The sequence below is a fragment of the Gymnoscopelus braueri genome (assembly GCF_963280865.1).
Source record: "Gymnoscopelus braueri genome assembly, chromosome: 12".
NCBI lineage: Eukaryota > Metazoa > Chordata > Actinopteri > Myctophiformes > Myctophidae > Gymnoscopelus > Gymnoscopelus braueri.
The window spans coordinates 5,447,860-5,508,807 of NC_137614.1; the positions used below are offsets into that span (position 1 = coordinate 5,447,860).

The window sequence follows — 60,948 nt, forward strand, 5'->3', positions numbered from 1 at the left end:
AACCGCGGCCATCTTGAAACAGTCATTCGTAACATTATGTCTATGGTGCATATACTTTGAAATAACCATAGCGTGCTCAATTTTCATCCGATTTTCAAACGGTTTGGTGTTTTGTAAACACCAAAGATGTAGTTATGATACTGCATACTTATAATTATAATCATATTTTTTTATTTTTTATTTTATTTTATAATTTTATAATTTTATTACATCTTTGGTGTTTACAAAACACCAAACCGTTTGAAAATCGGATGAAAATTGAGCACGCTATGGTTATTTTAAAGTATATGCACCATAGACATAATATTATGAATGACTGTTTCAAGATGGCCGCCATGTGGCAACGTCGTACTCCATTGGCCAGCAGCGCGGGTGAGTCATCTAGCCTTTATATATATCTATGGTTGGACCGATTAGCCGTGTGTGTGTGGGTGGGTGTGGGTGTGTGGGTGCGTGCGTGCGTGCGTGCGTGTGTGTGTGTCATTGCACAATCATGTTTGTTTTTCTCCTCTCATGTCTTCATTGGCTCCGCCTACCTGTCAATATCCTATCACCATACCAGGTCCGAAGAATTTAACGGAGTTGGCGTATCTCAATAGATGGCACTGCTGCCATACCACACCCACCAACCATTCAGAGTGGACTATCACACCTGCACTCCATTCTGCTAATCACACTGCTACAGTATTTAAACCCTGCTTTTCAGATTGGTATTTTCAACTAAGCTTATCCTTTGTCCCTCAGCCAAAACTTGAATTCTTGCATGGACTTCATGGACTTGGTAAAGAACTGTAGATTTTATCGTGTTTAAAATAACTGTTACTTTGACTGAGAAATTTGTTCTTTGTTTGAAATTGTTAGATTTGTTTTTGTGAAACTGTAATTCATGAATCACTTAAAGCCTACATGCTTCATTGACCAGGTCTATACTAAGCCCTCTCCATTCTTCCATGTACACCTCTTTCATCTCTTTGATGAAAATGGCCGATCTACAAGCTCACAACTTGTGCTCTGCTGCAGCCTGCTATTTTCTCCAAATGTTATCCCCAGGATGGAGACACTGTGGCTAATTAAAAGCTAGGCTGGGTCAAACAATAAGCTAACCAGACAACCTGATGTTCAGGTCAAACAATAAGCTAACCAGACAACCTGATGGTGTTCAGGTCAAACAATAAGCTAACCAGACGACCTGATGTTCAGGTCAAACAATAACCTAACCAGACAACCTGATGATGTTCAGGTCAAACAATAAGCTAACCAGACAACCTGATGTTCAGGTCAATGTCCAGATGCAGCTGCTCATGGAGCAAGCAGAGCTCACAGATGCTGAGAAGAAGGTGAGAGATGTGGTGAGGGAGCTTCTGCAGGACTTCTTCACGGTGTACCTGCCAGGTACACATGCGCGCGCACACACACACATACACATACACATACACATACACACACACACACACACACACACACACACACACACACACACACACACACACACACACACACACACACACACACACACACACACACACACACACACACACACACACACACAGTGGTGTTAAGTTAGTACAATTTTTACTTTACTAGAGTGTTTTCAATACTTTTACTTCTACTCCATTACGTCTTAGAGGCAAATATTGTATATATATTTTAATGCCAATACTTTTGTACCACCTTAAGTACATTTTTTTTAATACCTGACTTTTATTTGTAACAGTATTTCTACATTGTGGTATCGGTACTTTTACTTACGTGTGTGAGTACTTGTGAGTACTTCTTCCACCACTGACAAACACACAGAAGCTCAAATCTAAATGAAATCACACACAGATTCTGCATTCCTCAAGTGTTGCATCATGTTTTATTTAACCAATCTACTATTATACTTAGTTGACCGGAGTCCCCCAGGGCTCTATACTAGGCACCTTCCTGCTTTCACTCTACACTTTAATATCTTAGTCAAAAATTGTTGATCTACGACTACAAGCTCACAATGCGTCTGTGTGGTTAAATGGTAGAAATTATGTTTGTTTTTGTTTGGGTTGCAGGCAGCCAGGTGGTGGCGTTGGGGTCGTCTGTCAACACCTTCGGGGTCCATGGCTGTGACCTGGACATGTCTCTGGACCTGGACAACAGCCAGATGTACAAGGCCCCCTTGGTTAGGGTTATGCAGGTATCTGACTCCACTTTTATTTATCGGGTGTTTTGTGCTCTAGTTTCTTTCTTTGTTGAGACCCAATAGTAGAAAATGGACAGCATACTGTAGGTCTGGTAATGTCATCATCTGCACCTGTTCTTTTGTGTAAGAACATTCCTGTTTTTGAGAAGTTGTTGGTTTCTTTGTTGGTTCTCTGTAACTGTTTTATCAAATCGGGAGAGAAAACCCTAGAGAGATCAGTTTGAATTCATACTGTTTACCAATCTGCTTCATCACCTCAGTTTCACTGATCCTGTACGTATGAGTTCTCTCTCCTGCCTGGATGAAATTGTTACCTCAACCTGAAAATATGTGTTATGTTTACTAAAGGGCTGGACAGACAGGGAGACCCTTTTACCACTTAATTCCTCTAGTTTAGAGAACCAGACTTGAGTTACAACTGTACTATCACTGTTTTTAGTTTTTTGTCTGCACCAAATCCGCCAAAAATGGCTAATCTACAAACTCACAACGCGTCTCGTTTAGATTATCCATTAACTCGCTGTATCGCTGAACATCCTGTCCCTCCCTCTCTGCTGCCCTCTCCAGGCCCAGGAGGGCACGTCAGACGACCTCATCCTGCTGTCAGACGTAGACCTGTCCACGGCCTCGCCGGCTGCGCGGCTGGACCTGGTGGCGGCCATCTTGAGGAGGCGTGTCCCCGGCGTGCACAAAATCCAGGTGGTCAACAGTACCCGCCCCCCCGTCATCAAGTTCCATCACCAACAGCGCAACATCCAGGGAGTCATCACCGTCAACAACAGGTGACTAGACATCACTTTACATCAGGGGTGATGCAACTTTGATGATGGAGAGGGCCACTATATTTCCACACTCACTCCAGAGGGCCACATTGCATACTGTTGGTCAGACACCTCTTATCTCCGTTTTTTTTTTCTTCCGTAAATTAATTCTGTACTTTCTATGTCACACAAAAGTAGCACAAATAGCTTGAGCTTGTAGATCTGCTATTTTTGAATTGGTATCCTGTTTTTTTTGTGCTATTTTTTTAAGTGGAATCCTGAAAAGTAACATTCCTATTTAACTTCAAATGCATTTAGTTATACTTATGAATTTAAATACAAATACATTGGACATAAAAGACAATAGAATTTTTATACTAGTCATTAAGCTACTAATATAGACTGAAGTAATTAAAGCGGGTCATGTTTGCATGTTTGGAATTGTAACAGCTGAAATTAATGTATCAGTATTTTGATATTAACCTGCGGGCTGCATTAAGTGAAGGTGGGGGGCGCATGTGGCCGCCAGTTGCCCATGTATGCTTTACATCATGTCCAGGAAATTATCACCATTAACAGGTGACTAGACATCACTTTGTCTTGATCACCTCTGTACTCCACAAGTCTCATGACAAAGTGGGTGAAATTAGTTTTTGCGTATAACCTCACTATGGAACTCACTACCAACTCTCATCAAAGCTGCCCCCACCTCATTTAAAACCCACCTCTTCAGACTTGCATTACCCACTTAATTAAAATTCCCCTTTTACATTTTAACAGTCTAGTTTTGCTTGGCTTTTACCCTTTTTAAGTAGTTATGTTGCCTTAATAAAGTTGTTTTGCACTCTGTAAATTGCATGTATGTATTTTTTTGCTCCCATGGGCCGTGCTGTCTAGAAGAGTCTGTCTTTCTCGTAAACAACTGGACAGATCAGACCACATTTCTGCCAGCAGGCCAAAATATTTTTCAGATTGTGAATGTTTATTTATGTTTTTTACTAGTAATAGTCAAATTAACATTTTGTGAATTCATAATCTAAGAGGAGGGATAGCAGAGGGGTAATCTCCCAAGACAGATTTACGATAGATTTAGTTTTGAACAGAATGGGTTCCCAGATTAGCAGAGACATGTAGTGAGATTGTACCAACCTGACCGTTTAACCACTGCCTTCTTGTGTGCCTGCACCAATGCCAAAGCACACGTCTGTGTTTAGTCCAGAATGTGCTTCTGACGCATCGTTTTTTTTTTTTTAGGTCTGAATAAAATGTACAATTGTATAGATTGTTGTAGTGTAGCCAGGTAATAGAAACCTGCAGAGACCTGATGAGATATGTAGCTCAGGTGAAATGAGCACCTGCACTAGTTCTCAACGTGGGGGTCCGAGGACCCCAGGGGGGTCACCAGCTAAATGACTGATGGTTATAGGAACCAATTTGGACACTTAACAGGTCTGTAACTCGGATAGTGTACAAAATAAACCAAATGGACCCTTATGGCTGGGTCCAAAAGGTTCCATTTCAGAGTTAAAATAACAGAGGATTTCACTATTTAGAGTGGGGTCCCAGAGAAACATCAATTGGGGCGGTCCTTGGCCTAATGCATATCAAACTGAGGGTCCTTAAATTTCAAAAGGTTGACGAGTGTATTGCAGTCTGCGTGTCTTATCTTCTGTCCTCTATCCATTCCCAGACTGGCAGTAAGGAACACCTGCTTCCTCCAGCTGTGTTCACAGCTGGATGCCAGGCTCAGACCTCTGGTCTACACCATCCACCGCTGGGCCCAGAAGAAACGCCTCGCTGGTAAGACCTTCATTCACCACCTCACAGCTTGCTGAAGACCATCAACGCTTAAAGGGATAGTTCACTTTTTTTTCTATGGATTAGTCACCCCATGGAGACTTGAATTCATGGATAGTCTTTTGTTTTTGTTGCATTCCTAAGCCAATAATTTGATGATCAGAGGACCGGTAGACAGCGGTTCCGGTAGGAGACACAAAGGAGACTCTCAAAGCCCCCTTTCCACTGTAGCTTAAGCACCACACCACACCACACCGCATCAAAATATCTTCCGTTTCCATTCCACAAAAGTACCCCCTCTCAAATCCACAGGTATGAGTAGCAGACTCCGGCCATTGACGCTCATTTGTAATGTAAACATAGATGGAGGTCATTGCTTTTTGTCTAACAATGTAATGTAAATGAGTGGCCAACTGTCCTGTATACAAATGCAAATCACCTGTGCACGTGAGGGTGAACCATTTGGTTCGGTATGAACCAAATGGATCCTTATAACTGTGATTATAATACAATATAAATTATAATGTATTACAACTATGCTAATTATAATACACTATAATGGATTATAACTGATTATAATACAATATAAATTATTATAATTTATTACAACTATGATAATTATAACACACTATAATAGATTACAACTGTGATCATAATACACTATAAAGTAGTATAATGTTTTACAACTATGATAATTATAACACACTATAATAGATTACAACTGTGATCATAATACACTATAAAGTAGTATAATGTTTTACAACTATGATAATCATAATACACTATAATAGATTATAACTGTGATTATAATACACTATAAATTATTATAATGTTTTGCAACTATATCCTGTTCTAAATAAAAAGTTGGTGAGTGATCAGTCATTATGAAGTGTTTGGCCTAGCTCAGACCTACCCAGGACTGGGTACTTTTTAGGCACCAGTTTAGTACCACTTACACACCACTCTACCCACTTCATTGCAGTGGAAACCGAGGCACAAGTGGACGGTGTGGTGTGGGGGTAGGGTGAGGCCATGCATATGGAAAGCCGCCTGTGTCTCCTACCGGAACCGCTGCTGGTCATCAAATTATTGGCTTAGGAATGTGACAAAAACTAACAAATATCCATGAATTCAAGTCTACATGGGGTGACTAATCCATAGGAAAAAAATGTCATTTTGGGTGTGAACTATCCCTTAACACATGTACTGCAGTGCTGATGACTGGCATCAGTGGATTTGATACTAGAAATTTGGATATATGATAAATGGAATATGAGGCTACCCAACAATATCAGCTGAAGATTTATGTTTAAGGACTATTTAATTCTTTGTTCCAGCCAGCAGAGGGCAGCGGAAAGTCTCAGGCCATTTTGGTTCAGTCTTTGGAATGTGTGGAAAGATCAGCCTTTGTTGCCTTTGTTTTCACCTAAATGCTATGATAAAATCAGTTCTTACACCGAGTTTGGTTCCGTACTGCTATGGGGTACATTTCCTGATGGATTAAGGTGATTAAAAAAGGATGGATCAGTGTCATTACACAAGCATTTGGTCACTTGTGTCTTTTTTTTTACAAAATCACAACACCCTGACGTCCCTGTTTTGGGCCTGTCATTATAGGCCAACATTTTCCAAAATATGCCCCAAAAAAACGTGCAGATCTGCAAGCTGTAGGGTTTAGTAGTGCGTAATAGGACTTAAAGTTAACCCAGTAAAACCGGGAACGCATCTGCGTAACCACTCTAAGCGTGCCGAGTGAGTGCCGCACGCTATGAGCTTGTAGATCTACTATTTTTGAAGAATCGTGAAAATATGTGCAAATCTTTGAATACATATTTTTAAAGCAAATATTTTTCACTCAAGTCTCTGTCCCTGGAACAACATATTTTGAATTTGGGGGTTCCTTGACATGAAAAAGTTTGAGAACCACTGATATAGCAACATTTTGTAGAATCGGCCTATCAGGTCTTCATGGGTTAATGCAGTGGTTCTCAACCTGTGGGTCGGGACCCCCACATGATTTTGGGGGGCTCCCCAGATGACAGAAGTGACAATTTAAGGACCTTTTAATAGCTAAAAAAATTTAAGAAAGAAAAAAGACCATTACTGCATCAAAAGTTATCAATAAGCTATACTACAGTATAAAAACTGGTCAAACATTGGCCAAATAATAGAAGAGAGGCAAACGTTGTGAAAATAGCTGATCTACAAGCTCACAACTCCTCGCAATGTGAGGCGTTGTGAGCTTGTAGATCTGCTATTTTCACAATATTTATCTGTGGAACCGAGTCAAACAAAATGGAATGTCTTAACACCTACATTCCAAGAGCTTAAATATGATTATTTCGGGGGGGGGGGTCACGGCCTGAAAAGGTTGAGAACCACGGGGTTAATGAGCTGATGTTGTCAACCGTTCAGGTAACCCTGCCAGTGGCGCTGGTCCACTGCTGAGCAACTACACCCTGAACCTACTGGTCATCTTCCACCTCCAGAACACTGAGCCTCCTGTCCTCCCCACTCTGGACCAGCTGAAGGAGATGGCCTGTAAGTCGTCACTTAACGCTCTACACTCCTCATCCTGTGTGTTACTGTAGCTACATTTACACTCTACGACATGCTGTCTGTAAGGTTTTTCAGGCCAAGGACTGAGAGACTGATGAAGCAGGGATCCCCCCCCCCCCCCACTACATACTGTATAAAATTGTATTGCAGATTAAACTTTTTCATAGACTTGAACCCAACATTGATGGATGAATCATGTGTATTTTCAGATATAACTTGACCTTTGGCTCTGTACTTGGTGTGCTCTCCCCCCACCCCCCTTCACCAAACCTCTTCACCGAAAATAGCCGATCTACAAAATAATAATTTCACAATGAAATTATTATTTTAGTTTCTTTACTATCTACTACTATCGCACCCCCCCCCCGTAGTCACTCTGAGAACCCCCTAGGGACCCGCTGTTGAAGATATGGGTTTGAATCCACCGCGGTGCATCCGGCTTTGTCGGGCGTCTGTGCGAACACAATTGACCCGTGTTTCGGGGGAGGGAAAGCCGGGCGGGGAGGGTGATACGTGTCACTGCACGTACTCCTACGGGCTGGGTCGGCACCTGTCAGCAGGGAGTGTTGGGCGGGAGGAGTAGGACGAAGGCTCTACGTCCTCCTGGTGGGGGCTCCTCACTGGCAGATGAGTCAGTAGTCTGATATGACAGCAGTGACAACACAGAAATGTGTGTGGGGAGGAATTAATTGGCATAACTACTAAATTGGGGAGAAAGAGGGGGTTAAAAATGATTGGCTACTCCAAATTAAAAAAAAAGGGGAAAAAGTAATGAACACTTGGATTTGCACTTGGTGGTGGAGGAAGTGCCGCTGACTGAACTTTCACTTTTGTCTTTGAAAATAAGAGCTGAACATCTAAAATAAAACTCTTTTTCATGCCTGTCTTCAGCTGAGAAAGATGAGTGTGTGATGGAGGGCTGGAACTGCACCTTACCCGGTCAGCCTCTTGCTGTGCCTCCCAGCCAGAACAGCCAAGACCTCTGTAAGTAGCAATAACTACAGCACTGACCACAGATTGAATGATATCACTTATCCATATCATCATGAGAGGACGATTGGGCTCTGCTCTGTCTGCCTACACAGTCATCGTGTTGTGATCCAGACTGTAATCTTCATCAGATTTCTATTACCTGGTTCAATATTTAAGAATACAAGTCAGTGGAGCTTTGTGTAAAGTAACTGAAGTACATTTACTCAAGTAATTCTGAGGTACTTTTACTTACTGGAGTATTTCCAATACTTTTACTTCTACTCCACTACAATTATTTGAAAACCTTAGTTACTAGTTAGTTTTTAGATTTTGATTATTACAAAACATACATTAGCCAATTCAGCCCTGTATACATTTCGGCCATTTGAACATTTTTCAAAAGATATTTATACGTTTGAAAACTTGTGAAATGGGACTTTCTGCATAATGAGTACTTTCTTCTTTTGGTTCTTGGAAGTACATTTGTATACAAATACTTTTGTACTTTCACAAGTCAATATTTTAAATTCTTGACTTTTTTTTTTAAACAGTATTTTAATTTTAGTATTGCAGTATTGATATTTTTACAAAGATTTTGAGTACTTTTCCCACCACTACACAAAGCAGAGTGGATGTCCACTTTGTTTGCAGTTCATGATGTTTCATGTTCAACCGTTGGAGACAGCCAACGTCACCATCTCAGTCCTGGTTATTTTAGTTCTATCAAGGGTAATATAACATGAATAAACCCATTTCACTTTCCCACTATTCATATTGAGAGAATCCAGTTGGTTGGCGAGATGGTGAATGGAATCGCTACTTTTGGTTCCTTGATCACAGAGCACAGAATAAATTGATAAAAGTAACACTATTTGGAAGGCTCTATCAAAGTTCAACATCAAATGTTTTCTTTGATTTGCCGTCTCTATATCCAGGCACCCTGCTGGCTGCCTTCTTCTCCTTCTATGCCCGGTTTAAGTTCCCCAGCAGAGTAATTTCCCTCAGGGAGGGCCGTGCGCTCCCGATCACCTCTTTCCTCAGACAGGCCAAGGAGAAGGAGAGAGGAGAGGCCATGCAGGAGAAGCAACCCTCAAACCCCCATCACAATTACCCCAAATTGGGGCCCCTCAACTTGCTAGACCCTTTTGAACTCTCCCACAATGTGGCTGGAAACCTGACCGAAGGTGCTCGGCACAACTTCCAGAGGGAGTGCCAGAAGGCGGACAAGTACTGCCAAAGCCTTCAATATCTGCAGTCTACCGGGGGGAAGTCATGGGGGCTGGCGAACCTCCTCACCTCGGATGAAGAGGCGCCACGGGATGAAACCCAGAAGAGACCCAGTAACAAGGAGCTGATCGTCACGGAACCCTTCATGATTCACACATCTGCCCTTTCCTGTGTTTACTGGTTGCCCGCCAAATATGTTGAGACCACAGCGGGCGCAAGTTATACTGTTGCTCCCCAGGAGAAAGCCGTCCCTAAGCCCAAGAGGGGAAGAAACAAGCTCGCCAAACAAGCTTCTGTTGAGCAAGCTGAGGTGGTGCAAGAGAACCCACCTCTGCCAGTGGCTGATGTGGAACAGCAAGTGAGTGACACTCTCATCGCCACAAAGAAACGCAAGCGAAGCACGGCAAAGGCTCGAGTGGTCATCAAAGACGAGGAGATCACTTCAGAAGTGGCAGAGCAAAGGGCGCATGTCCGAGAGGAGAAATCGGCTGATGCTCCGGGTGCCAGTACTTCCACTGCCATGGAGATGCCAGTCCTCCCGAAAAGGAGAGGGAGGAAGGCTAAACGGCATTTGGCTGAGGCTGTTGCGACTCAAGAGGCTGTTGAGACTCAAGAGGCCGTTGAGACTCAAGAGGCCGTTGAGGTTCAAGAAGCACACGAGAAGGCTGTCATCACCCCAGCTGTAAAGCGTGGAAAGAGGAAGATTGGACGGGAAATCAAGAGTCTAGTGCCTCCTGAATCGGAGGTCCAGGACAAGCCTCTCCTCACCACAGAGAAGCCCAAACGAGGGAGAAGAGCCAAAGTGGGAACGGTTGTCAAAGAAGCGGAGACCATCGATGTCAACCCAGCGGTGAAGCCCAGAAGAGGAGGGAGGAAGTCCAAGCAGGACATCCAGACTTCAGTGCCTCCCGAAGCGTCTGAGGTTCTGAAAAAAACACTCCCCAAGCGAGCGAAAAGAGCCATTCCAGTCGATGCTCAACCTGCTTCTTCGTCCACTGCCACCGAGAAGATGGAGTTGCCGGGTCTGAGAACGAGGGGAAGGGGGAGGAAGGCTGAGATTCAAGAGGCACAGCAGGAGGCCGTCGTCATCCCAGCCCAGAAGCTCAGAAGAGGAGAGAGGAAGAAGTAAGCCTGTCACATTATTACAAAATCGCCTAATGGCAATTATTTGTAGATCACATTTTTGCATAATCGTCAGAATCGTTTCTGTTCAGCTGCTGAGATTTTTTCATACATTTTCAGAAATGGTGGAAATGGCCGATCTACAAGCTCACGTGTTGACGCGTTGTGAGCTATGTGTAGATCGGCTATTGCCACCATTTTTTTTTTAACTTACTTTTAATTTTATGCTTTTGAAAGTATAATATTAAATGTGGCCAATTTCTGCGTATATTTAACATATGGCCATAGTAAATTAATTATTTTGATTTATTATACAACATCTATGATTTCATCTAGGAGTCTGGTGCCTCCTGAATCAACTGAGGCTCCGGTCAAACGGCTCACCGTCGCCACAGAGATGCCCCAAAAACGAGGCAGCAGAGCAAAAACGAGAGCGGTCACCAAACAAGTGGAGGAACCTGAACCAGTCCAAGAGCACGTCCAAGATGCTCCCTCTGCCTCCACTTCCACGGCCGTTAAGAAGATGGAGTTGCCAGTTGTCGAAGGTAGAACGAGGAAGGGAAAACAGCATGTGCCTGAGGCTGTGGAGGAGACTGGAGAGGTGAACAAGGAGTCCGTCATCGCCCCGGCCAAGAAGCCCAGAAGAGTGAGGAAGGGGAAGCAGGAAATGGAAAGTCCAGTGCCTCCTGAACCTTCTTGTACTTCAACGCCCCCTCTGAAAACGAGGGGACGAGGGAGCAAGGCTAAACGGCCTTTGGCTGAGGAGATTCAGCCAGATGAGGAGGTTGTCATTGGACCACCAGCGGTGAAGCCCAGAAGAGGAAGGAGGAAGATGAATGCCTCCTGAATCTTCTGTGGGGGAGGGGACCTTTCACTTTTAATATATTCTATTTCTATTTAATATATATATTAAATAGAAATGTATTTGTATTAAATAATAAAGTAATTCAACTGTTTACAATTGTAAAATGACTGATTTTCTTTCCCATGTTAACTGGGTAACATTGTACAGCAGGGGTTCTCAAACAACCACATTTTATGGTGGACATTTTTTGGCAACCCCACACTTTATTCATATTGCAATTTCAAAGTGGAAATAAATAATATCTTTATTAAATAAAGAATTATCTTTGGCAAAAAGAGTTATAAATGGTTACATTATAAAGTGTTTATAAACACCTGTGTCTTTTGTAGAGATTCTCAGTTCTTAAAGGGATAGTTCACCCCCAAAATAACTTTTTTTCTATCGATTAGTCACCCCATGGAGACTTGAATTCATGGATATTTTGTTGTTTTTGTCTCATTCCTAAGGCAATGATTATTGGCTTAGGAATGCGACAAAAACAAAAAAATAGCCATGAATCCAAGTCTCCATGGGGTGACTAATCGATATAATTTGTTTTTCTAACTCCCCCTGACTCCCCGTCTTCAAATGAGTGCAGTGACTCTGATTGGTGCTGGGCTGTGTGTTTGAACTTTTGACTCAGGAGGTTCTGTACAAATATTGTTAATTCGTACATACCAATACATTATTTAGTGAAATAAAGAGCTTTTTTTAATTGTATTTCACTGATGGTTATACTATTTTAAAAAAAAATACATTAAATTAAAATGATTATTTCCATGGACTTATTTGATAGCCTTCCTGCCCTGACATTTGGCCACTTTTGCCCTAAAAAGCGATGGAATTGCAGGCCTGCTTTGGTGTGTTTGGTATGGGATGGAGTGAAGAGAACGAAGGTGGCGAGTCATTCTGCATCAAGATGTCGAGGCAAAATAAAGTCAGACACACGTATTTCTGAGATAGAAGTTTTATTACATGAGCAGTATAGTTCTCCAGACCATCGTTATGTTGCACAGTACAGTAAAGTTTTCAAATAATTGTAGTGGAGTAAAAGTATAACATTTGCCTCTGAGATGTAGGGGAGTAGGAGTAAAAGCACTGAAAATTGGAAATACTCCAGTAAAGTAAAAAAAATACCTCAACATTATACTTAAGTACAGTACTTGAGTAAATGTCCTTAGTTACTTTCCACCACTGCAACAAAGCAACATCTGGATGTGTATTTATGCATTGGGCATATTTTAGATGATCATGCAACTGAGTTAACGTTTACTTTGTCAGTATTCAAAATACCTTTATGAAGTATAAGGCATAAGTGAAGACACAGTTTGTCTCAGTGGTTTAGTAAACTTTGTGTAGGCTATTACACTCGTATGACGGGATACGAGCACAATACAGTAACAGGCTCTGTTAATAATAACCATGATACTTCATGTTATTTCTATATACTGTACTGTACTGTATGTTATTCTTTAGGGTTGTAGATCTCGGTCTCGGGGGGCCTGGTTGTGAACAGTGGGCTTCTGGATCTCTTCTGGATCATTTGGGAATGGACTGCAAGCACTTTGGGCAATTAGGGCAATTATTGCATTTTCTTGGCTCCGGGATCTCGGGGGTTGGGTTGAGAACACGGTCTGCAGGAAAGAACGCAGTTTAACTCATGGGTGTTCAAAATGTTACTTGAGTAAAAGTAAAAAATCAAAATATACTTAAAGAAGCAAAAGTAAAAGTAACAAACAATAGCAGATCTACAAGCTCACACCGCGTCGCATGGCAAGTAGATCGTCTATTTTCAAATAGCCTAGGTATAAAATAGGGCTGAAGTGGTTAATGTATGTTCTATAATGTAATCATTTATATCTGCAAAGTAACTAGTAACTCAAGTTTTCAAATAATTGTAGTGGAGTAAAAGTATAGACATTTGAATACCTCAGAATTGTACAGTACTTGAGTAAATGTACTTTAAGATTTTAACCACTTTAACCATTATCTTATACTTTGGCTATTCAAAAATAGCAGATAATATGAGCTTGTAGATCTGCAAGTCTTTGAATATATATTTTTTAAAGCAAACATTTTTAACTCAAATCTTTGCACAATGTCTTCTAGGGGGGGGAAACTCATGTTGCCATAATATCAGTGGTTCTCAAACATTTTCATGTCAAGGACCACCGAAAATGATATGTATTTGGCCACGGACCCCCATCTTAAAATGTTTTGTTCCAGAGACTCCCCAAAGAAGCTTGTAGATCGGCTATTTTCAAATGGCCGAAATGTGTATAGGGCTGAAGTGGTTTTGTATGATTACTTGTGTTTACTATGTTTGTTTGTGTAGTATGTTTTGTAATAATAATCCAAATCTACAAAGTAACTAGGAACTAACGTTTTCAAATAAGTGTAGTGGAGTAAAAGCATAATATTTGCCTCTGAGATGTAGTGGAGTAAAAGTAAACTTGAGTAAATTTACTTAGTTACTTTCCACCACTGTACTCAACTGATACAAAAACCTAAACAGCCAAACAGTGACACAACAAACACAGTCGAAGCCCCTAAAATACGTACCGCATGTTGGATACCAAAGCCATTTCTGTTCCTCACAGCAGGACACAGAGCCTAGAGAGGAAAGAGTCCAAACTGTTACTTTTAAGGACATGGATCCAATGTGATCATGATCTAGTCACAAGCTCTTCTTAAAGGGATAGTTCACACAAAAAAAATAAAAATCTATCGATTAGTCACCCCATGGAGACTTCATGGATATTTTAGTTATTTTAGTTTTTGTCGCATTCCTAAACCAATAATGTGATGACCAGCGGACCGGTAGGCAGGGGTTCCGGTAGGAGACACAAAGGAGACTCTTTGTGTCTCCTACCGGAACCGTTGCCGGTCATCAAATGATTGGCTTAGGAATGAGACAAAAACAAAAAGATATCCATGCATTCAAGTCTCCATGGGGTGACTAATCGATAGAAAAAAAGTCATTTTGGGGGTGAAACACTTTAACACTTTTCATTGGTTCAACATTTATAAAACCCACACACACCACTTTCACATTCACTTCAAAAATTGCAGATCTACAAGCGTCACGTGGATTGTAGATCGGCTATTTTTTGCTACTTTTGTGTGACACTGTAGTTAGGTATGACAAAGTAAGGCATTAATTCAGGGGTCTTCAACATTTTCAGGCCAAGGACCCCCTAGCTGACAGAGATGAAGCAGGGACCCCCTCTATATAGCATAAAATTGTGTTTCAGATTAAACTAGACCAAGTAAACTTTTGTTTACTTGGTCTACTCTTTTTTCCCTCTACACCTATACCTCTTTGCCAAAAATAGCAGATCTACAAGCTCACAACGCCTCGCAGCTCGAGGCGTTGTGAGCTTGTAGATCTGCTATTCTTGGCTAAAGTTCTCCTCAGAAAAGGGATACTGGGGTTGAAGTGGTTAAGGTAAAAAAAAAATCATATCACACAAACATTTGGCGGACCCCCTGTAGTAACTCTGAGGACCCCTTAGGAGTCCCTGACCCCCTGTTGAAGACCCCTGCATTAATTTATAAGAAAAGTTGTTAAATACGTACTTTTTGATTCTGGATGCGTGCATGGAGGTTCATAATACAGGCCTGGAGGAAAGAGAGCAGTTAAAAACACACCAACGTCACATACATCTGAATACATCTATAATACAACAGTGTTCTTTTCTTGTTTTCTCTACAAGAGGACATTGCAGCAGTTTAGACCTTGGATTGAACCACTCTTCAAACTGGTGCCCCTAGTGGCCATGTCATTATAGACATTTTATTACATTTCTCAAAAGTAAAAAAATGTTTTTCACAAATTTTCTAAAATGGCGACACATTGTGAGCTGGTATCAGCATTTGTTTTTCTTTTGCTATTTTTTGACATACTTTAAAGTATAAAATAGGCCAGGGCTTACAGTAAGTGGTTAATCTACAAACATTGGATCCCACATTGAGAACTGTTTACTAAAGCCTAATTTATAATAATAGATGCGTGCTGGTGTCACCACGCACTGAAAATAACAGATCTGCAAGCACACAACACATCACTCTGCTTATGAGTGTCTTATAAGCTTGGAACACTATTGAGTGTGTACATTTGAAGGTGTAAAATGCTTACCCTTGTTGCTGCTAATGCTGATGATAGACTGATGTCCAATCCTGTGAGTGACAGAGGTGACACAATGTAAGATTTCACAACCAGCAGCATTTAAAAAAAAAAGCTAACTGTTGCATTTATATTGAGCCTTTATACGAAAGAACTTTACAATGTGCATTACATTCACCCATTCACACACCGACAGACCAAGGAAACCATGCAAGGCACCAGCCTGCTCATAGGGATCAGTTTAGGGGTTCCGTGTCTTGCTCAAGGACACCTTAGCTCTACCTCCTGAGCTACTGCCGCTCAAATGGTTCAAATGTGACCAACATGTCATCTACTGTTGTTTAAAATAGAGTCTTGTTGTCAATAGTCTTATAGCCAGGCAATCGGATCTCTCCGCCCCAGAAACCCCAGGCCGATATCTCTGGAAGTCAGGCCGTGTGAGACTATGTTGTCACACACGTACAGTACATGTTTCAGCAGGGGCTGGTGTAATGAGTAGCACTGCCTAAAGCTCATAAGCATAACATCAATCGGTATTTGGTCTTCCTACGCAGGACACCTGTGTTTTGAGTACATGTTTTCGAATTCTTCGTTTACTGCATTGGCTGTCACAACATGGCGGCCCCCAGCCATTGAGTTCAGTGGACAGGTGGCGCCATCTTGTGAGGTTTGCCCTTATTACTTGTGACGTCACGTCCCCCACCACCCCCCATGTGATACAATTTTAATCTCAGGGACCCCCAATGTACACTGTACAATCCTCTATTTAACTCTGAAAGTGTACAAAATGGAGCCAAACGGACTCGTAAGTGCACTCTCAAAGTTAGAGTACAGATTCTTAAGGGTCCATTTGGTTCCTAACTATCAATCATTTAGCTGGGGGACCCCACAAATGGGACCCCCCATCAAGGTCCCCTGAGGGTCCCCGGACCCCAGGTTGAGAACCAGTGGTCCATTGAACATTGTTAACCGTTTAAATCCCAGGCAGGCGTTCACCTCTGCTCCTCTCCCTCCAGGAGTGTGCTGTAGGTGGAGATCTCTATGTCCAGGGCCAGCTTGATGTTCATCAGCTCCTGGTAGCTTTTGACCTGTTCGGCCATTTTCAGCTTGTATTCTCGCAGAACCTGCTTCAGCTTCTCGATGCGATCGTGGGCGTTCTCCACCGCGTCCTTGCCGCTCGCATCTGCAACCGAGATCCGGCCGTCCAGCTTGATACTCTGAGGACATTGGAGATTAGCGGTTAATCGACAGAATCAATTTAATCGATTATAAAAAACATATTAATAATCGATCATTTATTTAGAATGATCTATTAATAATCAATCCCTAGTTGGATTAAAGGATTGTTGAGAATAGACCTCAGAATGCACTGTTTCCACATATTCCATGCATTAGCATCAGACTCAGCAGCCAAATAACAATGACACACGTCACCTTTCACAGCGTTTGACGCATGCTGACAATGGTTTACAGTTAGGTGCTGTTTATTTTCTGTCTCTATTTGCTGCTGATATAGTCTCTACACTGACCGCCATTGTGCATACCGTATAGATGTCTGCATCATCTTTTTTTCTATCATTATTTTTGTTATGTATGCTGGTGCAATGTCTGAACGCCATCTTTACCTGTCCTGTACACAAGACACAACAATAAAGAACCTTGAACCTGTGACACCGTGACGACATGTGACATAAAACAAACGCAGACTAAAGGGCCATTCACACCATGACACCAAGCACTATAACTATAACTATAAAGATATATTTTTTTAAATAGTTCTAACTCAGGTGGATGGCAAAGTCCACAACCCAAATATAACAGAGACAATGGTGAACAATGTAGATTATAGTTATACTGTAGTTGTCAGATACTAATGCCAGTATCGGAAAAGCTGCCGATACTCCCTAAAATGCTTATATCGCTATCGGGCTATCGTGGAAAAAGTACTCAAATGTTTTACTTATATAAAAGTATCAATACTGCAATGTAGAAGTACTCTGTCACAAGAAAAGTCTGGAATTAAAAATGTACTTGAGTAAAATTACAAAAGTATTGGTGCTGTATCAACATCTACTTAAAGTACCAAAAGTAAAAGTACTAAAATGTTTGAAAGTGTCAGATCTACAAGCTCACAGCGCGTCGCATCGCGACGCGTTGTAGCTTGTAGATCGGCTATTTTCAAACTTAAGTACAGTACTTGAATAAATGTACTTAGTTACTTTACACCACTGGTATCGGGAAGGAACAACTGGTATGGGTACATCTGTAGTTCTAGTTCCAGTGGTTGGTGTGAAAGGCCCTTAACTCTATGCATACTGTATGATTTGATCACATCACCGTCACTAGTCTGTTGTTTGTTAATGTAATCATCAACACAAGCATCGTTCAGTGGTGTGTACAGCACTCACCTGTTCCTTCATATAGAGGATTTCCTTCTCCTTACGGCTGATCTGGTATTGGATCTCTACCATCTCCCCGTTGGTTTCACTCAGTTCATTGTTGGTCTGGTGCGTCGTGGAGGTCATCTGCTCAATCTGGTGCAGGCAGGGGATCGAGTAGAAGAAGTTTAGTTGGTTACTAGTCTACACACACCTGGTTTTGTGTGCCCCCCCTCCCAAGCTAAAGTCTGACTTATATTTTGTCGTAAGACGGTATTCTACGTAGAAAAATTGCGAGCTTGTAGATCGGATATTGTAAGTGCGGGACAGAGTATAAATAAGACATATTAGTGGACTGACAGCTTTTCTAGTGTGACTGTTTGCCTCACTGTTCTGCCTCCATTGTTCTGCTTCCATTGTTAAGAAACCTTTGTCATTGCATGTTTAAATACATAAACAGCATGCCTGAATGTAATTATTCTCCCTACAGGATTAGTGAGAGGTGTTGTTTTATTTATTCATAAGTGGATTGGCTCAGGAACTCTGAAAGCCTGAATTATTATCTCCCTCGGCCAAGGGAAGGAGGATTCCCTCTTATGCTAGTGGTTGACATGTTTGGCTTTAGTGTCCCTAAAGGTGATTTGGGTTCGAATCCCGCGGGCGTAACATTTTTGTTGTATCTTCTACAAAGTATTGACAAAGTATTATACTCAAGTCAATATTCAAAAGTACACGTTACAAAGTACCTGTATTGCTGTATTAACATTAATCACATCCCAAAATAAAGTTTTTAAAAAATAACAAAACTAAAACCTCACATTGGCTATTTTCACTGTATTTGAAACAGGGCTTAAGTGGTTAATTCATAATATATTTTTGTAAGTTCCTAGAAATGCAGTGGAGTCAAAAGTACAATATTTCTATTTGAAATGTAGTGGAGTGAATGTTATGCCAAAATGTACTTTAGTAAAGTACTCCAGTAAAAGTATTTAGTTACTGTCCACCACTGATCTTCTCCTCACCTTGACTTTGTACCAGCTCTCGGCATCCGTGCGGCTACGTGCAGCGATCTCCTCATACTGGGCTTTGACCTCAGACACGATCTGGTCCATGTTCAGACCACGGGAGTTGTCCATCTGGACGACCACGGACAGGCTCTTCAGCCTCTCCTTCAGCTCACACAGTTCCTGTGGCAAAACCAACGACGTTATGAGTACAAAACTACCAAGATGGTAAACGCTTTAGCGTAGCAACAGCCAGGCTTTTATGGCTCAAATACATTATTTTGAACCCTTTAAAACCTTATATCATACATGGGCGACTGGCGGCCCAGGGGCAACATGCGGGCCCCACCTTCACTTAATGCAGCCCGCAGGTTAATATTGGAATACTGATGTATTATTGATTTCAGCTGTTACAATTCCAAACATGGCCCGCTTTAATTATCGTCTTTTTTATGTCCAATACATTTGTTTAAGTTCAAAAAGTTAACATAAGTATAACTAAATGCATTTGAAACTAAAGGAAAATGATACTTTTCAGGATTACAATTCAAAAATAGCAAAAACAAAAAAATCTGGATTACAATTCAAACATACTACTTTTGTGTGACATAGAATGGCGAAGTACGGCATTCATTTACAAAAAAAGTTATACACGGAGATAAGAGGTGTCTGCCCGACAGTATATACAATGTGGCCCTCTGGAGTGAGTGTGGAAATATAGTGGCCCTCTACATCAACGTTGCCCACCCTTGCCTTATATACTTCATTGACCTGAGGTCTCCCAGGGGGGTATATGCTTGGCCCCCTCCCTTTTCCCTCTACGCCAAAGCTCAAGGCTGAAAATAGCCGATCTACTAGCTAGTAGATCGGCTATTTTCAGCCGATTTTCGCTGCATGTTTGCTTATCATGATGACATGCCCAGAATAGGGACGCGATAGGGTTGGTGTTGGTGTGGATAAGTATACTTGACTAGAATCAATGACAGGGTGAATTGTGTGAAGATGCTTTACCATGTCATAGAGTGTCTTGAGGATTGTGATCTCCTCCACCAGACTAGTGACCTTCACCTCCAGTGTCATCTGGGCCAGATAGCCAGCATCAACAACCTAGATAGAGAAGACACCGTTTCATCAGATAAATATGTGTTGTACATCATGTCCCACTTTTTCTCTGTGATGGAGGCGGTTGGTTAACACAGTGGTTCTCAATCTTTTTCATGTCAAGGACCCCCAAAATGTTTGAAAATTCAAAATTATTCAAAATGTCAAGATTTGTCTTTTTATTTTTTTTCAAAAAGAGCAGATGTACAGTACAAGAGTAGAATTCAGAGTACAGTAGAATAAAAAATGTACTTGAGTAAAAGTACAAAAGTATTGGTATCAAAATGTACTTAAAGTACCAAAAGTAAAAGTACAAAAATGTTTGAAAATAGCAGATCTACAAGCTGTGAGCTTGTAGATCGGCTATTTTCAAAAAGCCTATGTATAAAATAGGGCTAAAGTGGTGATTGTCTGTTTTATGATGTAGCCTAATAATTTATACCTGCAAAGTATAGTAACTAAAGTTTTCAAATAATTGTAGTGGAGTAAAAGTATTTGCCTCTGAGATGTAGTGGAGTAGAAGTAAAAGTATAGACACACCAGTAAAGTAAAAAATACCTAAGGTAGTGTGAGCTGAGTAAAATCCTCAGTTTTAATTTGAACTCGGAGAATGTAAAAATGTATGCAAATCAATAGATATTTGTTTTACACTATGCAGATATTTGAATCTTTCCTCTCAATGAAAATGGTTTGCTTGTTGAGGTTTAGAAAGTGTTTTGTTATAACTAATGCACTTTACAGTTTTACTGTATAACAATGATTTGTACCTTTTTAAGATCCAGAAACACTTTCTCTGCTGCTTTCCTCTTGATAATCTCAGCCTCATACCTGAAACCAGACACAGGGAAACAAAAACACACCTGTTAGTGTCATATTTACTTACATTTATGTGACTAAGAATAACGTTACTAACATGCAATTCTTAACCCATTACGACCAGGAACGCATCCGTCATTTTAGATTTGAACCAATATCTTATGATCTGCTATTAAAAAATAGCAGATCTACAGCTCATAGCGCTTGAGCTTATAGATCTGCTTTCTTTTTTTTTAATCATGAAAATTGTACTTTTTTCAATTACTTTTTTCATTTATTTTTAATTATTTTTTTGTAAAATGAAAAAAAGAAAATACAATAAAAAATGGGGAAAAAAATGAAAAAAGTAATCGGAAGAACATGGCCCCCTCACACATTAGGAGGGCAGGGTGAGTCACCAGAACCAAGGACGGGTGTTTTTGATGAATCTAACATGGTTAAATGGAGTTTGAAGTTATAATGGGTTTGTATAAGAAGGGGGCGTGTCTGATAAAATGAATATCAAATATCTAAATAATGAATCAAGCAACTTAAAAACTGTCTGGGGGGCTCAAAAAAGCCTGAGTAGATGATAAAATAACCAAAAGTTTTTTTGAAAGTGAAATATCCCTTTAAGTACAGTACTTGAGTAAATATACTCAGTTACTTTACACCACTGACAATAAGGTTGAACATGGGTGAAGTGCTCTCTTTAATGTCTCACTTTTTCCTGTAGTCGGTCACACTCTTGACGATGCAGAGGTTCTCCTGGTCCAGCCTGCTCCTGTGTTCGCTGACCATGTCCATCTTCCTCTGCAGGGCGAAGAGGTAGTCCTTCTTGGTGGGCTCCATGTGGGACGAGGCAGTGGTCATCTCCTGCAGCAGCTTCCATTTGGTCTCCAGCTCCTTGTTGGTCCGCTCCTCACGTGTCACCTGGAAAAACACAAACAAACAAACAGTGGTGGAAAAAGTACTCAAATATTTTTACTTGAGTCAAAGTATCAATACTGCAATGTAGAAGTAGCCTACTCTGTTACAAGTTCAAGTCCGGAATTCAAAATTTACTTGGGTAAAAGTACAAAAGTATTGGTATCAAAATGTACTTAAAGTACCAAAAGTAAAAGTACTAAAATGTTTGAAAATAGCAGATCTACAAGCTCAACACGTTGTGAGCTTGTAGATCGGCTATTTTCAAAAAGACCTAAGTAAGTAAGTACATTTTATTTGTAGAGCGCCTTTCACAGTCACAAAGTTTAAAGACAGAAGAACAACAAAAAATAAGCAATCGCCATTTAACCGATCAACCAAAGAGAAATATTGGACATCACAGTGCAGGACGCGTCACAACACCGGACATGACATGACATGAAGCGATGTCACGTTGCACCGTAAGTCAGACATTCAACTCTCTCAACAACAGGTGATGACATCGGTGGAACAGGCCTCTTACCGTTTCAATTAAGGAAGCAAAGCGGGTGTTGAGGCCCAGGATCTGGTCCTTCTCGTGGACAGCTTGGTCGGTGGAGACGACGTCCAAGTGGAGCGGCGTCAGTAGGGTCTTGTCGACCGATACAGGAGTGATGTGACAGGGTCCACAGCTGGCCCTGGTCCTGTTATAGGACCCCAGAGACATGCTACTGAAGCTACTGAAACCCGCTTGCCTGTACATGCCGCTGCGCTGGTTCTCCTTGGAGCACATGGTTGGTTGGTTGGTTGGTTGGTTGGTTGGTGGTCGTGGTGTGTGGTGCTGGAGAAGGAGTCCCTGTTGGTGTGCAGAGAGGATAGAGTGTAGGTGAGAGCTGTCCTCTTTTATACACAAACACAGGGTGTGGCATGATGGGGAAGTTATGTGGCCCACCAATGTGGAGGAACCAGTCGGTATGTCACATACCACCCTGTCTGGGTCCCTGTCTGGCCCCCAGCTACCCATCGCTATACAAACAGGTTATTAACATTGGTAATGTTAATTGTTAATAGATTAACATTGTTCCTGCCATGGGCCAGGAATCCTGCCTCCTTGAATAGAACCAAGGTATTTGACCACAGGTGTTTCCTAAAAGCACTTAAGCCCTATTTCAAAAACAGTGAAAATAGCCAATCTACATAACAGCTATTTTCAATATGTCTTAATAGAAATAATAATTAACTATAATAAAACTATTTTTTTTAATCGTAGGAAACATTTAGAAAAAAAAGAACATGAATTAAGTTAATGTGACGCAACACAAAATGTATGGTCACATTTATGTTCTAGATGGAAAGTGTGGTCCACGGCACGCATAGGGTGGACCTTTTTTTTTCGCCACGTGGTTTGTATTATTCCATGAAGTCTGTATTTTAAGATTCTGCCAGGTAACAGGCTGAAATAATGTCCCATGGGGTTCATTTTAACCCTTTATTACACATATCCTGAACCGAAACCAGAAAATAAAATAAAAATAGAAAAGAGCACAACTTTTGAAGGAAACAACCTTCAAATTATTTTTTTCCCCATACAATTTGGACCCAAGGAATTCAAGAAAGTGGTAATTATTCAGATTAAAGCACATCTTGACTATTACAGGACAAAAAACGTCCTGTAATAGAGGCCAAAAAAATTCAGATCACATATACAATTCTATTTTTACTAAATACTTAAGGTGGACTCAATCCTTTAAGTGTGTGTTTTAAAATTCTAACAGGTACCAGACTGAAATAATGTCTTCAGACTTCAGTAAAATTGGTATTATTAAGATTATAAAGAATATCTTGGCTCTATTTCAAAAAGCCAAAATGGTTCTTCATCTATATTTGTCTTTTTACTAATACTTGATATTGTGTTAAAGATTCTGCCTGAACTAAGTCTGTGTGTGTGTGTGTGTGTGTGTGTGTGTGTGTGTGTGTGTGTGTGTGTGTGTGTGTGTGTGTGTGTGTGTGTGTGTGTGTGTGTGTGTGTGTGTGTGTGTGTGCGAGCGCGTGTGCGAGCGCGTGTGCGAGCGCGTGTGCGAGCGCGTGTGTTAGAGCACTGCATTCCCAGTAGGCTATAAAGGTTTACTTTGTGGCTCCCAGAATCTCCAAGAGAGAACATTCAACTATCAGGCTCTTCTCCTGTGGACCCATCATCGAGGTTTAGTCCAGGAGGCAGACACCTTAAGAGCAGGCTTAAAACTTTCCTTCCATTTGGGGAACAACAGCACCATCATCATCATCATCATCCATAGTCTCTTATATCGTTAAAGCCAGTGCAGTGCAGTTTGCAGTGCAGTTCGTCTGTTTGTCTGTTTCAATGCCTGTGGACAAGCTGGACCAGTCCATTTCATATTATCCATTCACCAGGAAGAACAGCAAGTGGACAAACGCGTTTCTAATCTATTTGTTTGAAATATGTATGGCCAATGCCTTTGTTTTGTACAAACTAAAAAACCCAGAGGGCAGCTGTCAAAGCATGATGTAATTCACAGAAAGTGTCACCAAGGCGTGGACAGGTGTTGATTTTTACTGCAAATTTTGATTCACTTTTAGTCATAGTCTTTTGAATCAAATTTTAGTTTCAGTCATAAATTAGTCATCTGAAATGTTTTACTGTTAGTCTAGTTTTAGTTGACTAAATATACAGTTGATTTAATACACTAAACTGTATTTTGGCGGTGCCTTGATGGCGTCGTTTTAGACTTGGTTGCATGCTGAAAATAGCCGATCTACAAGCCCACAACGCGTTGTGTCATGATCCAGGCTACCCTATAAGAAAACCTTCCGCCTGTAATCTTCATCAGATTTCTATTACCTGGCTCAATATTTAAGAATACACAAAGCCAGTGAAGCTGTGTGTAAAGTAACTGAAGTACATTTACTCAAGTACTGTACTTAAGTACAATTTTGAGGTACTTTTACTTACTGGAGTATTTTCAATACTTTTACTTCTGCTCGACTACATCTCAGAGGCAAATATTGTACTTTTTACTCCACTACAATTATTTGAAAACCGTAGTTACTAGTTACTTTTTAGATTTTGATTATTACAAAACATACATTAGCCACTTCAGCCCTGTATACATTTCGGCCATTTCAAAATTTTTCAAAAGATATTGGTAGCACTTTACAATAATGACCTGCTATAAAGCATTTATAAACGTTCATAAGCAGTTTGTAGACTACTAACAAATCATTAACAACCTGTTTGTTGACATCCGTAAATGATTAGTAAAACCTTTATAACTATGGTTACACATCATTTATAAGATATTAGTAAGTAGTAAACTATTCATGAATAAGCCATTTATAAACATCTGTAAATGATTATTAAATCATTTGTATCTGATGTTATATAATATATACAAGCTATTTGTAGATAAAGTGCTACCGAATGTTCTTTTTTTTAATGTTTCCTACGATTAAAAAAAAAGTTTTATTATAGTTAATTATTATTTGTTTTAAGACATATTGAAAATAGCTGATATGTAGATTGGCTATTTTCACTGTTTTTGAAATAGGGCTTACGTGGTTTTGGAAAACACCTGTGGTCAAATACCTTGGTTCTATTCAAGGAGGCAGGATTCCTGGCCCGCGGCAGGAACAATGTTAATCTATTAACAATTAACACTAACAATGTTAATAACCTGTTTGTATAGCGATGGGTAGCTGGGGGCCCAGACAGGGACTCAGAGAGGTGGTACTTGTTGTTAACTAGTTGTACGAACTCTTGTTTTATTGTTTTATTGGATCTTGTTTATTCGTTACAATTATTTGTTTTAGCTCTTGCTCATTTGATTTTCCTACTTTGTTTATGAAAGTAGGTAGCTGATATATTGCACTTTTACTTTAGCGCTAGGTATACTCTTGGTTGCTTGTTTTAGAAGAGAATGCACTTAAGACTTCTGGTGATTAGTAGTTTCGTTCCCTATGTTGAATGCACTTATTGTAAGTCGCTTTGGATAAAAGCGTCTGCTAAATGACTATAATGTAATGTAATGTATGTGACATATACCGACTGGTTCCTCCACATTGGTGGGCCACATAACTTCCCCATCATGCCACATAGTCAGGGCTGTTAAGTCCATTTTTATGTTACAATCGTTCATTTTGTGATACAAGCGCCAAATTTGGCATGAACAATGCCTAGGACCTACTTTTGCAGAAAAGCCTGTTAGCCACGCAAAAGACATTTTATGTGTATTTTGACCTGGATTGTGATTGGATTTTGATTATTTTGGTATCAACATATAGTTTTGACTCCCCCGCCCCCTGCCCCCGTTAGCCACGTGAAAAAAAAAAACAATATGGCTGCCATTTTCCAAAACCCCACACTTTATTCATATTGCAATTTCAAAGTGGAAATAAAGAATATCTTTATTAAATAAATAATTATCTTTGGCAAAAAGAGTTATAAATGGTTACATTATAAAAATGGTTGATTGGAAAGTCCTCGTTCATTCCTTTAGGAGACATGGTGTTTAGGGTCTAAATCCAAAAAGATTCCCGCTGTAGCAGCAATCTATTGAGATCTCCTCCTCCATAGCACATTTAACATGTTCAATCCCCTGATATCAGAGAGGGGCCACACTGTGCTTGGTGGACATGAAGTGCATTGCAACTGGGCTCTTTAGATCTTGGTTGCGAATGCTGCTTCTATGTTCAGAAATGCGTGTCTTTAGCGCCCTGTTGGTCTTACCAACATATCCTAGACCACAAGGGCACTTAAGCATTTATATAACATGTTTGGCTGTGCATGTTATAGTGCCATTGATAAGGGACAGGTCGATTTTTAAAGAAGGGTACCCCTGGAGAAAATGTATGTGCCCTGATCTAAAATGCCATGACCCTCCCTTGACAAAAAAATTATAATCAATGACCCTCCCCAAGTGATTAAAAAAAAAAAGATTAACCCTCCCCGCCTAGGAGTGTCACGATATATTGTCCCACGATATAGCCTATCGTGACATTAAATGTGACGATAGGTATTGTCATGATGTCATACTGTATCGTAATATATTTTTTATTATTTTTTTGATTACAATTTTTGTTTTCAAAGCAATTATGTCTCTGCACTCTCAAATAGGCCTACATCTAATCTAAGATACTGTATCTGGACTGGTATTATAGATTTTTTTGGAGCTGTTGGAAATAACTAGGCTGCACTTGGTTGGTAAAGTCCAGATGACAAAAATATGAGGTTTGTGGAATTTATAGTTATGCAGTGTTATATTATATTATATTTGTTATATTAGTGTATATCTGTCCTCTGAAACAATGGGTTTATAGTTAGTGAGAACTTCACTTCTCCCTTAAGCTTGCACAAATGTATTTATTTGTGTGTACAAAGGGGTGGCAGTGGCTCAGGGGTAGAGCGGCCGGGTAGAGTGAACTGGAAAACCGCAAGGTTCCCGGTTCGATCCCGGGGTGGGCCGCTCCCCTAGAGTTAGTGTCGAAGTGTCCTTGAGCAAGACGCTGAACCCCTAATTGCTCCCGATGAGCAGGTTGGTGCCCTGCATGGTTTCCTCCGCCATCGGTGTATGAATGTGTGTGTGAATGGGTTAATGGCACAATCAATGTAAAGCGCTTTGGATAAAAACGCTATATAAATGGTAAATGCATTTACAAAGCACTTTGTAATTGTTTTTTAAAGTGCTTTATAAAGTTATTTTTAGATGATGGCCGATGTTGATAATACATGAGAAAAGAACATTAATAATGTATCATATCGATATCATATGCCCAACATCATGTATCGTATCGTGAAATTACATCTCGACACGCCTAACCCTCCCCATCAAATACAACAACATGACATTTAAAACTGATTATGTCCGATGTTTTGGCGGAACCCCTGTAGTAACTGTGAGAACTGAGCTGAAATGATCACATATATTTCAGTTTTACTAAATACTTTCTCTTATCTAACTGCATTTTCTTAATCCTTGAAGTGTGTTTTTTAAGATTCTGCCATGATGTACCAGACTGAAATAATGTCCAACTGGTTAATTTTTTAACCCCATGTTAACACTTATCCTACCTAAACCCAAAAAGGGAAACATAGCAAATATTTGGAAGTATACAACATACAAATTAACGCAGGCTCCAGCTAATCTTTTCCATATTATTTTAATAGTTTATAAAGCTCTAAATGGTCTGGCACCTTCCTACCTCTCTGACTGCCTAGAGAGATATGTTCCAAACCGGGCCCTCAGGTCTTCAAGTGCTGACCTGCTCGAGGTGCCTACAATGACATATAAAAAATACGGTGAAGCAGCATTCTGCTTTTACGGACCGACAGTGTGGAATAAACTCCCATTACACTTAAGACAGGCAGCCTCTGTCGATAGCTTTAAAGCACAGCTCAAGACCTATTACTTCACTCTTGCTTTTAGCTGATTCTTTGGTTGATTTTTAATTCCTCACTGTATTGCCTATTTTAATGTTGTTTTATGCCTTTGCTTTTATTTTATTTTATTTTATTTTTGTTTGCTTTACTGTTAAATTGGTTCTAACTGTAATTGTATTCTTGCTCTGTAAAGCACTTTGAGCTGCATTTCATGTCATGAAAGGTGCTATACAAATAAAGTTTATTATTATTATTATTATTATATGTTTTGGACCTGTCCTTCCTTACACTCTTATTGGTCATCTATATTTGATACTATTTCGGATGTTTTACAGATGCCCATAGATCCATCCCCTATTATCTCCCTTTTTGGCGTTCTCCCTGAGACCATTTCTCTGCCCAAATATCAATCAGACTTTGTTGCTTTTGTGACTCTGTTGGCGAGACGTCTTATTTTGACCCATTGGAAGAAAACATATTCACCCTCCCATTCCCGCTGGATTTGTTTTGTGATATACTATACTTTTTAAAATTAGAAAAAAATAAATACACATTGCGTCGATAAGGCATGGCAGCCTTTTCTATCGCACGTTGACAATCTTGCACTTGATCCCCCAACGGAACCTGAATGAGTCTGTAACCTGCATATATGGAAGTAACCAATCTGATGTATGATGAACCCTTGGTGTATACCTGCTTATCACCTCACTGACATGTACAATTGCTTTCAATGACCTGTGCTTAACTCGATGTAGCGTTTATAGACCATGGACTGTTTTCCATATATATACATGTTTTTGGAGATTTTACGTTGTGTATTTGTTTTGTTGTCTGTTGTTGTTTTCTTTTGTGAGTGTTGTCTGTTTGTTTTTGTTTTGATGTTGTTTATATCTTACTCAATGTATCACTTTTCTTACTGATATTAGTCTATCCTGCTAATTATTTTCTTCACTGTTTGGAGATACTCTGTTTATTTGCCCATTTGTTTCAGTAAATGTCTGTACTACATATGAGTATGTAAAAGAAAAAAAACGAATAAACAAAACGTTTAAAAAATTTGGACTCAAGGAATTAATTAAAATTGGTATTATTAAGATTCAAGCATATCTTGACACTATTTTAGGGCAAAAAGTGAAAGAAACTGAGCCAAGAATGTTCAGATTACATCTATATTTGTCATTTTACTAAATACTTGTGTGCGTCAGTCATTGATCATTCTAAATATGCTCCTCGTTGACTTACATTATACGGTGAAACAGCTCTCAAAGTCACTCTTTAAGCATGTAAACGAATGTAAACAAAGTTGATTCAGACAATATAGAGCATCACCAAACACAGTACTGTTTGTTTTTTTAATAAAACATGTTAACTTCCTGTTGATTTCGCTATTTTTATTAGGAAAAAAACCCAGACTGGATCCGCGGATCTGGATTCGGATCTTCAAATAGTAAAATGAACAGGAAGTTGTCATTTTTATAAAAAAAACAAACAGTAATGGTTTTGGTGATGTTCTATATTGTCTGAATCAGCTTTGTTTGTGTTAGTTTATGTGCTAAAAGAGTGACTTTGAGAGCTGTTTCATTGTACAATGTAAGTCAATGAGGAGGAGCAATTATGTTTGATTTCTTGTCCACCTTTGGAGTTACATCATGGCAAGGTAACTACACAACCCAAACCTCTACCAAAGTGGTCTTGCCCTTTCAAACTTTCCTTCCATTTGGGGAACAACAGCACCATCATCATCCATAGTCTCTAATGTCGTCATAGCCAGTGCAGTGCACGTTTGATTACCTCATTAACAAATGACATGACCTGCCTGGTGAAACATGTTCAACAACTCTTATTAACATGTAGTGTGGTGAAGTAAGTATGTACATTGTATTTGTATAAAACTTCTCACAGAGATAACTCACAGTGCTATATCAAGTGCTATACAACAGAAATAAAAACACAGCATGAAACATTGAAATGATTAAAAACAACAAAAACACACAAAAAATTTAAGACATTCCACAAGTGGTCCTTAAAAATGTCCACAGAGGCCGCAGCTCTCAAGACCTGTGGAGGGGCATTCCATACATTTTTGTTTTTTACCATTTTCCGTCCCGTGGGGGAACTTCCGTCCAGAGTCTATTGGTCATTCCTCGTACCAGGTTGGGCGGCCATAGTTGAATGTTAGAGAGCCCGCCTGGGAAGCCTAAGGTTCGAAGTGTCCCTGAACAAGACACTTAACCCCTAAATGCTCCCCCTCCGCATTCCCCCACGAGATGAAGAAAGATAATAAAAAAGAAAATAAAATGTATGGAATGTCCTTCCACAGGTCTTGAGAGCTGGAACGAAAAAAGGTCAGCCTCTGTGGAATTTTGTAGAGCCACTTACAAACATTACTGTTTAAACAAGCATTTGTGGAATGTCTTTGATTTTTTGTTTTTTTGTTGTTTTTAAGCTGGAGGTGGAGGAGGCGGAGTAAGAGTTCCCCCGCGGGACAAAAAAAGGTCAAAAACTAAAATGTATGGAATGCCCTTCCACAGGTCTTGAGAGCTGCAGCCTCTGGACATTTTTAAGAACCACTTGTGGAATGTCTTAGATTTGTTTGTGTGTGTTTTTGTTGTTTTTAATCATTTGAATGTTTCATGCTGTGTTTTTATTTCTGTTGTATGTCAAGCACTTTGTGAGTTCTCTCTGTGAGAAGTGTTATATACTGTACAAGTAAAATGTACATACTTACTTACTTCACCACACCACACGTTCATAAGAGTTGTTGAACATGTTTCACCAGGCAGGTCATGTAATTTGTTAATGAGGTAATCAAACGTGCACTGCACTGGCTATGACCACATTAGAGACTATGGATGATGATGGTGCTGTTGTTCCCCAAATGGAAGGAACGTTTTAAGCCTACTGCTCTTAAACTAACAGGGTCTGCCTCCTGGACCAAACCTCGAAGATGGTTTCAACAGGAGAGCAGCCTTGCACATTTTGTACTCCAACTGTCATTGGTACCCTTTTTCACATGGTTTGGGAATGTCCAAATGTTTCCTCTTTTTGGATTATGGTTGCAGCTAAACAGTCATTACTTTTGGGAACTGATATCACACCTTCTCCATCTGTATTTATCTTAAATGATGTGTCTTGTCTACACCTGAACTGCACACACAAGCGCATCTTCTTTGCTGGCTTAACAGCGGCAAAAAAAATGGTAGCCACGAGGTGGAAACCTCCTCATACCCTAACATTTCGCCAATGGGCTTTAACGTTTTTAGATATTGTTTATTTAGAACTGTCAAGTTCTAAATAAACAATATCTAAATTAGAATCTAAATTAGAACTGTCACCGGCGGGGGCACGGTGGCACAGTCGGTAGTGCTGTCGCCTCACAGCTAGAATTTCCTGGGTTCGATTCCCGCAGGGGACGATGTGGGCGCTGGGGGCGTGTTCTCTCCTCCGCGTCATCAGTGCCCATACCCCCAATAGGTGGGGTTGGCGAAAGGGCCTTTCTGTGTGGAGTTTGCATGTTCTCCCCGTGTCTCCTAGGGTAGGTACCCTCACAAAAACATGCAGTAATCCCGGTCACTATACTGCCTCCCCCTGGTCAGCCGGGGCGCCTGATGGAGGGGAAAGGAACTGGTTGGAATAACGTGTTCCTTCCACGCGCTACGTCCAACCAGGGAAACTCTCCCCTGTCAGGTGACAAGAAGGGCTCTCATGCATTGAAGGAGGCATGAGCTCGGCCCTGGCCTCCCTAGGTTGGCAGAGGGAAGGTAGTGTCCAGGATTACATAGACAATTGGCACTGGGTGTAAAAAATAGGGTTACAAAATCGTGGGATAAAAATGTAAGAGAAAAAAAAAAAAGAACTGTCAACGGCAAAGTTAAATGGAGCAAGTGAGAGGAACATTGATATGTGGTCTAACTTCGCAGATACGCTTAAAGGCTTGGTTTAAGTGTTGTACACAGTGTTGTGACCTTGCACAGGTATAGGCACGGTGTTTGGCCCTTGCATTTAGAGACATTGTTGGTCCGGGGAGGGGTGGGTGGGTTTATTATTATTATTATTATTTTTATTTTTATTTTATTAACCTTCTGTGTTGTTTTTAAGTTGTGTATGTGTTTGTATCTTGTTTTTGTTGAAAAATGTATCCATTCAAACATAATTGTATTGCTGATATGATAATAAAAACAATTGATAACAAAAAAAACAGGAGAGCAGCCTGATAGCTGAAAGTTCTCTCGAGGTTGAGATTCTAGGAGCCACAAAGTAAGCCTTCTTAGCCTACTAGGAATGCAGGGACGCACACGTGTGCACTCACACTCACACACACGCACACGCAATCTTTAAATACACACTCCAAGGATTATGAGAAAATAGTTGAAACTATCAACACGTATTTAGTAAAAAGACAAATAATAATAACATTGTTGGCTCAGTTTTTATTTTTTTTGCCCTAAAATAGAGTCAAGATTATTTGGTAAAAACAGAAATATATGATATGAAAATTATCAGCTCAGTTTTTTTTGTGCTGTTTTTGTCCTGTAGCCTAATATGAATCTTAATAATAACCACTTTATTCCTTGGGTCCAAATTGTATGGGATTTATTTTATCTTGTCTCTGGATGTTTCCTTCAAAAGTTATGGGCGTGTGGCTCCTGGATTCTGACAGTCCAATGTTGGCAGCCCTGCAATTATGGCCTGATGATTCTGGTTTTACTTATGGATCTAGGCTGGCATCTATCCACAAGTTTCCTAGGGCGTTGTGGGCATCACTTCCTGTCGATTTCATTGGATATCATTGGATTTCATTGGATCAAATCGACAGGAAGTGATGCCCACAATGCCCTAGGAAACTTGTGGATACAATATATATATCATACATTGATTCTAAATAGACCAAGTTGTTACTTCATTTGAATTCTTTGTATCCTTTGAAATAGAGAGGGGTCATTGACCACTGTTCTGCTGTACTAAAAAAGGTATATAAAAAACAGACTATTTTTTCAATTCAAAATTGCATGACCCTCCCTTGGATTCAAAGTCAAATTAGATGACCCTCCCTTGGACGTAAATTAGAAAGGCATGACCCTCCCCTATTTTCCTCCAGGGACCCCCTTCTGTAAATTTCGACTGGTCCCTAACTAAATATTTCCCCTTGAGTGGGTGCGTTAAAAGTGTGGCTCTTTAGTCAAATTATTATTCCTGTGTGTGTCTGCTTTGGAGTTGGGTTCTGCTTGCTATGACATCACAGCAGACATGGTTGGCAGGCTTTGGTGCAGGGCAAGAATGTCGTCATGCCATGATGACACATTATTGTGTTATTCTTTTAGCCTTGATGTCTTACTGTACCACATGTTTACATTTCTGACTAACAAAGTATTCAATCAATCAATCAATGAAGGCCATGGCTGCTGTGGCCCCTCCCTCACTTTGTCCTTCTGTCCCTCAACAAAATGGCACCACAGTGGCCTTGATGCCACGCCCACACTGCTCCAGCTGATTTCACAGTTTTCTCCTCTGTCCTGTTAAAACCGTTTTTAAACACCTGTGTCTTTTGTAGAGATTCTCAGTTCTTAAAGGGATAGTTCACCCCCAAAACAACTTTTTTTCTATCGATTAGTCACCCCATGGAGACTTGAATTCATGGATATTTTGTTGTTTTTGTCTCATTCCTAAGGCAATGATTATTGGCTTAGGAATGCGACAAAAACAAAAAAATAGCCATGAATCCAAGTCTCCATGGGGTGACTAATCGATATAATTTGTTTTTCTAACTCCCCCTGACTCCCCGTCTTCAAATGAGTGCAGTGACTCTGATTGGTGCAGGGCTGTGTGTTTGAACTTTTGACTCAGGAGGTTCTGTACAAATATTGTTAATTCGTACATACCAATACATTATTTAGTGAAATAAAGAGCTTTTTTTTATTGTATTTCACTGACATTTGGCCACTTTTGCCCTAAAAAGCGATGGAATTGCAGGCCTGCTTTGGTGTGTTTGGTATGGGATGGAGTGAAGAGAACGAAGGTGGCGAGTCATTCTGCATCAAGATGTCGAGGCAAAATAAAGTCACAGACACACGTATTTCTGAGATAGAAGTTTTATTACATGAGCAGTATAGTTCTCCAGACCATCGTTATGTTGCACAGTACAGTAAAGTTTTCAAATAATTGTAGTGGAGTAAAAGTATAACATTTGCCTCTGAGATGTAGGGGAGTAGGAGTAAAAGCACTGAAAATTGGAAATACTCCAGTAAAGTAAAAAAAATACCTCAACATTATACTTAAGTACAGTACTTGAGTAAATGTCCTTAGTTACTTTCCACCACTGCAACAAAGCAACATCTGGATGTGTATTTATGCATTGGGCATATTTTAGATGATCATGCAACTGAGTTAACGTTTACTTTGTCAGTATTCAAAATACCTTTATGAAGTATAAGGCATAAGTGAAGACACAGTTTGTCTCAGTGGTTTAGTAAACTTTGTGTAGGCTATTACACTCGTATGACGGGATACGAGCACAATACAGTAACAGGCTCTGTTAATAATAACCATGATACTTCATGTTATTTCTATATACTGTACTGTACTGTATGTTATTCTTTAGGGTTGTAGATCTCGGTCTCGGGGGGCCTGGTTGTGAACAGTGGGCTTCTGGATCTCTTCTGGATCATTTGGGAATGGACTGCAAGCACTTTGGGCAATTAGGGCAATTATTGCATTTTCTTGGCTCCGGGATCTCGGGGGTTGGGTTGAGAACACGGTCTGCAGGAAAGAACGCAGTTTAACTCATGGGTGTTCAAAATGTTACTTGAGTAAAAGTAAAAAATCTAAATATACTTAAAGAAGCAAAAGTAAAAGTAACAAACAATAGCAGATCTACAAGCTCACACCGCGTCGCATGGCAAGTAGATCGTCTATTTTCAAATAGCCTAGGTATAAAATAGGGCTGAAGTGGTTAATGTATGTTCTATAATGTAATCATTTATATCTGCAAAGTAACTAGTAACTCAAGTTTTCAAATAATTGTAGTGGAGTAAAAGTATAGACATTTGAATACCTCAGAATTGTACAGTACTTGAGTAAATGTACTTTAAGATTTTAACCACTTTAACCATTATCTTATACTTTGGCTATTCAAAAATAGCAGATAATATGAGCTTGTAGATCTGCAAGTCTTTGAATATATATTTTTTAAAGCAAACATTTTTAACTCAAATCTTTGCACAATGTCTTCTAGGGGGGGGAAACTCATGTTGCCATAATATCAGTGGTTCTCAAACATTTTCATGTCAAGGACCACCGAAAATGATATGTATTTGGCCACGGACCCCCATCTTAAAATGTTTTGTTCCAGAGACTCCCCAAAGAAGCTTGTAGATCGGCTATTTTCAAATGGCCGAAATGTGTATAGGGCTGAAGTGGTTTTGTATGATTACTTGTGTTTACTATGTTTGTTTGTGTAGTATGTTTTGTAATAATAATCCAAATCTACAAAGTAACTAGGAACTAACGTTTTCAAATAAGTGTAGTGGAGTAAAAGCATAATATTTGCCTCTGAGATGTAGTGGAGTAAAAGTAAACTTGAGTAAATTTACTTAGTTACTTTCCACCACTGTACTCAACTGATACAAAAACCTAAACAGCCAAACAGTGACACAACAAACACAGTCGAAGCCCCTAAAATACGTACCGCATGTTGGATACCAAAGCCATTTCTGTTCCTCACAGCAGGACACAGAGCCTAGAGAGGAAAGAGTCCAAACTGTTACTTTTAAGGACATGGATCCAATGTGATCATGATCTAGTCACAAGCTCTTCTTAAAGGGATAGTTCACACAAAAAAAATAAAAATCTATCGATTAGTCACCCCATGGAGACTTCATGGATATTTTAGTTATTTTAGTTTTTGTCGCATTCCTAAACCAATAATGTGATGACCAGCGGACCGGTAGGCAGGGGTTCCGGTAGGAGACACAAAGGAGACTCTTTGTGTCTCCTACCGGAACCGTTGCCGGTCATCAAATGATTGGCTTAGGAATGAGACAAAAACAAAAAGATATCCATGCATTCAAGTCTCCATGGGGTGACTAATCGATAGAAAAAAAGTCATTTTGGGGGTGAAACACTTTAACACTTTTCATTGGTTCAACATTTATAAAACCCACACACACCACTTTCACATTCACTTCAAAAATTGCAGATCTACAAGCGTCACGTGGATTGTAGATCGGCTATTTTTTGCTACTTTTGTGTGACACTGTAGTTAGGTATGACAAAGTAAGGCATTAATTCAGGGGTCTTCAACATTTTCAGGCCAAGGACCCCCTAGCTGACAGAGATGAAGCAGGGACCCCCTCTATATAGCATAAAATTGTGTTTCAGATTAAACTAGACCAAGTAAACTTTTGTTTACTTGGTCTACTCTTTTTTCCCTCTACACCTATACCTCTTTGCCAAAAATAGCAGATCTACAAGCTCACAACGCCTCGCAGCTCGAGGCGTTGTGAGCTTGTAGATCTGCTATTCTTGGCTAAAGTTCTCCTCAGAAAAGGGATACTGGGGTTGAAGTGGTTAAGGTAAAAAAAAAATCATATCACACAAACATTTGGCGGACCCCCTGTAGTAACTCTGAGGACCCCTTAGGAGTCCCTGACCCCCTGTTGAAGACCCCTGCATTAATTTATAAGAAAAGTTGTTAAATACGTACTTTTTGATTCTGGATGCGTGCATGGAGGTTCATAATACAGGCCTGGAGGAAAGAGAGCAGTTAAAAACACACCAACGTCACATACATCTGAATACATCTATAATACAACAGTGTTCTTTTCTTGTTTTCTCTACAAGAGGACATTGCAGCAGTTTAGACCTTGGATTGAACCACTCTTCAAACTGGTGCCCCTAGTGGCCATGTCATTATAGACATTTTATTACATTTCTCAAAAGTAAAAAAATGTTTTTCACAAATTTTCTAAAATGGCGACACATTGTGAGCTGGTATCAGCATTTGTTTTTCTTTTGCTATTTTTTGACATACTTTAAAGTATAAAATAGGCCAGGGCTTACAGTAAGTGGTTAATCTACAAACATTGGATCCCACATTGAGAACTGTTTACTAAAGCCTAATTTATAATAATAGATGCGTGCTGGTGTCACCACGCACTGAAAATAACAGATCTGCAAGCACACAACACATCACTCTGCTTATGAGTGTCTTATAAGCTTGGAACACTATTGAGTGTGTACATTTGAAGGTGTAAAATGCTTACCCTTGTTGCTGCTAATGCTGATGATAGACTGATGTCCAATCCTGTGAGTGACAGAGGTGACACAATGTAAGATTTCACAACCAGCAGCATTTAAAAAAAAAAGCTAACTGTTGCATTTATATTGAGCCTTTATACGAAAGAACTTTACAATGTGCATTACATTCACCCATTCACACACCGACAGACCAAGGAAACCATGCAAGGCACCAGCCTGCTCATAGGGATCAGTTTAGGGGTTCCGTGTCTTGCTCAAGGACACCTTAGCTCTACCTCCTGAGCTACTGCCGCTCAAATGGTTCAAATGTGACCAACATGTCATCTACTGTTGTTTAAAATAGAGTCTTGTTGTCAATAGTCTTATAGCCAGGCAATCGGATCTCTCCGCCCCAGAAACCCCAGGCCGATATCTCTGGAAGTCAGGCCGTGTGAGACTATGTTGTCACACACGTACAGTACATGTTTCAGCAGGGGCTGGTGTAATGAGTAGCACTGCCTAAAGCTCATAAGCATAACATCAATCGGTATTTGGTCTTCCTACGCAGGACACCTGTGTTTTGAGTACATGTTTTCGAATTCTTCGTTTACTGCATTGGCTGTCACAACATGGCGGCCCCCAGCCATTGAGTTCAGTGGACAGGTGGCGCCATCTTGTGAGGTTTGCCCTTATTACTTGTGACGTCACGTCCCCCACCACCCCCCATGTGATACAATTTTAATCTCAGGGACCCCCAATGTACACTGTACAATCCTCTATTTAACTCTGAAAGTGTACAAAATGGAGCCAAACGGACTCGTAAGTGCACTCTCAAAGTTAGAGTACAGATTCTTAAGGGTCCATTTGGTTCCTAACTATCAATCATTTAGCTGGGGGACCCCACAAATGGGACCCCCCATCAAGGTCCCCTGAGGGTCCCCGGACCCCAGGTTGAGAACCAGTGGTCCATTGAACATTGTTAACCGTTTAAATCCCAGGCAGGCGTTCACCTCTGCTCCTCTCCCTCCAGGAGTGTGCTGTAGGTGGAGATCTCTATGTCCAGGGCCAGCTTGATGTTCATCAGCTCCTGGTAGCTTTTGACCTGTTCGGCCATTTTCAGCTTGTATTCTCGCAGAACCTGCTTCAGCTTCTCGATGCGATCGTGGGCGTTCTCCACCGCGTCCTTGCCGCTCGCATCTGCAACCGAGATCCGGCCGTCCAGCTTGATACTCTGAGGACATTGGAGATTAGCGGTTAATCGACAGAATCAATTTAATCGATTATAAAAAACATATTAATAATCGATCATTTATTTAGAATGATCTATTAATAATCAATCCCTAGTTGGATTAAAGGATTGTTGAGAATAGACCTCAGAATGCACTGTTTCCACATATTCCATGCATTAGCATCAGACTCAGCAGCCAAATAACAATGACACACGTCACCTTTCACAGCGTTTGACGCATGCTGACAATGGTTTACAGTTAGGTGCTGTTTATTTTCTGTCTCTATTTGCTGCTGATATAGTCTCTACACTGACCGCCATTGTGCATACCGTATAGATGTCTGCATCATCTTTTTTTCTATCATTATTTTTGTTATGTATGCTGGTGCAATGTCTGAACGCCATCTTTACCTGTCCTGTACACAAGACACAACAATAAAGAACCTTGAACCTGTGACACCGTGACGACATGTGACATAAAACAAACGCAGACTAAAGGGCCATTCACACCATGACACCAAGCACTATAACTATAACTATAAAGATATATTTTTTTAAATAGTTCTAACTCAGGTGGATGGCAAAGTCCACAACCCAAATATAACAGAGACAATGGTGAACAATGTAGATTATAGTTATACTGTAGTTGTCAGATACTAATGCCAGTATCGGAAAAGCTGCCGATACTCCCTAAAATGCTTATATCGCTATCGGGCTATCGTGGAAAAAGTACTCAAATGTTTTACTTATATAAAAGTATCAATACTGCAATGTAGAAGTACTCTGTCACAAGAAAAGTCTGGAATTAAAAATGTACTTGAGTAAAATTACAAAAGTATTGGTGCTGTATCAACATCTACTTAAAGTACCAAAAGTAAAAGTACTAAAATGTTTGAAAGTGTCAGATCTACAAGCTCACAGCGCGTCGCATCGCGACGCGTTGTAGCTTGTAGATCGGCTATTTTCAAACTTAAGTACAGTACTTGAATAAATGTACTTAGTTACTTTACACCACTGGTATCGGGAAGGAACAACTGGTATGGGTACATCTGTAGTTCTAGTTCCAGTGGTTGGTGTGAAAGGCCCTTAACTCTATGCATACTGTATGATTTGATCACATCACCGTCACTAGTCTGTTGTTTGTTAATGTAATCATCAACACAAGCATCGTTCAGTGGTGTGTACAGCACTCACCTGTTCCTTCATATAGAGGATTTCCTTCTCCTTACGGCTGATCTGGTATTGGATCTCTACCATCTCCCCGTTGGTTTCACTCAGTTCATTGTTGGTCTGGTGCGTCGTGGAGGTCATCTGCTCAATCTGGTGCAGGCAGGGGATCGAGTAGAAGAAGTTTAGTTGGTTACTAGTCTACACACACCTGGTTTTGTGTGCCCCCCCTCCCAAGCTAAAGTCTGACTTATATTTTGTCGTAAGACGGTATTCTACGTAGAAAAATTGCGAGCTTGTAGATCGGATATTGTAAGTGCGGGACAGAGTATAAATAAGACATATTAGTGGACTGACAGCTTTTCTAGTGTGACTGTTTGCCTCACTGTTCTGCCTCCATTGTTCTGCTTCCATTGTTAAGAAACCTTTGTCATTGCATGTTTAAATACATAAACAGCATGCCTGAATGTAATTATTCTCCCTACAGGATTAGTGAGAGGTGTTGTTTTATTTATTCATAAGTGGATTGGCTCAGGAACTCTGAAAGCCTGAATTATTATCTCCCTCGGCCAAGGGAAGGAGGATTCCCTCTTATGCTAGTGGTTGACATGTTTGGCTTTAGTGTCCCTAAAGGTGATTTGGGTTCGAATCCCGCGGGCGTAACATTTTTGTTGTATCTTCTACAAAGTATTGACAAAGTATTATACTCAAGTCAATATTCAAAAGTACACGTTACAAAGTACCTGTATTGCTGTATTAACATTAATCACATCCCAAAATAAAGTTTTTAAAAAATAACAAAACTAAAACCTCACATTGGCTATTTTCACTGTATTTGAAACAGGGCTTAAGTGGTTAATTCATAATATATTTTTGTAAGTTCCTAGAAATGCAGTGGAGTCAAAAGTACAATATTTCTATTTGAAATGTAGTGGAGTGAATGTTATGCCAAAATGTACTTTAGTAAAGTACTCCAGTAAAAGTATTTAGTTACTGTCCACCACTGATCTTCTCCTCACCTTGACTTTGTACCAGCTCTCGGCATCCGTGCGGCTACGTGCAGCGATCTCCTCATACTGGGCTTTGACCTCAGACACGATCTGGTCCATGTTCAGACCACGGGAGTTGTCCATCTGGACGACCACGGACAGGCTCTTCAGCCTCTCCTTCAGCTCACACAGTTCCTGTGGCAAAACCAACGACGTTATGAGTACAAAACTACCAAGATGGTAAACGCTTTAGCGTAGCAACAGCCAGGCTTTTATGGCTCAAATACATTATTTTGAACCCTTTAAAACCTTATATCATACATGGGCGACTGGCGGCCCAGGGGCAACATGCGGGCCCCACCTTCACTTAATGCAGCCCGCAGGTTAATATTGGAATACTGATGTATTATTGATTTCAGCTGTTACAATTCCAAACATGGCCCGCTTTAATTATCGTCTTTTTTATGTCCAATACATTTGTTTAAGTTCAAAAAGTTAACATAAGTATAACTAAATGCATTTGAAACTAAAGGAAAATGATACTTTTCAGGATTACAATTCAAAAATAGCAAAAACAAAAAAATCTGGATTACAATTCAAACATACTACTTTTGTGTGACATAGAATGGCGAAGTACGGCATTCATTTACAAAAAAAGTTATACACGGAGATAAGAGGTGTCTGCCCGACAGTATATACAATGTGGCCCTCTGGAGTGAGTGTGGAAATATAGTGGCCCTCTACATCAACGTTGCCCACCCTTGCCTTATATACTTCATTGACCTGAGGTCTCCCAGGGGGGTATATGCTTGGCCCCCTCCCTTTTCCCTCTACGCCAAAGCTCAAGGCTGAAAATAGCCGATCTACTAGCTAGTAGATCGGCTATTTTCAGCCGATTTTCGCTGCATGTTTGCTTATCATGATGACATGCCCAGAATAGGGACGCGATAGGGTTGGTGTTGGTGTGGATAAGTATACTTGACTAGAATCAATGACAGGGTGAATTGTGTGAAGATGCTTTACCATGTCATAGAGTGTCTTGAGGATTGTGATCTCCTCCACCAGACTAGTGACCTTCACCTCCAGTGTCATCTGGGCCAGATAGCCAGCATCAACAACCTAGATAGAGAAGACACCGTTTCATCAGATAAATATGTGTTGTACATCATGTCCCACTTTTTCTCTGTGATGGAGGCGGTTGGTTAACACAGTGGTTCTCAATCTTTTTCATGTCAAGGACCCCCAAAATGTTTGAAAATTCAAAATTATTCAAAATGTCAAGATTTGTCTTTTTATTTTTTTTCAAAAAGAGCAGATGTACAGTACAAGAGTAGAATTCAGAGTACAGTAGAATAAAAAATGTACTTGAGTAAAAGTACAAAAGTATTGGTATCAAAATGTACTTAAAGTACCAAAAGTAAAAGTACAAAAATGTTTGAAAATAGCAGATCTACAAGCTGTGAGCTTGTAGATCGGCTATTTTCAAAAAGCCTATGTATAAAATAGGGCTAAAGTGGTGATTGTCTGTTTTATGATGTAGCCTAATAATTTATACCTGCAAAGTATAGTAACTAAAGTTTTCAAATAATTGTAGTGGAGTAAAAGTATTTGCCTCTGAGATGTAGTGGAGTAGAAGTAAAAGTATAGACACACCAGTAAAGTAAAAAATACCTAAGGTAGTGTGAGCTGAGTAAAATCCTCAGTTTTAATTTGAACTCGGAGAATGTAAAAATGTATGCAAATCAATAGATATTTGTTTTACACTATGCAGATATTTGAATCTTTCCTCTCAATGAAAATGGTTTGCTTGTTGAGGTTTAGAAAGTGTTTTGTTATAACTAATGCACTTTACAGTTTTACTGTATAACAATGATTTGTACCTTTTTAAGATCCAGAAACACTTTCTCTGCTGCTTTCCTCTTGATAATCTCAGCCTCATACCTGAAACCAGACACAGGGAAACAAAAACACACCTGTTAGTGTCATATTTACTTACATTTATGTGACTAAGAATAACGTTACTAACATGCAATTCTTAACCCATTACGACCAGGAACGCATCCGTCATTTTAGATTTGAACCAATATCTTATGATCTGCTATTAAAAAATAGCAGATCTACAGCTCATAGCGCTTGAGCTTATAGATCTGCTTTCTTTTTTTTTAATCATGAAAATTGTACTTTTTTCAATTACTTTTTTCATTTATTTTTAATTATTTTTTTGTAAAATGAAAAAAAGAAAATACAATAAAAAATGGGGAAAAAAATGAAAAAAGTAATCGGAAGAACATGGCCCCCTCACACATTAGGAGGGCAGGGTGAGTCACCAGAACCAAGGACGGGTGTTTTTGATGAATCTAACATGGTTAAATGGAGTTTGAAGTTATAATGGGTTTGTATAAGAAGGGGGCGTGTCTGATAAAATGAATATCAAATATCTAAATAATGAATCAAGCAACTTAAAAACTGTCTGGGGGGCTCAAAAAAGCCTGAGTAGATGATAAAATAACCAAAAGTTTTTTTGAAAGTGAAATATCCCTTTAAGTACAGTACTTGAGTAAATATACTCAGTTACTTTACACCACTGACAATAAGGTTGAACATGGGTGAAGTGCTCTCTTTAATGTCTCACTTTTTCCTGTAGTCGGTCACACTCTTGACGATGCAGAGGTTCTCCTGGTCCAGCCTGCTCCTGTGTTCGCTGACCATGTCCATCTTCCTCTGCAGGGCGAAGAGGTAGTCCTTCTTGGTGGGCTCCATGTGGGACGAGGCAGTGGTCATCTCCTGCAGCAGCTTCCATTTGGTCTCCAGCTCCTTGTTGGTCCGCTCCTCACGTGTCACCTGGAAAAACACAAACAAACAAACAGTGGTGGAAAAAGTACTCAAATATTTTTACTTGAGTCAAAGTATCAATACTGCAATGTAGAAGTAGCCTACTCTGTTACAAGTTCAAGTCCGGAATTCAAAATTTACTTGGGTAAAAGTACAAAAGTATTGGTATCAAAATGTACTTAAAGTACCAAAAGTAAAAGTACTAAAATGTTTGAAAATAGCAGATCTACAAGCTCAACACGTTGTGAGCTTGTAGATCGGCTATTTTCAAAAAGACCTAAGTAAGTAAGTACATTTTATTTGTAGAGCGCCTTTCACAGTCACAAAGTTTAAAGACAGAAGAACAACAAAAAATAAGCAATCGCCATTTAACCGATCAACCAAAGAGAAATATTGGACATCACAGTGCAGGACGCGTCACAACACCGGACATGACATGACATGAAGCGATGTCACGTTGCACCGTAAGTCAGACATTCAACTCTCTCAACAACAGGTGATGACATCGGTGGAACAGGCCTCTTACCGTTTCAATTAAGGAAGCAAAGCGGGTGTTGAGGCCCAGGATCTGGTCCTTCTCGTGGACAGCTTGGTCGGTGGAGACGACGTCCAAGTGGAGCGGCGTCAGTAGGGTCTTGTCGACCGATACAGGAGTGATGTGACAGGGTCCACAGCTGGCCCTGGTCCTGTTATAGGACCCCAGAGACATGCTACTGAAGCTACTGAAACCCGCTTGCCTGTACATGCCGCTGCGCTGGTTCTCCTTGGAGCACATGGTTGGTTGGTTGGTTGGTTGGTTGGTTGGTGGTCGTGGTGTGTGGTGCTGGAGAAGGAGTCCCTGTTGGTGTGCAGAGAGGATAGAGTGTAGGTGAGAGCTGTCCTCTTTTATACACAAACACAGGGTGTGGCATGATGGGGAAGTTATGTGGCCCACCAATGTGGAGGAACCAGTCGGTATGTCACATACCACCCTGTCTGGGTCCCTGTCTGGCCCCCAGCTACCCATCGCTATACAAACAGGTTATTAACATTGGTAATGTTAATTGTTAATAGATTAACATTGTTCCTGCCATGGGCCAGGAATCCTGCCTCCTTGAATAGAACCAAGGTATTTGACCACAGGTGTTTCCTAAAAGCACTTAAGCCCTATTTCAAAAACAGTGAAAATAGCCAATCTACATAACAGCTATTTTCAATATGTCTTAATAGAAATAATAATTAACTATAATAAAACTATTTTTTTTAATCGTAGGAAACATTTAGAAAAAAAAGAACATGAATTAAGTTAATGTGACGCAACACAAAATGTATGGTCACATTTATGTTCTAGATGGAAAGTGTGGTCCACGGCACGCATAGGGTGGACCTTTTTTTTTCGCCACGTGGTTTGTATTATTCCATGAAGTCTGTATTTTAAGATTCTGCCAGGTAACAGGCTGAAATAATGTCCCATGGGGTTCATTTTAACCCTTTATTACACATATCCTGAACCGAAACCAGAAAATAAAATAAAAATAGAAAAGAGCACAACTTTTGAAGGAAACAACCTTCAAATTATTTTTTTCCCCATACAATTTGGACCCAAGGAATTCAAGAAAGTGGTAATTATTCAGATTAAAGCACATCTTGACTATTACAGGACAAAAAACGTCCTGTAATAGAGGCCAAAAAAATTCAGATCACATATACAATTCTATTTTTACTAAATACTTAAGGTGGACTCAATCCTTTAAGTGTGTGTTTTAAAATTCTAACAGGTACCAGACTGAAATAATGTCTTCAGACTTCAGTAAAATTGGTATTATTAAGATTATAAAGAATATCTTGGCTCTATTTCAAAAAGCCAAAATGGTTCTTCATCTATATTTGTCTTTTTACTAATACTTGATATTGTGTTAAAGATTCTGCCTGAACTAAGTCTGTGTGTGTGTGTGTGTGTGTGTGTGTGTGTGTGTGTGTGTGTGTGTGTGTGTGTGTGTGTGTGTGTGTGTGTGTGTGTGTGTGTGTGTGTGTGTGTGCGAGCGCGTGTGCGAGCGCGTGTGCGAGCGCGTGTGCGAGCGCGTGTGTTAGAGCACTGCATTCCCAGTAGGCTATAAAGGTTTACTTTGTGGCTCCCAGAATCTCCAAGAGAGAACATTCAACTATCAGGCTCTTCTCCTGTGGACCCATCATCGAGGTTTAGTCCAGGAGGCAGACACCTTAAGAGCAGGCTTAAAACTTTCCTTCCATTTGGGGAACAACAGCACCATCATCATCATCATCATCCATAGTCTCTTATATCGTTAAAGCCAGTGCAGTGCAGTTTGCAGTGCAGTTCGTCTGTTTGTCTGTTTCAATGCCTGTGGACAAGCTGGACCAGTCCATTTCATATTATCCATTCACCAGGAAGAACAGCAAGTGGACAAACGCGTTTCTAATCTATTTGTTTGAAATATGTATGGCCAATGCCTTTGTTTTGTACAAACTAAAAAACCCAGAGGGCAGCTGTCAAAGCATGATGTAATTCACAGAAAGTGTCACCAAGGCGTGGACAGGTGTTGATTTTTACTGCAAATTTTGATTCACTTTTAGTCATAGTCTTTTGAATCAAATTTTAGTTTCAGTCATAAATTAGTCATCTGAAATGTTTTACTGTTAGTCTAGTTTTAGTTGACTAAATATACAGTTGATTTAATACACTAAACTGTATTTTGGCGGTGCCTTGATGGCGTCGTTTTAGACTTGGTTGCATGCTGAAAATAGCCGATCTACAAGCCCACAACGCGTTGTGTCATGATCCAGGCTACCCTATAAGAAAACCTTCCGCCTGTAATCTTCATCAGATTTCTATTACCTGGCTCAATATTTAAGAATACACAAAGCCAGTGAAGCTGTGTGTAAAGTAACTGAAGTACATTTACTCAAGTACTGTACTTAAGTACAATTTTGAGGTACTTTTACTTACTGGAGTATTTTCAATACTTTTACTTCTGCTCGACTACATCTCAGAGGCAAATATTGTACTTTTTACTCCACTACAATTATTTGAAAACCGTAGTTACTAGTTACTTTTTAGATTTTGATTATTACAAAACATACATTAGCCACTTCAGCCCTGTATACATTTCGGCCATTTCAAAATTTTTCAAAAGATATTGGTAGCACTTTACAATAATGACCTGCTATAAAGCATTTATAAACGTTCATAAGCAGTTTGTAGACTACTAACAAATCATTAACAACCTGTTTGTTGACATCCGTAAATGATTAGTAAAACCTTTATAACTATGGTTACACATCATTTATAAGATATTAGTAAGTAGTAAACTATTCATGAATAAGCCATTTATAAACATCTGTAAATGATTATTAAATCATTTGTATCTGATGTTATATAATATATACAAGCTATTTGTAGATAAAGTGCTACCGAATGTTCTTTTTTTTAATGTTTCCTACGATTAAAAAAAAAGTTTTATTATAGTTAATTATTATTTGTTTTAAGACATATTGAAAATAGCTGATATGTAGATTGGCTATTTTCACTGTTTTTGAAATAGGGCTTACGTGGTTTTGAAAAACACCTGTGGTCAAATACCTTGGTTCTATTCAAGGAGGCAGGATTCCTGGCCCGCGGCAGGAACAATGTTAATCTATTAACAATTAACACTAACAATGTTAATAACCTGTTTGTATAGCGATGGGTAGCTGGGGGCCCAGACAGGGACTCAGAGAGGTGGTACTTGTTGTTAACTAGTTGTACGAACTCTTGTTTTATTGTTTTATTGGATCTTGTTTATTCGTTACAATTATTTGTTTTAGCTCTTGCTCATTTGATTTTCCTACTTTGTTTATGAAAGTAGGTAGCTGATATATTGCACTTTTACTTTAGCGCTAGGTATACTCTTGGTTGCTTGTTTTAGAAGAGAATGCACTTAAGACTTCTGGTGATTAGTAGTTTCGTTCCCTACCTATGTTGAATGCACTTATTGTAAGTCGCTTTGGATAAAAGCGTCTGCTAAATTACTGTAATGTATTGTAATGTATGTGACATATACCGACTGGTTCCTCCACATTGGTGGGCCACATAACTTCCCCATCATGCCACATAGTCAGGGCTGTTAAGTCCATTTTTATGTTACAATCGTTCATTTTGTGATACAAGCGCCAAATTTGGCATGAACAATGCCTAGGACCTACTTTTGCAGAAAAGCCCGTTAGCCACGCAAAAGACATTTTATGTGTATTTTGACCTGGATTGTGATTGGATTTTGATTATTTTGGTATCAACATATAGTTTTGACTCCCCCGCCCCCTCCCCCCGTTAGCCACGTGAAAAAAAAAAACAATATGGCTGCCATTTTCCAAAATGGCTTCAGGCAAAAGGCATATGTGTATTTTGACCTGGATTGTGATTGGATTATCCAATTTTGATTATTTTGGCATCAGAATATAGTTTTGACTCCCCCCCGCCCCCTCCCCCGTTAGCCACGCAAAAAAAAACAATATGGCTGCCACTTTCCAAAATGGCTGCTGGGGAAAGACATTTTATGTGTATTTTGGTTTTGATTATTTTGGTATCAACATATGAGTTTCCCCCCCCCCCCCTGGATCACAAATGGTTCTAATCGTCACATTTGCTGTCAATCAGCTGTGTGCACTGAAGGCCAAAGCGGTAGCATTGCATCTACCACGACATTCAGTCTTGCACCGGCATTTTGACAGCTGTTCACAAATCTGGGCAATTGGTAGTGTCATCCACGCCACTTGCCAAATATCATCTTCTGCTCGCCATCCCCAGCTGGCAGAGCTCTCTGTATGCATTTGACATACAGTTGCCTGGCTTCAGACACGGGCAACTTGATAAGTGGCATGCTTCACATGATGTGCAAGAGATGCCCTTGTAGGTGGAATGGCATCATAGGACCTCTGCTTCCATGCAAACAGGTAAAATCTTGCATCATCAACCCCATCAGCAGTGCTGTTCTTGTCAAGCACTGTTACTGGTGGGTATTGACTGAGCTTCTGGAAGACATGAGACACTTCAGGCCACACTTGCGGGGTTTGCCATGCTGTCTTTTTGCCTTTTCCCACGAAAGGCTGACACGACATCACATCCAGTGAAAGCGTGAAAGAAAAGGATGCCAATGGATTTTTCAGGGCCTTGATTCTTCACTAAATCGTGAACTGGTAACCAACAACAATACAGTACAGTACAGTGCTGTTCAATAACAATACAATACAGTACAGTACAGTACAGTGCTGTTAAATAACAATACAGTACAGTACAGTACAGTACAGTACAGTACAGTACAGTACAGTACAGTACAGTACAGTACAGTACAGTACAGTACAGTACAGTAAAGTACAGTACAGTACTGTTCAATAACAATACAGTACAGTACAGTGCTGTTCAATAACAATACAGTACAGTACAGTACAGTACAGTACAGTACAGTACAGTACTGTACTGTACTGTACTGTACTGTACTGTACTGTACTGTACTGTACTGTACTGTACTGTGCCATACAATAGCAATACAGCACAGTAAAGTACAGTACAGTACAGTACAGTACAGCAAAGTACAGTACAGTACAGTATAGTACAGTACAGTACAGTACTGTGCTGTACAATAGCAATACAGCACAGTACAGTACAGTACTGTACAATAGCTATACAGCACAGTACAGTACAGCACAGCACAGCACAGCACAGTACAGTAGGCCTACAGTACAGTACTGTGCTGTACAATAACAGAACAGTACAGTAGAGTAAAGTACAGTGCTGTACAATAACAGCACAGTACTGTTTTGTAATGTGTTAGTTTGTCGCCGGCAGCCATTTTGGAAAATGGCAGTCATATATATTTTTGTACGTGGCTAACGGGGGGAGGGGGCGGGGGGGAGTCAAAACTATATTCTGATGCCAAAATTATTTCAATCCAGGTAAAAAAAATACATAAAATGTCTTTCGCAGGCAGCCATTTTGGTTAAATGGCAGCCATATTGGTTTTTTTTTGTGCTTGGCTAACGGGGGGAGGGGGCGGGGGGTAGTCAAAACTATATTCTGATGCCAAAATAATTTCAAACCAGGTCAAAAAAACACATAAAATTTCTTTCACTGGCAGCCATTTTGGAAAATGGCAGCCATATTGGGTGGCTAACGGGGGGAAGTCAAAACTATATTCTGATGCCAAAATAATCCAAATTGGATTATCCAATCACAATCCAGGTCAAAAACCACATGTCTTTCGCTGGCAGCCATTTTGGAAAATGGCAGCCATATAGTTTTTTTTTTGCTTGGCTAACGGGCTTTTGTGAAAAAGTAGGTCCAGAAGAAACTTTGTGGAAAATTTGGCGCTTGTATCACAAAGTGAACGATCGGGTCACTAACAGCCCTGGCTAACACCCTGTGTTTTGCGTATAAAAGAGGACAGATCTCACCTACACTCTATCCTCTCTGCACACCAACAGGGACTCCTTCTCCACCACCACACACCACGACCACCAACCAACCAACCAACCAACCAACCATGTGCTCCAAGGAGAACCAGCGCAGCGGCCTGTACAGGGCAGCGGGTTTCAGTAGCTTCAGTAGTATGTCTCTGGGGTCCTTTAACAGGACCAGGGCCAGCTGTGGACCCTACATTGGGTGTCACATCACTCCTGTATCGGTCGACAAGACCCTACTGACGCCGCTCGACTTGGACGTCGTCTCCACCGACCAAGCTGTCCGCGAGAAGGACCAGATCCTGGGCCTCAACACCCGCTTTAGTTCCTTAATTGAAACGGTAAGAGGCCTGTTCCACCGATGTCATCTCCTGTTGAGAAAGTTGAATGTCTGACTTACGGTGCAACGTGACATCGCTTCATATCATGTCATGTCCGGTGTTGTGACGCGTCCTGCACTGTGATGTTCAATATCTAGATGTCCTCTATCTCTTTGGTTGATCGGCTAAATGGCGATTGTCTTTAATCTTTAAACTGTGACTGTTAAAGGCGCTCTACAAATAAAATGTACATACTGTACTTACTTACGTAGGGGTCCAAATGGACTTCTAGGGGTCTGTAACTCTGAGTGTGCAAATGGAACCAAATGGACCCATGACAAACATCAAACATGTACATTTAGTACGGTTTAGTATCGAACACCTGTTGATGGTTTGTTGGTTAGTTTGTTTGCAGTGGTGTAAAGTAACTAAGTACATTTACTTAAGTACTGTACTTAAGTACAATTTTTAGGTATTTTTTACTTTACTGGTGTGTTTCCAATCGTCAATTATTTTACATCTACTCCACTACATCTCAGAGGCAAATACTTTTACTCCACTACAATTATCTGCAGACTTTAGTTACTATACTTTGCGGATATAGATTATTAAATTATAAAACATACATTAACCACTTTAGCTCTATTTTATACGCTTTTTGAAAATAGCCGATCTATAAGCTTGCGACGCGTTGTGAGCTTGTAGATCTTTTACTTTTGGTACTTTAAGTACATTTTGATACCAATACTTTTGTACTTTTACCCAAGTAAATTTTGAATTCCGGACTTGAACTTGAAACAGAGTAGGCTACTTCTACATTGCAGTATTGATACTTTGACTCAAGTAAAAACATTTGAGTACTTTTTCCACCACTGTTTGTTTGTTTGTGTTTTTCCAGGTGACACGTGAGGAGCGGACCAACAAGGAGCTGGAGACCAAATGGAAGCTGCTGCAGGAGATGACCACTGCCTCGTCCCACATGGAGCCCACCAAGAAGGACTACCTCTCCGCCCTGCAGAGTAAGATGGACATGGTCAGCGAACACAGGAGCAGGCTGGACCAGGAGAACCTCTGCATCGTCAAGAGTGTGACCGACTACAGGAAAAAGTGAGACATTAAAGAGAGCACTTCACCCATGTTCAACCTTATCGTCAGTGGTGTAAAGTAACTGAGTACATTTACTCAAGTACTGTACTTAAGTGCAATTTTCATGAAAAAAAAAAATAGCAGATCTACAAGCTCAAGCGCTATGAGCTTGTAGATCTGCTATTTTTTAATAGCAGATCATAAGATATTGGTTCAAATCTAAAATGACGGATGCGTTCCTGGTCGTAATGGGTTAAGAATTGCATGTTTGTAACGTTATTCTTAGTCACATAAATGTAAGTAAATATGACACTAACAGGTGTGTTTTTGTTTCCCTGTGTCTGGTTTCAGGTATGAGGCTGAGATTATTAAGAGGAAAGCAGCAGAGAAAGTGTTTCTGGATCTTAAAAAGGTACAAATCATTGTTATACAGTAAAACTGTAAAGTGCATTAGTTATAACAGCAAAAACACTTTCTATACCTCAACAAGCAAACCATTTTCATTGAGAGGAAAGATTCAAATATCTGCATAGTGTAAAACAAATATCTATTGATTTGCATGCATTTTTACATTCTCCGAGTTCAAATTAAAACTGAGGATTTTACTCAGCTCACACTACCTTAGGTATTTTTGGGCGGTGCAACCGCCCCTATATGTGAGGTTTGGACATCGACATTCGCTGCACTGTGATTGGCCACCATTGTACCCCCCTACACCCCTAACCCCTACACATTCAATGCAAATCACTGGCCACCATTCTACCCCCCTAACCCTGCACCGTGATTGGCCACCATTGTACACCCCTAACCCCTACACATTCAATGCTAGCTGTAATATGATTGGCTGACTTTATTGGCTGACTCTATTCAGGACTGTGATTACTTTACTGGTGTGTCTATACTTTTACTTCTACTCCACTACATCTCAGAGGCAAATACTTTTACTCCACTACAATTATTTGAAAACTTTAGTTACTATACTTTGCAGGTATAAATTATTAGGCTACATCATAAAACAGACAATCACCACTTTAGCCCTATTTTATACATAGGCTTTTTGAAAATAGCCGATCTACAAGCTCACAACGCGTCGCATCGCGACGCGTAGTGAGCTTGTAGATCTGCTATTTTCAAACATTTTTGTACTTTTACTTTTGGTACTTTAAGTACATTTTGATACCAATACTTTTGTACTTTTACTCAAGTACATTTTTCATTCTACTGTACTCTGAATTCTACTCTTGTACTGTACATCTGCTCTTTTTGAAAAAAATAAAAAGACAAATCTTGAAAATTTGAATAATTTTGAATTTTCAAACATTTTGGGGGTCCTTGACATGAAAAAGATTGAGAACCACTGTGTTAACCAACCGACTCCATCACAGAGAAAAAGTGGGACATGATGTACAACACATATTTATCTGATGAAACGGTGTCTTCTCTATCTAGGTTGTGGATGCTGGCTATCTGGCCCAGATGACACTGGAGGAGAAGGTCACTAGTCTGGTGGAGGAGATCAAAATCCTCAAGACTCTCTATGACTTGGTAAAGCATCTTCACACAATTCACCCTGTCATTGATTCTAGTCAAGTATACTTATCCACACCAACACCAACCCTATCGCGTCCCTATTCTGGGCATGTCATCATGATAAGCAAACATGCAGTGAAAATCGGCTGAAAATAGCCGATCTACTAGCTAGTAGATCGGCTATTTTCAGCCTTGAGCTTTGGCGTATAGGGAAAAAGGGAGGGGGCCAAGCATATACCCCCCTGGGAGACCTCAGGTCAATGAAGTGCGGCAAGGGTGGGCAACGTTGATGTAGAGGGCCGCTATATTTCCACACTCACTCCAGAGGGCCACATTGTATATACTGTCGGGCAGACCCCTCTTATCTCCGTGTATAACTTTGTTTGTAAATGAATGCCGTACTTCGCCATTCTATGTCACACAAAAGTAGTATGTTTGAATTGTAATCCAGATTTTTTAGTTTTTGCTATTTTTGAATTGTAATCCTGAAAAGTACCATTTTCCTTTAGTTTCAAATGCATTTAGTTATACTTATGTTAACTTTTTGAACTTAAACAAATATATTGGACGTTAAAAAGACAAAATAAATGTAATACTACTCATTAAGCTACTAATTTAGACTGAAGTAATTAAAGCGGGTCATGTTTGGAATTGTAACAGCTGAAATCAATAATACATCAGTATTCTAATATTAACCTGCGGGCCCCATTAAGTGAAGGTGTGGGCCGCATGTTGCCCCCGGGCCGCCAGTCGCCCATGTATGATATAAGGTTTTAAAGGGTTCAAAATAATGTATTTGAGCTATGCCTGGCTGTTGCTATGCTAAAGCGTTTACCATCATGGTAGTTTTGTACTCATAACGTCGTTGGTTTTGCCACAGGAACTGTGTGAGCTGAAGGAGAGGCTGAAGAGCCTGTCCGTGGTCGTCCAGATGGACAACTCCCGTGGTCTGAACATGGACCAGATCGTGTCTGAGGTCAGAGCCCAGTATGAGGAGATCGCTGCACGTAGCCGCACGGAGGCCGAGAGCTGGTACAAAGTCAAGGTGAGGAGAAAATCAGTGGTGGACAGTAACTAAATACTTTTACTGGAGTACTTTACTAAAGTACATTTTGGCATAACATTCACTCCACTACATTTCAAATAGAAATATTGTACTTTTGACTCCACTGCATTTCTAGGAACTTACAAAAATATATTATGAATTAACCACTTAAGCCCTGTTTCAAATACAGTGAAAATAGCCAATGTGAGGTTTTAGTTTTGTTATTTTTTAAAAACTTTATTTTGGGATGTGATTAATGTTAATACAGCAATACAGGTACTTTGTAACGTGTACTTTTGAATATTGACTTGAGTATAATACTTTGTCAATACTTTGTAGAAGATACAACAAAAATGTTACGCCCGCGGGATTCGAACCCAAATCACCTTTAGGGACACTAAAGCCAAACATGTCAACCACTAGCATAAGAGGGAATCCTCCTTCCCTTGGCCGAGGGAGATAATAATTCAGGCTTTCAGAGTTCCTGAGCCAATCCACTTATGAATAAATAAAACAACACCTCTCACTAATCCTGTAGGGAGAATAATTACATTCAGGCATGCTGTTTATGTATTTAAACATGCAATGACAATGGTTTCTTAACAATGGAAGCAGAACAATGGAGGCAGAAGCACAGTGAGGCAAACAGTCACGCTAGAAAAGCTGTCAGTCCACTTATATGTCTTATTTATACTCTGTCCCGCACTTACAATATCCAATCTACAAGCTCGCAATTTTTCTTCGCAGAATACCGTCTTACGACAAAATATAAGTCAGACTTTAGCTTGGGAGGGGGGACACACAAAACCAGGTGTGTGTAGACTAGTAACCAACTAAACTTCTTCTACTCGATCCCCTGCCTGCACCAGATTGAGCAGATGACCTCCACGACGCACCAGACCAACAATGAACTGAGTGAAACCAACGGGGAGCTGGTAGAGATCCAATACCAGATCAGCCGTAAGGAGAAGGAAATCCTCTATATGAAGGAACAGGTGAGTGCTGTACACACCACTGAATGATGCTTGTGTTGATGATTACATTAACAAACAACAGACTAGTGACGGTGATGTGATCAAATCATACAGTATGCATAGGGTTAAGGGCCTTTCACACCAACCACTGGAACTAAAACTACAGATGTACCCATACCAGTTGTTCCTTCCCGATACCAGTGGTGTAAAGTAACTAAGTACATTTACTCAAGTACTGTACTTAAGTTTGAAAATAGCCGATCTCTAAGCTCACAACGCGTCGCGATGCGACGCGTTGTGAGCTTGTAGATCTGACACTTTCAAACATTTTAGTACTTTTACTTTTGGTACTTTAAGTAGATGTTGATACAATACCAATACTTTTGTACTTTTACTCAAGTACATTTTGAATTCCAGACTTTTACTTGTGACAGAGTACTTCTACATTGCAGTATTGATACTTTTATATAAGTAAAACATTTGAGTACTTTTTCCACGATAGCCCGATAGCGATATAAGTATTTTAGGGAGTATCGGCAGCTTTTCCGATACTGGCATTAGTATCTGAACAACTACAGTATAACTATAATCTACATTGTTCACCATTGTCTCTGTTATATTTGGGTTGTGGACTTTGCCATCCACCTGAGTTAGAACTATCTAAAAAAATATATCTTTATAGTTATAGTTATAGTGCTTGGTGTCATGGTGTGAATGGCCCTTTAGTCTGCGTTTGTTTTATGTCACATGTCGTCACGGTGTCACAGGTTCAAGGTTCTTTATTGTTGTGTCTTGTGTACAGGACAGGTAAAGATGGCGTTCAGACATTGCACCAGCATACATAACAAAAATAATGATAGAAAAAAAGATAATGCAGACATCTATACGGTATTCACAATGGCGGTCAGTGTAGAGACTATATCAGCAGCAAATAGAGACAGAAAATAAACAGCACCTAACTGTAAACCATTGTCTGCATGCGTCAAACGCTGTGAAAGGTGACGTGTGTCATTGTTATTTGGCTGCTGAGTCTGATGCTAATGCATGGAATATGTGGAAACAGTGCATTCTGAGGTCTATTCTCAACAATCCTTTAATCCAACTAGGGATTGATTATTAATAGATCATTCTAAATAAATGATCGATTATTAATATGTTTTTTATAATCGATTAAATTGATTCTGTCGATTAACCGCTAATCTCCAATGTCCTCAGAGTATCAAGCTGGACGGCCGGATCTCGGCGGCAAAGGCGAGCGGCAAGAACGCGGTGGAGAACGCCCACGATCGCATCGAGAAGCTGAAGCAGGTTCTGCGAGAATACAAGCTGAAAATGGCCGAACAGGTCAGAAGCTACCAGGAGCTGATGAACATCAAGCTGGCCCTGGACATAGAGATCTCCACCTACAGCACACTCCTGGAGGGAGAGGAGCAGAGGTGAACGCCTGCCTGGGATTTAAACGGTTAACAATGTTCAATGGACCACTGGTTCTCAACCTGGGGTCCGGGGACCCACAGGGGACCTTGATGGGGGGTCCCATTTGTGGGGTCCCCCAGCTAAATGATTGATAGTTAGGAACCAAATGGACCCTTAAGAATCTGTACTCTAACTTTGAGAGTGCACTTACGAGTCTGTTCGGCTCCATTTTGTACACTTTCAGAGTTAAATAGAGGATTGTACAGCGTAGATTGGGGGTCCCTGAGATAAAAATTGTATCACATGGGGGGTGGTGGGGGGACGTGACGTCACAAGTAATAACGGCGAACCTCACAAGATGGCGCCACCTGTCCACTGAACTCAATGGCTGGGGGCCGCCATGTTGTGACAGCCAATGCAGTAAACGAAGAAGTTGAAAACATGTACTCAAAACACAGGTGTCCTGCGTAGGAAGACCAAATACCGACCGATGTTATGCTTATGAGCTTTAGGCAGTGCTACTCATTACACCAGCCCCTGCTGAAACATGTACTGTACGTGTGTGACAACATAGTCTCACACGGCCTGACTTCCAGAGATATCGGCCTGGGGTTTCTGGGGCGGAGAGATCCGATCGCCTAGCTATAAGACTATTGACAACAAGACTTTTAAACAACAGTAGATGACATGTTTGGTCACATTTGAACCATTTGAGCGGCAGTAGCTCAGGAGGTAGAGCTAAGGTGTCCTTGAGCAAGACACGGAACCCCTAAACTGATCCCTATGAGCAGGCTGGTGCCTTGCATGGTTTCCTTGGTCTGTCGGTGTGTGAATGGGTGAATGTAATGCACATTGTAAAGTTCTTTCGTATAAAGACTCAATATAATTATTATATATCTTTTAATGCTGCTGGTTGTGAAATCTTACAGTGTGTCACCTCTGTCACTCACAGGATTGGACATCAGTCTATCATCAGCATTAGCAGCAACAAGGGTAAGCATTTTACACCTTCAAATGTACACCGCAGCACACACTCAATAGTGTTCCAAGCTTATAAGACACTCATAAGCAGTGTGACGTGTTGTGAGCTTGCAGATCTGTTATTTTCAGTGTGTGGTGACACCAGCACTCATCTATTAGGCTTATAGTAAACAGTTGTGGGATCCAATGTTTGTAGATTAACCACTTAAAGGAGAATTTTGGACTAAGGTTTTCTTACCTTTTCCATGATGTTATGATATCTTAGGATGAATGGTACAGTAGAAAATTTTCATAACTCCATCCCTGGTCCGCCACAGCTTAAAATGTGCGCGGATAGGCCTTAGGTTAGATCACATATTTTAATTAATAGCTTTTTTTTTTTTTTGGTTGCATAGTGTTTTGTCACTATGAACGTCAGATCAAAAAAAAAAAAAAAGCTATTAAAATATGTGATCTAACGCAAGGCCTATCCGCGCACGTTTTAAGTGGCGGACCCGGGATGGATTTTTTAAAATGTTCTACTGTACCATTCATCCTAAGATATCATAACATCATAGAAAAGGTAAGAAAACTTTAGTCCAAAATTCTCCTTTAAGCCCTGGCCTATTTTATACTTTAAAGTATGTCAAAAATAGCAAAAGAAAACCTAATGCTGATACCAGCTCACACTCTGCATTTTTTAGAAAATTTGTGAAAAACTATTTTTAACTTTTGATAAATGTAATAAAATGACTATAATGACATGGCCACTAGGGGCACCAGGTTGAAGAGTGGTTCAATCAAAGGTCTAAACTGCTACAATGTCCTCTTGTAGAGAAAACAACAAAAAGAACACTGTTGTATTTGGCTGTGGGGGTTGCATCATACAGCTTGTGTCTACAGATGTATGTGTAGTTGGTGTGTTTTTAACTGCTCTCTTTCCTCCAGGCCTGTATTATGAACCTCCATGCACGCATCCAGAATCAAGAAGTACGTATTTAACAACTTTTCTTATAAATGAATGCCTTACTTTGTCATCCTTAACTACAGTTTCACACAAAAGTATAAAAAATAGCCGATCTACAATCGACGTGACGGTTGTAGATCTGCTATTTTTGAAGTGAATGTGAAAGTGGTTACAGTAAGTGTGTGTGTGGGTTTTTATAAATGTTGAACCAATGAAAAGTGTTAAAGGCTCTATGACATTCATTTTCACTTTTTTAATGTTTTTTTGGGGGGTTTTATGAAATCAATTACACCCCAAAAACCTGAACTAATTAGGCTGAAAAGTAATCTGAGATTGGCCCTTGGATAGTGAAGTCACAGGCCATTAGTCCCGCCCACTCCCCTCCTCGCCCCTCCCCTATCCTTTCTTTTGGGGGGGCGGAGCAGAGGTGATGATTGACAGGCAAAATCCCTCAACAGCGGCACCCGCAGGCAAAGATTTATTTTTTCATTGCAGTTGAAAAGGCTTTGTGTGTGAGAGAAAAACACCTGCAATGGAACACTAGAGTGGAATTTTCAGTTAAAACTTTTTATACACGTTTGAAGGACCATGACAAAGACTTTTAATGTGTTGTAAAACTGAATGTCATGAAACCTTTAAAGGGATAGTTCACCCCCAAAATGACTTTTTTTCTATCGATTAGTCACCCCATGGAGACTTGAATGAATGGATATCTTTATTTTTTTGTCGCATTCCTAAGCCAATAATTTGATGACCGGCAGCGGACACAAAGAGTCTCCTTTGTGTCTCCTACCGGAACCCCTGCCTGCCGGTCCGCTGGTCATCAAATTATTGGTTTAGGAATGCGACAAAAACTAATATAACTAAAATATCCATGAATTCAGTCTCCATGGGGTGACTAATCGATAGAATTTATTTTTTGGGGGGCGAACTATCCCTTTAAGAAGAGCTTGTGACTAGATCATGATCACATTGGATCCATGTCCTTAAAAGTAACAGTTTGGACTCTTTCCTCTCTAGGCTCTGTGTCCTGCTGTGAGGAACAGAAATGGCTTTGGTATCCAACATGCGGTACGTATTTTAGGGGCTTCGACTGTGTTTGTTGTGTCACTGTTTGGCTGTTTAGGTTTTTGTATCAGTTGAGTACAGTGGTGGAAAGTAACTAAGTCAATTTACTCAAGTACTGTACTTAAGTACATTTTTTAGGTGTTTTTATTTACTTGAGTATTTCCACATTTCTATACTTTTACTTCTACTCCACTACATCTCAGAGGCAAATATTATACTTGTACTCCACTACAATTATTCGAAAACTTTAGTTACTAGTTACTTTGTAGATTTCGATTATTATTACAAAACAAAAGATTTGAGTTAAAAAAAATTGCTTTAAAAAATACATATTTTATATTTATATTTTTTTAGATTTGCACACATTTTCACGATAAAAATAATAAAAAGCAGATCTACCAGCTCGTAGCGCGGAACTTGGTGCCTTGCTACAAGCTTGCATATCTGCTATTTTTGAATAGCCAAAGTATAAGATAATGGTTAAAGTGGTTAAAATCTTAAGTACATTTACTCAAGTACTGCACTTAAGTACAATTTTGAGGTATTTCCAATTTTCTATACTTTTACTCCGCTACATCTCAGAGGCAAATATTGTACTTTTACTCCACTACAATTATTTGAAAACTTTAGTTAGTAGTTACTTTGCAGATATAAATTATTACATTATAAAACATGTAAAACACTTGAGCCCTATTTTATAGTTAAACTGCGTTCTTTCCTGCAGACCACTGTTCTCAACCAGACCCCCGAGACCCTGAACGGCCCGAAGAGCACTGTTTTCAACCAGACCATATAGACCCAGGAGGAGACCACTATTTTCAACCAGACCATCGAGACCCAGGAGACCATTGCTTTCAACCAGACCATCGAGACCCAGGAGACCATTGCTTTCAACCAGACCACCGAGACCTAGAAGAGCACCATCTACAACCCTAAAGAATAACATACAGTACAGTATATAGAATAATAAGATGAAGTATCATGATTATTATTAACAGCCTGTTACTGTATTGTGCTTGTATCCCGTCATACGAGTGTAATAGCCTACACAAAGTTTACTAAACCACTGAAACAAACTTAACTGTGTATTCACAGTTCCTAAGCCAATAATCATTGCCTTAGGAATGAGACAAAAACAACAAAATATCCATGAATTCAAGTCTCCATGGGGTGACTAATCGATAGAAAAAAAGTTTTTTGGGGGTGAACTATCCCTTTAAGAACTGAGAATCTCTACAAAAGACACAGGTGTTTAAAAACTGTTTTAACAGGACAGAGGAGAAAACTGTGAAATCAGCTGGAGCAGTGTGGGCGTGGCATCAAGGCCACTGTGGTGCCATTTTGTTGAGGGACAGAAGGACAAAGTGAGGGAGGGGCCACAGCAGCCATGGCCTTCATTGATTGATTGAATACTTTGTTAGTCAGAAATGTAAACATGTGGTACAGTAAGACATCAAGGCTAAAAGAATAACACATAATGTGTCATCATGGCATGACGACATTCCTGCCCTGCACCAAAGCCTGCCAACTATGTCTGCTGTGAT

General features: G+C 40.1%; 1 protein-coding gene across 1 annotated transcript; it reads left to right on the forward strand.

Moving 5' to 3' along the window:
• Positions 1 to 50,121: 50,121 nt before the first annotated feature.
• On the forward strand, positions 50,122 to 60,317 carry LOC308097437 (keratin, type II cytoskeletal cochleal-like; the record flags this gene model as incomplete). Its single annotated transcript, XM_080445195.1, has 10 exons — positions 50,122 to 50,379; positions 51,257 to 51,465; positions 51,796 to 51,856; positions 52,894 to 52,989; positions 53,855 to 54,019; positions 54,889 to 55,014; positions 56,209 to 56,429; positions 58,318 to 58,321; positions 59,357 to 59,407; positions 60,201 to 60,317. The coding sequence occupies 10 exons, from the start codon at positions 50,122 to 50,124 to the stop codon at positions 60,315 to 60,317; spliced, it is 1,308 nt and encodes a 435-aa protein (XP_080301321.1).
• Positions 60,318 to 60,948: the final 631 nt, after the last annotated feature.